Raw genomic sequence first — 72089 nt, forward strand, 5'->3', positions numbered from 1 at the left:
TAGTGTTTTAATGTTAAGGATTCAAAATGACCATATTGTCCCTATTGCTTTTGGCATTTATCAAAAAAAAACAAAACAAAAATAAATTAAAAATAAGTGGTTCTTAGGGTTCTTAACCTTTAGTGGTTCTCATTTGAATCTTTACCTATATATATATATATATATATATATATATATATATATATATATATATATATATATATATATATATATATATATATATATATATATATATATATATATATATATATCAATCTTGAGAATGAAGGAATCTTAAGGAAAATGCAACGTAACCATCAATTTCTTGTTAAAATCCTATGAATGATTACCAGCAAACCAGATTTAGAAATTAATTAGACAAATTAACAAGGACAAACAAATTCCTACGTCTAAGTGTAGCATAGGATAAACCAATCAATACTACTTCATAATGGAGTCCATATATCTACAAAAGTACCAATGAAATTCAACATAAACATGAAGAGAGAACCTAATTAATGCAAAATGAGAATCAAAGGATACCAATTTCTTCAAAAAGGCCCCAAAGAAGTAAATGTTAACTTAATCATCACTAAAAAATACCCTAGAAAGTTTGTTCTAGTACCATATAGTCCAGTCAATTTCAATGTTTGTATAAAATACAACGGTAGGTGACTAGGTGTCTTTTACATACACCCATATACGAAAATATCTATACAACACTTGAAACTTGTAGAACATGACACAATAACTATAGTTCAATAACATGAACACAAGTAGTTTATTTCGCGACACCTAAGTCACAAAAAAAGGATAAAAACCAACAGCTTCCACAATGGGAAACGATTAGAATTAGTTGACAATTTGCTTGAATTTGGCAATGCAATCCAAAGCAAGATCAAAATCAATGTCTTCTAGGGCTAATGAGAATTGTAATGTCTGGTTCCTGGTATGCATTTAACATATTTATTTACTCATTTTAAGAGAGGGACTCAACGAGTTGGTGGCCCTAACTCGTCGAGTAGAAGCCAGATTATACGTGGGGTTTAAGTTATCTACTCGACGAGTCAAGAGCCCTCGACTCGGCGAGCAGATCGGCCAAAACGAAACCCTAATTTCGGAGTTTTTCACCCTATTTAAGCTCCTTAACCCCCACCCCTTGGCCTCATTTACAGCCTCCTTGTCCCAAACCCTAATCCACAAAACCCTATAGCTCACTTTGAGTGTGTGATCCATGTGTAAGCAATCTTTTGTGTTCTTGAAGCTTGAAGAAAGAGTTAGAAGGCTCAAGAGGAAGAGAGTAGATCCAGAAACTACACTTCTTTGGCTACATTTTCTGGTAATCAAGTTTCTATCTTGACCTCTAGTTCATTAGATCTCTTTCTTCCCCTTTTATGAAGGTTTTGGCCCAAGAATGATAACCTTTGTAGAAATGGTCGACCCAAGTGGATAGTCTTCCAGATCCAGGACCTTGAGGGGCTGTTATGACATAAAGGTGCAAACTTTATGCCATTGGAGCCCCCATGCAAGTCATAGAGTATCATATTGGCCTTTTTAGCCCAAAAGGCCATGCATGTGAGGAAAAGGTGGGAGCTTTGCGTGCCCAAGTAGTGTTAGGGGCTTAGATCTGAGGTTGTAAGCTGTAGTTTGGTGTATGGAGGGCTTAAGGACCAACTTCTACGTCCCAAGGAATTAGGGTTTGATCTAAACCCTTTAAGAAGTGGTATTAAGGGGTAAAGTGTAAAGTCAGAAACTTTACCCTTAAAAGGATATTTTCAGGGTTTATGTGAAGTATGAAGCTTGGATTTGAAGTGTAGGGGCTTAATCCATTAAGATAGCCCAAACAGACAGGGAACTCGGCGAGTCCAGTAAGGGACTCGACGAGTTGAAGTCGGGTTGTCCCGATTGTATACCAGGTAGAACTCGATGAGTCTGTGAAGGGACTCGACGAGTTGACTCGGTTGACCACGAGTCTGAGTAGTACAGGAAATCACCGAGTTGGGAGATAACTCGATAAGTTCGGTTGACTGGGAGTTGATCTTGAATTTGACCTTGACCAGGATGTTGACTTTGACCAGGGGTAAAATGGTCATTTCACACTAAGAAGGATTATCAGGTTCTGATTAAGTGTTATTGTGAAATTGATAGCCGAGGAGTCGTTGGAGCAGCCGTCAGAGATTCCTCACACGAGATTTCACAGCTAGCATTCGAGGTGAGTTTTCCTCCAGTAGGAATGGGTCTAAGGCACCAATTCCGGCCCGTTTAGCTAGTAGTAGTTCCGAACTATGGTCCGATGCCGGGCGGGGCCCGATGTAGGATTATATGCTTTTCCGGATTTCGATCTGATGTCGGAGCGGTCCCGAGGAATGTTTGTATGCTTGATGTCTTTGTGATTCATGCATGTGTTTGTATTGTATGTTTCCGGACTTAGGTTCGATGTCGGGGTGGTCCCAAGGAACGTTAGAATAATACCGGATTACGGTCCGATGTCGGGCGGGCCCCAAGGAATATTTAAGTGTAAATGTTATGTGCTTAGGTTTATGTGTATTACTGATTATGCTCTTATGTATTCCGAGATTTGCTCGATGTTGGGCGAGGCTCGATGCCGGGTGGGGCTCGATGCCGAATAGGGTTCGATGCCGGGCGGGGCCCGATGTCGAGAAAGCCGATGTCGAGCTTGACTCGATGAAGCAGGGGCGGGGCCCAAGATATGTTTATGTGTTATGTGTATGGTATGTGGTAGTTGGGGAGACTCACTAAGCTTCATGCTTACAGTTTTCAGTTTTGGTTTTAGGTACTTCCGCTAGTAAGGGGAAGAGTTCGGGATGACTACATGGCACACACCACTGTTTTTAGCGTGGGAGGATTCACTCTTATTTGTGATATATGATTTTGATACATTGACAGATTTGATTATATTTTGAGATACATGACTACGATTTTTATGTGATTGATGATATTGATGGTTTTTATTACTGATTTTAAAACGAATTTTTTGGTCTATATTTTTGGAATGTTTCACAAACCCTAAAAATTAGGGTTTCCACTTTTAGGAAGTATGCCCAGCATACTAGGGCGCGCCCTAGTACGCTTAGCGTACACCTCATACACATGGCGTGCTCCGAAGCCATAATTACCATAATGCCATTAACGCCCTTATGCTTATAATTTTTGAATTTTGAGACCAATTGCAATATAATTAATTTAAAGGACTGGATATAAGATTACCTTGACATCAGGATGTTACAGATTTTAGGAAAAACCATACTTTTTGACAAACTTTGAGGCTTTTGTGTCAATAACCTTATGATATATTTGAGGTGTATTATTGTGTTTAAAACTATTTATTGTTACTGATGGTTAATTAATTGATAAAAAAAATCATGTTTTAAAAATTTTGGTTGGATCTTATCTTAATTCAATCTTATGATCATGATTTTGCAAATATGTTTATATATATATATATATATATATATATATATATATATATATATATATATATATATATATATATATATATCTTATACTATATTATAAAGCATATTAGTCATATCTTGAATTTGAAGAGGTATAAGTTACAAAACTTTCTGTACAAATCAATTATGCATAAATAATGCATTAATAGTTGGTAAAAGTTTGAAGACTTAAATTAAGGAAAGTAATTAAGAAATTCAATTTGGAACAAAATGAAATTTTTAACATATTAAATTCATGTGTGTAAATTAATTTACATTTCTTAAATTAAACACTGCTATTAATTAATTTGCATCTATAGTATAAACAGAATACAAACATAAAGTATAAATATAAATATTTTATTTAAAAGTGGTAATTTTTTATTACAAAATAACTAATAATAAAATATAATACTTATTCCTCCGTAAGAAACTATTACCAAAAAACCTATTTATCGTTGTCGCTTTACGCGGCACACACACACACACACACACACACACACACACACACACACATATATATATATATATATATATATATATATATATATATATATATATATATATATATATATATATATATATATATATAATACTATATTATAAAACATATTAGTCATATATTGAATTTTAAGAGGTATAAGTTACAAAGTTTTTTGTGCAAATCAATTATGCATAAATAATTCATTAATAGTTGGTAAAAGTTTGAAGACTTAAATTAAGGAAAGTAATTAAGAAATTCAATTTGGAAAAAATTGAAAACTTTGAAATATTAAATTCATATATATAAATTAATTTACATTTTCTTAAACTAAATACCACTATTATCTAATTTATATCTATAGTATAAACAGACAATATAAACATAAATATTTTATTTAAAAGTGGTAATTTTTTATTATATAAAATTAATAATAAAATATAATACTTATTTATCCGTAAGAAACTATTATCCAATAAAAACTATTTATCACCGTCGTTTTATGCGGGGGCACACACACACACACACACACACACACACACATATATATATATATATATATATATATATATATATATATATATAATACTATATTATAAAATATATTAGTCATATCTTCAATGTTAAGAGATATAAGTTACAAAGTTTTTTATACAAATCAATTATGTATAAATAATTCATTAATACTTGCTAAAAGTTTGAAGACTTAAATAAAGGAAAGTAATTAAGAAATTTAATTTGGAACAAAATAAAATTTTAAAATTATTAAATTCATGTATATAAATTAATTTATATTGTTTAAACTAAACACCACTATTAAGTAATTTACATCTATAATATAAACAGACAATACAAACATAAAGTATAAATATAAATATTTTATTTAAAAGTGGTAATTTTTTATTATATAATAACTAATAATAAAATATAATACTTATTTCCCTGTAAGAAACTATTAGCTAAAAAAACTATTTCTCACTGCCGCTTTACGCGAACACACATCTAATATATATATATATATATATATATATATATATATATATATATATATATATATATATATATATATATATATATATATATATATATATATATATATATATACAAACCTTACTATTTTTAAAAATAGATTTAAGACGTTCAAACCATTAAGCTAACAGTACAAATTTCTTATCCATTATATGAAAGATTTGATTTTTAGTTTGACTGCGCTCATTATCTTTTCCTAATTTATCTCTTCTTTTGACTTGGTAATGGAACAACCGTATGTAATCCCATTTAATTCGCCTAAATACAAGCTCAAAAGGTAGAGTGCCAGTCTCGTATCCTTCATCCCTCTCTCTCTTGGTTACCAGTCCCTCTCACTTTCTCAAAACCCTAGCTATAAACGAAGAGGCAGCCGATGATTCTTCCTGGAAACAACACCTTGATGTAATGATTATGGCTAAAAGAGGTTAAAATCAACTTTGCAATCGTAGTATCGATCTTCGTAGGCATCAATATTGAAGTCATCTTCTGTTCTTGGACGGTGAGATTTATAGCAGGGGAGGGAACAAAGATGTATCTGCCATCAATGGCTTCTTATCTCCCGCACCCCAAACCCTTTGAGCTGTTGCGTTTAAAACCCTTGTTTCTCTCGCACAAGCTCACTCTCTACCATCCTCCCGCGCCCTTCAACAATCTTGACAATCTCCTACAAAAAATCAGGTTTCAGACCCTCAAACCTTCCAACAACCCTATTATTCATCGAAAACAATCAAATCAATTCCATTTCAAAACCATATCTAACCTATAAAACCTCGTCTCATCTCAATTTTCGCCTAAACCCTTGTTGCACAGTAACAAAATCTTTAACGTCGTCTTCAACAACAAACGTGTTTCTCGAAAAACTTGAAAAAGACGACAATTTACCGGTGGTTGAAGACTCCCCAGTGAAATTCTTATTTTGGGCATTATTGTGGGCATCTTTTTTGGTAGCTTTATATGCATTTTCTCCTGCGGATGCTAAAGCGCAAGAAGCACATGCGGCTGTGCAGTCCATTAAAGCTTCGAGCTTCGGATTGAAGTTCGCTAATTTCTTGAGAGGGTCTGAAGCTGTGGTGTTTGCTTTAGCTACACTTCCAGTGATCGAGCTCTGTGGTGCTATTCCTGTTAGGTATTGGTTACAACTCAAACTTGTTCTTCTCACTGCTTTATCTGTTCTTGGGTTAGTCCACTTCCCTAACATTATTTTCATCAATCTACTGTCAATCTGTTTATATTATTCATGATTACTTGTTTTTTTAACTTTGGGGTTTAGTTATGTGCTTGATTAAATTAACGAAGGTATTAATATTACATTTAAAATAAGTTATAAGTAATGATTCTGTGTCTCAAACAAATTGTTTTTTAGGGATTTAAAACTCTTTATTCCTCCCATCGCAGATACATCTTTGTTCCCTCCCCTGTTATAAATCTCACCATCCAAGAACAGAAGATGACTTCATCTCCCATCTTCCACTATGCCCAATTTCTCAGGGTACTCTTTTTATCCATCTTCATCCTTCCCCAAATGATTTTCGATAGCAATGATGTCGGACCATCACGACCTTCTCTCTTTTTCAGGTTATATTCATATTCTCTTGATTGTGCCATCATCTGTCATCATATGATTTCAGATCGCTTCTGCATCTCTTTCCATATTCATATTCACCAACATACAGGTAACATGTTATGTCAAATGGTCTAACATTTCACTGAACCTCTTAGTTTTCATCTTTATTTTTTTTATTTCAGGGTATGTGATCTATAGAGAAGGTAATTCTTCTCTCCTTCGACATTTAAAGTTTCCTTTTTTGTTTAGTTGCATAAATCTTTGATTTTGATGTAGATTTGATCTGATATCATATGTGTGTGCGTGTTTATTGAAGTTGTTTGGATATCTTCTCCACCTGATGTTCATGCTTGAGAGAAAAGGTTATCATAGGCAATTTTAAAAATCTTTGTAAGTACATTGCTAATATCGGTTTTACATCAAGTGCAAATTTGTTATAAAATGTTTTTTTTGTCAAATCTATAGATGTTTCATCTTAAATAAAATGTCGGTTTTTGCATCAAACCAAAATTTGTATAATTTATTTTATAAAATGTCGTTTTTTGCGTCACTTGATATTTACTAAACTTCATAGCATCCTAAATTTGAGTAAATGTCACTTTTTATAAAATGCTTTTTGTCATAATTTTATAAAATCTCAGTGTTTATAAATCTTGATTATCAAGTTATGTCATATGCCTACGAATCTTTAGTTTTAAAGTATGTTCCTTAAAATATAAATTAAATGAATGTAGATTATTTTTTGTTCAATTAAAGGTGATAAAATCCAAATATTTTAATTGTGACTCTATAGTAGGAAGGACAGGACACTTCGTGGTTGGTGCTAAAAGACTAAACTAATGGCTTTTGTTTTTATTCAAAGAATTTTAATAAAATCCAATTATTATAATTGGTGCATTGTAGTAGGAATTAGGAAGACCATTTGGTGTTTTCTTTTTACCCTTCTATTTCATTTTTAGGTGGTTGCATCCCCTGTCGGTTGTTTGCAACTTTGTATGTTTATGAGTAGTTTGAATTGTGATTTATGTATTTAGCCTTCATGTATCAGGTGTAGACATTTACTTTGGTTTTATTTGTGTTATTGTTTCCTTCTTGATTTAGGTTTTTTTTTAATTGTAAGTTGCACACTCTATTATTTTTCATTTCAAGTATGATTATTTGGAACTTAGATGTGATTCTTTTTATATACTTTCAATAAAAAAACATAAGACATAGTTAATTTGAAGCGAACAACCTGGAATGCATTTTTTAGGAATTGATGTTTAAAGGGATACTTGCAGGATATAGTAATGTACTTTACCCTTATTATCTATAATAGCAAGCTACTTTGTTGAACAAATATATTTTTTTTTAATAAAATGACATCAAAGTTGATATAATTAACAATTGTAATCTATCAAATTTTAGAAAGCATTTTTTTATTTTATTTTAGAAAGTAATTTATATTATATTAACATGATTTAGTAAGCCAGGGCGGAGCCAAAATTTTTGGATAAGGGGGGCTTACACTTGTATCTATATTTTGCAAAATTCTATTGATTTTTTAGCCGAATTAACAACTATAAATTAAACACAATAATGTTAACAAGTTAATACATAGATTAGAATAAATACATATAATCAACCTCCTAAAAAACTAATCAAAATAATCATCTTAGAATAACTTTGAATAACTTTAGAATAACTGATAGAAGTCTTAAGTTACAAATTTTGTCTAATTTCTACTACCTCTTTAATCAAACAAATAAATTAGTTACATTTTGTGTTCTACAAACCTAACACCATGACTTATAGGTTCTTTAAATTTACAAATTTAAAATATAACTCTTTTCATATTGGTTTACAACATATATATTATAACTGAAAAGGAAAATATAACTTTTAGTAGATTGTGATGAGAAAAAGCGATTAGTTTATGATTTTAGACATTGAATTTCAAATTTAGATTATCTAGGAAAATTGTTAAAATCAGAAATTGCTATTTATACGTCGTCATTTGTCATGATATTATAGTTTGTTTTAAAATTTGGATTTTCTCATTTTGAAAGATGGAAGCCAGAATATAGGACATGCAAGTATATGACGAGAGTTCGTAATTAATAACATATAATAACTTTTCTAAAAAATCAAAGTCATCTTTCCGGTTAAAATTCAAAGAGATAAGGATGTTTGTGGTTTAATTGAGCCAACAACCAATAAGATATAAGAGATGAATTGAAATAGTTGGGGGTGGCTAAGCACCCGCTTGCTCCCCCACTGGCTAAGCTATCTTAATTCCTAAGTTTTCATTTTTCTTACTTTCAAACGTTAAAAAAGTTCTCTATGGTGTTTGAACATTTTATTGGAAACAAACTATACCTACGTGTAAGAATTGTTAACAAAATATAATAAGAGTAATATAGTTTTAAATAGTTAGGTAGAATTTTATATTGATTCTCAAAGAAAATCAATAAATAAATAAAAAATAATTAACATATCATATGATTTAAAATTCTACATTTGGAAGTAGTAATTAACTTTAGCAACTTATCCAAGTATAGGTGAGCATTTGGACCGTACTAGAACCTAGAGTAGTTTTAAGATGTAAGTAAGGATCATGGATACGTCCAATTGCGGCATATCGATGGTTGTTTTCCGACTCTTAGATTAGTACATCATTTATTGTGTACGATACAACATTCACTGTGTAACGACACCCAATTGATTTGTAAAAAATTTCAGCACAATATGAATGATGTTGAAATATCTATTTGTCAACATGCTGGAAAGAGGGTATTTTTCCAAGGATTCCTCTATGTCAGTTTCAAGATGACATGTTCCCATTCAAGCTGAAGAGAAAACATTTCCCAGTTCGATTATGTTTCGTGATGACAATCAATAAAGCTCACGGACAAACAATTCCAAATATAGATATTTATCTTTCATAATCGGTTTTCTTGCATGGCCAATTTTATGTCTCATTATCAAGATGATATCATGTGCCAATACAAATGTATTAGTGAAGTCAAATGAACAATTCAACAGCAGTGAAGTCTATACATCAAATGTGGTATATAAAGAAGTGTTCAACGGTTAATAATGCACAATTAATCATGAGTTCACGCACATTTGTAAAGAATCCTAACTTTTCATTTTTAATTCTTATTGATTTTGTTTTTTCTAGCATGACTATATTGATAATTGTTTAGATGTAGTAACTATTTGCACAAACGAACTAATTGTCTCTACAACTAATTTCTGAAGAAAAAAATGTTTAAACCCGGCGCTTGGCGCGGATAAACGGCTAGATATATATATATATATATATATATATATATATATATATATATATATATATATATATATATAGAGAGAGAGAGAGAGAGAGAGAGAGAGCTAGGTTCATGTATGGATGGACAATTATTGTGTGGATGTAAGGATTAATATGGATCAACCATTTCAAAAACCTACACAAGGTAATTTTGTAATCTTAGTTTTTAATTATTTATGGTAAATTATAAAATTAATTAATATCCTTTTATATAGGAAATAAGTTTTAATTCATGCCTAATTCATCTTTATTAACCCTACCTTAACCACAAAAAAGATAGGAGGATCCCATTTGTCGGACATCACCATCGTCGACCCACCATCGCCACTCAACACCATCAACCATTATCACTTTTGCAGCCGCCACCACTACCTAACCTAATTCGATTTCACAACCACACCTGTTTTGTGAGGATTAAATTCTCTGTCCCTGATTTGATGCTTCTCAATATCAGTTATTGAAAAGCGAATGCAAGTGTGCTATGTGTGATTGCGATTAAAAGATGGGATGGGAAAGACAACAACGATCCACAACATTCAACTTCAATCGGCACAATACAATATTCAGATTTTAAAAGGTTTCCTCACAAATTCTTGCATTGGACTCTAAGTTTCTACATTCTGAGTTTAATTTAGGTAAGAAATAAGTCGATATTTTTCTGATTTTTATTTGTTCTAATTACAATCATGCCTACACGATTTTTAAATCATTTCATCTTATTTTTTGATGTGAATCTTTTGGCCGAAAAACACTTGATGATATGAATTGCATTTTTATTTTCGACAAAGGTAAAAAAGATATTAGGGTTTTAGATGGAATGATGACGACGGATTTCAAAAAGGGATGGCAGATCCTATTTTACATTTTTATCTCTTTATCCTATTTATACATGAAATTTACGTTCTTTTCCACAATGCTTTCAACTTTTTTGATTTTTAAATTCGTTCATTTTTACGAGCATGATTATGTATTTGTTTAGGGTAAATTACACGGTTCGTCACATGCCAGAAAGCGTGTTTAGTCTCTATTTTCAAAAATTAACTCGGACCGTCCCTCTATTTGTTTTTCCTTACACGCTTAGTCCCTATTGACATGAAATGCATTTTTTACCCTTAATAATTTATTTTTTTCATTTTATTTTGTTTTTTTATCAGTTTTAAATTAAAAATAATATATATATATATATATATATATATATATATATATATATATATATATATATATATATATATATATATCCCTACCCATCTATTTTCAGTTCCCCATCTCAAGATTTTCCATAAACCACCACATATAACCGCCAACACCTCCGACATCGCCACCTACCGCCAACACCTCCGACACCACCGCTTATCACCGCCAGCACCTCTGCACCACCACCTACCATCCCACCATCTCAGTGGGTCCCTCCACCTTCGATACTCTCCTTCTTTTCTCCCTCTGTTTCCTTCTTTTATTCCGTCACCACCACCTCGTACCTATTCCGACAATACCACCATATACCTATTCCGACGCCACCAATCACCTCTAGACCACAATCCATTAATATATCTTACATTTTATTTGAAACCCTCTCAGATTCGAACCTAGAGCTTCGTTGAATATGGTGGTCTGGTAGCTTCACATGAGTTCTGGCCCTAGAGCTCCAGTAAACGCATACATATCAAAATTGGTGCTAAGCTCCACAACATAAATTCCGAAATTGAAATCAATGATGAGAGAAAGAAATAGAAAACCACCCCTGCATCTTTATGAGTTTGAAGTCTGGGAATTGATAAAACAAACAGAAAATAAAGAAAGAAACTAGCGTTTAGATTTTATCATATCTGAAAGATCTCCACTTGGTGCCGATTTGAACAAATTTAAAATGGTCTTCAGCTCCTCTTCCCTCTGTAACCATGTCGCCGGAGATAATGGCTACCTCTGCCTCCGATTCGAACAAAGAAGAAAGAAAGAGTCTGAAAATTTTTGATTGAGACCGGAGAAGAAAGAGAAAGCGATCGACGGTTCTTCATTTGGGGTGTCTTGATGCTCGCCGGAAGAGATGAAATCGTTGAGGCGATGTTCCTCGGCAAAAGATGAATCCGATGAAGTGATGGTGGGGTTTAGTAACCTGGAAACGAAGGAGGTAGAAGGAATGTAGAAGGAAAGGGGGAAAGGGAACAGGGAGGTTGGGTTAGGGTATTTAATTTTTTTTCTTTTTTTTTAATATAAAATAATTTATGATTAATGTAATAATAAAATATTAAGGGCAATATAGTCATTTTATAGTTGGAAAGGGATACAACGTGCAAATTTAAATTAATGAGGGATGAAGCGTGCATGCTTTAAAATAATAAGGGACGGTCCGAGTTAATTTTTGAAAATAGGGACTAAACACGCTTTCTGGCATGTGCACGAGGGACGAATGGTGTAATTTACCCATTTGTTTATTACCTGGCGCAGATTGAACACCATTCCCATATCTTTTTTATTTACTTAATAACTTTTAGAAATGGTAGTATCCATTACTTAAATAAAATGTGCAGTTTTGCCATTCTAGGATTATTGCAATAGATTTTTTATTTTTATTTTTGTTATAATCATGATAATCCATATATGTATAACTCAAGCATAATATGTGTTCTTGGAAATTTGTCAATTCTACTAGAATCATTCTTTTAGAATGCACTATCTGTATTATTTGTTAGATTTATAAAAAGTCTGAAAGAATTGAAGTGGATAAAATTCTTGTATTACATAGTTTTTTTTTGTAGTGGTGCTTGTATATAAAATGTTCATTCAACATATAGTTATTTGAATCAATTTCATAACCATAGTTTGAATTCTGATAGCATTCTCACATAATTTTATTTTTACATAATTCGATTTCATGACAGTTATTCTCATAGAATACGTTAAGGGAACATGATGATCACAGGCTGAAGGTTGGATGATAGTGTGTGGGATGGAGACGAATAATGATCACCGATCTTGCAAAAAGAACACATTATTTGTGGTTATATTCTCGCAGACTAATTTACAATAGAATGATAAAACTATATGTAATAGTATATTCTGGTAGAATAATCTATATATTGTGTTTTTTGTTATTAGCGAGTGTAAGATTATCATAGAATAGTACATAAAGTTTTTTATTTTCTAAGAATGTTATGAAAAAATTTAACTTGTATCCAAAAATTTATTATTCTTCAAGAAATTCATTCAATGAAAATATATATTCTGTCAGAATATGTATTCTTCTATGGTTCAAGAATTTTTTATTTTTTAATATATCTATAAACATATTCTGTCAGAATGTTCGAATTAAGAGAATTATCATCCTAAAATAAGATTTTTAAAATTAATAAAATCTATTATCTCTTAAAATCCGCAATTTTCCTTTTTTAAACCTTGTTTAATTGACTAAAATGCCCTTACAATGAGATTTATGTGATTATTCTATTTTCTTTAATTTATTAATATAGGAAAACGACTTTCTTAAAATAACAAAAACCATTGGTCCACATTCATCCATACATCCATACAATATATAACATACATATTATAACCTAGTCCTATATATATATATATATATATATATATATATATATATATATATATATATATATATATATATATATATAAATCTTGAAAATGAAGGAATCTTAGGGAAAATGTAACGTAACCATCAATTTCTTGTTAAAATCCTATGACTGATTACCAGCAAACCAGATTTAGAAATTAATTAGACAAATTAACAAGGACAAACAAATTCCAAGTTTATAACAACAGGATAGCAATTTGAAAAAATATTTACCAAAATTGTATTCTAAAATATATTTACTAAAATATAGTAAAAACAAAAAAGATAATTGTTTTTACTAAAAATAGATAAATAACAAAAGGACCTACATTTCTAATGGCGACGCTCCTCCACCATCCACTCCTGCCCACCTGCACTCTCCTCCCCAGGAAGTCAAACTCCATGCTCTTCCTACCAGCCGGTCCAAATCTATATGGGTTCAGCGGCTATTTCACCGACTTAAAAAAGAATTGCTCCTTGTTACTACGATTGAAGGTCGCCAGCAAAGGTGATGGATCTCTTCCTTAAACCGTTTGTGAGAAATTGCAAGATCCCATCATGTACTGTTGTAAACTCATTGAGAAAAAGATAATAAAACTACTATGGGCCTTATTTCCATCTCTGATTATGTCATCTCCAACATCTTCTTTCCATCTCTGATGATGACATCTCCATTCTCCAATGTACTAATGTAAATTTAAACTCTTAGAAACCCAACAATTTCCGGCGATCATGGAATCTCCAACGTCTTCCGTTCATCTCCTTCAGTCGCACCTGGTTCATTCCCACATAAACAGGTCATTGGATTTCAACACACATGTTTCTGGGTGTGTTTTGAATGATTTTTTTGTACAAACGAGTTTATGTGTGTTTAAATCCGGCTAGGTAGAGTTGTCCAAGAACTAGAGATTGTGAGTCGAATATGAACCGTGAAGATGGATCGTCATATCACTTGGGTATTTCACATATAAATTTTTCTTTCTGTGCTTCCTGCAGCTTAACGAAAAAACTGATCGTCAGCAATCAAAAGAGACGACGAGGAGGGAACACAAAGAGGGAACCGGAAGAAAGAAGATAGAAGCAGGACTGGTGGGCCTATTTTAGTTTATTTAATCATTTTGATATAAAAATTATGTATTTTACTATTATTTGGTAAATAGTTTTGAAACTACTATCTATTGGTAAATATTTTTTCCAGTAACTATGTTTTGATAAAAAGCTCAACAAATTCCCACGTCAAAGTGTAGCATAGGATAAACCAATCAATACTACTCCATAATTGAGTCCATATATCTACAACATTACCAATGAAATTCAACATAAACATGAAGAGAGAACCTAATTAATGCAAAATGAGAATCAAAGGATACCAATTTCTTCAAAAAGGCCCCAAAGAAGTAAATGTCAACTTAATCATCATTAAAAAAATACCCTAGAAAGCTTGTTCTAGTACCATATAGTCCAGTCAATTTCAATGTTTGTATAAAATACAACGGTAGGTGACTAGGTGTCTTTTACATACACCCATATACGAAAATATGTATACAACACTTGAAACTTGTGGAACATCACACAATAACTATAGTTCAATAACATGAACACAAGTAGTTTATTTCGCGACACCTAAGTCACAAAAAAAAAAGATAAAAACCAACAGCTTCCACAATAGGAAACAATTAGAATTAGTTGACAATTTGCTTGAATTTGGCAATGCAATCCAAAGCACGATCAAAATCAAAGTCTTCTAGGGCTAATGTGAACCTGCAATAGCCTGGGATCCCGGTCCATGAAGCTCCATTGATGCATAAACCTGTGGTTCTCAGCATTGCTTCTCGGATGTTGGTGTCATTCAGCTTCACTTCCCATGTTGAACCATCTTTCTTGATTTTAATGGTTTTGCCAAGATAAGCCGAGGGTTTTGCAATTACGGAAACGCCCCCGTGAGCTTCAATGACTTCCCACCCGCAACTCTCGAGTGTCTTTTTCATGTACGTGCAAAACAAGCAAAGAATAGATGATTTTTGTCCGGAGTAAAGGTTGTGTACGCAAAGACTTTCTTTTTTGGACTGAATAAACTGTCTGAATGTGAGTAAATCATTTTGCTAAATTAAAAAATTTTACCTGTTTCAAACGCTTCAATCGATCAGCCAGCAATTTCCCCTGTTTCTCACCATCACCCGTTAGATCTCCATTTTGCTCTCTAAGATCCAGCAATTTCTTGGCAGTGTAGCGAATAGTACTATGAGGTTTATTCAACCCCGAGAATCCATAACACGCATCCGCCAAAAACCTCTGATTCAAAACTAGAAACCCGGAAGCAAGCCCTCCAGTTGGCATTTTAAAAAACAACCCACCAAGCAAACACACACAAAAAGACGAGCTTCCCTTTAACTCCACCAAACTTCCATCCAAATTCCACCCTTCCCAACCCTTCAAATTAAACTCCACCCCCGAAAACGAAGTATCAATAATCACCCTCGCCCCATATTTAGCACAAATTTTCAACAAACTTTTCATTTCTTCATTGCTATAAAGTAACCCAGTCGGATTTATCGTGGGACCGGAAATGTAAACCCATGGTTTCGTGACAGTTTCGAGTGCTTTACCAAGTTGGTTTTCGGTCAGTTTAAAACCGGTTTCCGGGCAGGTCGGGATGGAGACAATGTTTGCGTTTAAGAACCGGGCAGCTGCGGTGTAAGTTCCGTTTGATCCGGTGGGTATGCAGAGGGTTCCGTGTTCTTCGATGCAGCAGAGTACGAGTTTATTGAAAAGAGCGAGAGGGAAATCGGCGTATATGAATTCAGCGGTGTGATCGGCTGAGAAACCGTAAGCGGTTTTGATGAACTGTTTGATGCTTGGTGTTACATCGCATTCGGATTCGGTTACGTTTTGCCTTGCAAAGCTTTCAAAGATGGCAGCTTTGACTGGGGTTGGTGTAGGGAGGAATATTTGGTCCACGTCCATGTGGATTAGAGAAGATGTATCGGTTTCTTTGATTGATAATTCTGCGTCTGTTAGAACTGAGATTGCAGAACTTGAGAATCCGATCATGTCGCTAGATTTTGTGTTTTCGGTTTCTCTCTGAAAAAAAGAAGAAAATAAAGAGTGAGTGACATCTGACATGAACCCAATGTAGAAGTTAGGTCAAAGATACTACAACTGAAAAACAGATTGAGATTATAGATTTCATGTATTAGCAAACCTCTGTAGGTGGACGTCTGTCAGGAAGCTTAAAGGACAGAAGCTCATTGAAAAGACAACCATAATAATATTGGCTAATCAGAGCAGTATTGCCTTGTAATAGTTCCACGCTTTTTGACAATCCATCAAAAATGGTTTCTTCTTCGGATATCACAAAAGCTACTTCAAGATCTGCATAAACCTGGAAAAAGAATAATAAACCTATGATGATTAGAGATCATAATGAAGATAAACTAACTTAAAGTAAATTCAAGAGCTTTTCGATTGTTGAAAACTGCCTACAAAATGGATGTTTACAAACTATGATGTTTATACTCGCACCCTCGTCTACTTCAGCAAAGATCGTGGGGCTAAAAAGGTCTTTTTGGTGATTAAAGTATAAAACATACCTGATTTCTCAACAAGCCGCATATAATGGCTGCATGAGAAGGCAATGGAGTTCTAGCAAGATATTTCAAGACTCCAATTGAACTGGGGAGACTGGAAAGCTCAAACTGGTCAGATATGTCTATAAAAAGACGAGAACCGATTTCTCTTGTGGTGCGTAAAAGATGCTCAAAGGCTGAACTAGTAACAGCCTCAAATTGTGCAATCCCTGTCACCACCACTTGTGGCCTTAACTTTTTTATCAGCTCAATCATCAAATCCGACTGACGTGGCGCTTCAATAACAGTGATTCCATCTGTACAAGTTTTCTTGTCCCCTTTTTGCTATAAACAAAGAAAATATTAGGTATACATTTCAAATGAAGTGGGCAAGTTCATGAATTACCTTACCTCAATTTCTAATGATGTTAACCATTGCTTTGGTAGGTGTCGGGTTAGATGCTCATCAACAATGGCAAGACGTGGAGTGAACAGTCGAAGGGTATTCTCAATAGCTGTAGCCCTTGAAGGAAATATAGCAACATTCTTGCAGAATAATCAAGGATAAGCAAATCAGAAAATGCAACTTCCTTGTTACATATTTACATAAGACTGTTGTAAGATAAGTTATTAAGAGAAGTCTGCTTACATCAGCACTAATTGGTACATGGTGGTATGTTTTCATGAAGCCTGCAATAAGATCTCTGAACCTTTTGCTTCCAGTTGGAGGCTCATATGGGAAACGTGAGCTGTTTTTTAAAATACCAGCAAGATATGCTAGAAATGGGATCTTCTCATCAGCAACAGACTCGTCTTGAAAAGATAAATCCAAGGAATTGCTGATATCTTGAAACCCATTTTTGAGAAAGTCAAAGATTTTCTTAACCTGTTGATTTGTTTGTTCAGTATTTACCCAATTATTTAGTAACCAGAAACAATAACTTTGTGCTTTTAGACTCCATTGGTTATACAAGACAAGACAAGATTTCTAGGGCTATTTTCAATGATGAGGGCATTTAGGTATTTTGCATAGATGAGAGATAGAGAGTCAGTCCCTCTCCCATCTTTTGGGTGGGACAAACGACATTGGTCTCTGTCCAGTTCAGTGCACGCCAAACACACAGTACAACTTGTCCTGTCCTGTTGTCCACAACAGGACAAAACAAGAAGACATTGTACTGCATTTGGCATGCATTGAACTGAGACTGATGTCAACCGGACAAAATTGCAACTTTTTGTCCGACTCAAAAAGCTGGGACAGGGACTCGCTCTCAATCTCTCGTATGTGCAAAAGACGAGAATGCCCTCCTCATCTCCATCATCGAAAACAACCCTAGAAAGCCTGTCATGTCCCGTGTAATAGTAAATACCTGGTTGGGATTTCGAAGTTGACAGCTGTAAACAGACAAAGCATGAGAAATGCGTCCACCAGCCTTTCCAAAGGCCCATGCTGTCCTAGCACAAATTGGCTGATCTCCAACAAGTCCCATGAAGAACTCAAACCTGTGTGGATTATTCTTCTCAATTTCAACTAAAGCCGAAATGTCAGTGTCAGAAGCCTGAAGAATTTTGGTTTGCCACAGCTGGTTAACGCGGAGCCCACGGCGTTCAAATAAACGTTTACAGACACCTTGTCCTGGACGCCCTCCCATATTAAATATCATGATTCCCATAGGCTTGATCACATCAATTCCTTCTTCAACTGCCCTAGCAATAAGACCTAAACCAAATTGATCCTCAACAAATCCCTGCATATAAAATGGTATCCAAAATGAAATGATTTGAAGGAAAATTTATAAAGTAGTTATTGGTAAGTATGGTGGCTCCACTTACCTGAAGTGCACAATAGTTACTCAGTGAATGGAGAAACTCTTCACTAGCATTTTCTGTAATAAGCTTGGACATTGCATCGGGATTCGGATTAAGAATCTAGAACACAATTAGGGTGAAATCAATATGGGAAACATGAGGATAATATAGATATATAATCATCAAGACATATCAAATGATTGATGAGGACTTGATACCTGTGGTATGCATCCGACAATTCGTTCAAGCTCTATGTGGTTATCTCTGCAATATGATAATAGATCAGATTCATAAAACTCTACCCTGTCAAGCAAAGTTTTCTTCTCATGGTCATAAACGAGCTCTCCATTTTCATCCAAAGCATTTAGATACAAATTTATCCATGAAATCTTTACAGCTCTTGGATTTATATCAAGCCCATAAACCTACAAGACATTATGTAGAAGAAAATGAGAAATCACAGGGAAATTTTGAACTATATAGTTTGATTAAAAGACATGCTTTCATTTTTTGACTGTTGTAAAAGGCTAATTATAATAAGTGATGGAAATAAGACATTAGTTCATTGTTCACATAGATTCTTACTAAAATCAACATCAAAATAGATAGGAATAAAGTTGAGGGACAAGAATAATCATGACCTTCAATGGTGACCATTTCTCAGCAATGGCTATGGATATCCATCCATTTCCACAACCAAGCTCAGCAACTGTCTTATCCTTGAAGATGGAATCTGGATGTCTATTCAACCCTTCATAGAAAGTAAATGACCAGTCCTCTGGCATAAAGATGCTGGGTATCACCATCATTGTTAATTTCTTTTTCTTTTGGTAACCTGTATCAGGATCATAAGGCCAAGCAACATTTTAGTCAAAGTTTGCATAAAACACTGCCTATTAACAAAGATAACGTTAACAACTGCTTTTACACCATAACAAGAGTATTCCCAGAACACTGATGACTACAATTGATCAGTCTCTAAAGGCCTATCTTAGTTTGTGAACAACTGATGAATATATATAGATGTTGTCGAATCAAGTACAAGATAAGGGATAAAATTTTGGGGGTAATATATATTATAAAGCCGATAAATGGAAAAATCTCACTCTGAATGGTCTATATATCCCTACCTAGACTATTAATCACAACTTAATGATAGGGATATATGAAGTTTAACATGGGGCAAATAGTGAAGATAGGTTTTAGTGAGTAGGAAGAAGAAGTAAGACACAGATTCGTACAGCTGAAGTAATCGTTTGACCATTCTCCCTAGTTCAGGCAGGATTAACCTCATAATCTATATGAATTTCACCTTTTATCTATTTCGAGAAGTTTGGAATCAAACTCTTTCTATATTTAGTGGATAGTTACTATTACTGCCACTCTTTTTTTATCGTAATTATCTAAAAAAATAGCTATACAGACAAAAATACAAAAGAATTGCTGTTCAAACAACATCATCATTGCAATTTGAAAATGAAAGGGCTGATTACAGAGTGTATTCGGAACACACACACATGCACTTAAAACAATCACAATCAAGTAAAAAATTAGTGGGGAGCAATGTGCAAAAACATTTAGATAGATAGAGAATTTAAGGACCTTCATTCCGTTCGAGGAATATATCTTGGATTTGGAAATGGTAAGTATCGAGGCAATGTTCTGAGGCGCCATCGGTTTCGAGCTTTTTCTGGAGATGCGTGAAGAAGATCCTGGCTTCGGTTCGGGTATCCGGGTTCTCGAGGCGCTCCAAGAGTGATCTTAATGCACTGTAGGCAGAGTCACCTGACTGTGAGCACTGCTTTAAGAACTCATCTACCGATCCATACAAGCCCTTCACTGCAGCCATTGATGGCGATCGAATCGGGTGATGAGTGTTAGCGGAGAATACGTGCGTTTTTCTTTTGTGGGATAGAGAGAGAAAGAAAGACTTTGTCACACAGTGTGGGACTGGGAGAGAGCGATGGGGGATGTTCGCGGGATTTTAATATAAAAGGTGTGGTGATGACTTCATCCGTAAATTAAACTTACGCCCCTTTAACTTTGAAAAATTAAAATCCAGACCCCTTCCTTTGATGTTGTTTGCTTTTCTTTTAAACTAGAACTTGTCCCCTCCCTGTATCGCGGGGGATGTATCGCGGGGGACGTAGACGAGGTTTTGCTTACTTTTTTATAGTCATACAAAAGAAAAGTATTACGATTCATCATTTTATCGTTTGGTGTACACTAGGGATGGGCATTTGGACCGGGGAACCGGCCGGAACCGGAACCGGATAGAACCGATCGGACCGGGACCGGGCCGATATTCTTGTGGAATTTTGGAACCGGGAACCGATAGAACCAGCAAAAACCGGAACTGTATGTTGTTATTTCTCGAGGACCGGTTCCAACATTGAAGACACGGCAAGAACCTGTAGAACCGGCGGTCCGGTTCGGTTTCTATTTTCCACCAAGTTCGGTTCACGGGCCGGTTCCGATGCTCATCCCTAGTGTACACGGCTTTCGGGGGACCAAACTTATCGATATACGAAAGTATAGGACCAAACCTGCAAACATAGCAATATACAGAGGTTGAAGGGTGGAAATTGTTGTTGTTCAAATTTGACGGGGTAAAAATGACATTTTACAAAACAAATAGATGGAAACTATCACTCTATAAAGTAAGGAGTAGAAAGTGTCATTCTACAAAATAAAGAGTGGACCGTATATAAAAATGTAGGAACCAAATCTACCAACATAAAAAATTTGTAGCCAAAATACGAAATAAGAAAGTAGATTTATGGCCAGATTTCAAAATAAAAAACTTCTATGCCAATTTATGAAAACAGGAAACTATATTATTTATAAAGGATTGGTTTTTATTATATATAATAATAATCATCCTCAATAAATAAGAATCTTATTGTCACATGTCATTCTCTCCTTCAATTTTACAAATGTCAATTTGTGGTAATTTAGAGATATTTATACTCTTCTATTATATATATATATATATATATATATATATATATATATATATATATATATATATATATATATAGGTAAATTTAAACATTTTAAATTTAAGTGTTCTTTATTAATTCAAATTAAACATTCAAGGATGCAATGTTAATAATTAATATTAGTTTAGTATTCTAATTTATAATCTCTATTATAAACAATAATTAAAATAATTATCTAAAATTAAAAAAATATTTAGGTTTGATTCTTGTAAAAACAAGTTAGCTAGGAAACTTGTTGAGCAAGTTAGAGTTCCAAACGAGCCAAATCACCAGGAGCGCACCATACCTGTCGATGCTCCAGGTTTAATTTCGATTTTAGTTTGGGGTTATGGTCATTAAACCTCAGCTTAGGTCACAAACAATACAAAAAGTGGCCATGTAAAACAAAAATTAAAAAATTCACACCCTAAAACCCTAAAATCGAAAAACCCTAGCTACAAACAAGATTTAATTCAGATCAGTTTGGATTAAGTAGTGCAAGTAATCATCAACTAAGACTCTAATACCACTGATAAGTTTTATACATATTAACACACGATTATGTGCAACGAAAACATACAACAATTCCTATGTGTTCATGCAACCTATAAGGATCTAACTTATTTATATTATTGCAACTACAAAAGTAATAACAATTACATACCTCTTTAGAAGCTAGAGATCTCCTTACTTGAGATTGCGTTCTTTCCGCCTTTGCTTGGATAAGAGGACACGAAGTAGAATCCCTCTAATGGTACCACACCCAAGAACACCAAGAGAGCATACCAAGAAAACTAAGAGAGAGGATGGAAAAAATTGAAAACTAAAAACCATAAAGGGTTTATTTTTCATTCATCTTTAGGAGAGGAAGATAGAGAACGAAATTTCTAGCAAGGAATGAGCATCTAGGGTTTGACCCCCATCTCCTTATTTATCGGCTTTAGTTGCTTAGTCCCAAAAAATCTCCAAAACCCTAATATGGATTATCTGATTTTGTTCAACCCTATCCCTTGGGGTTCTGTAATGTTCCAATTAATTAAACCTTTTAATAAGTTAAAACTCAATCATTTTAGTTAATTAACTCCCAATTAATTCCAAAATAGTTTCTAATTAATTTATCAAAACATGACAAGTTAATAATTTCTCCAATATTCTTTTGGTCTTTTAATTTCTCAAATGGGTCGTGAGGTCAATCCAAAAGGACCCTATTATTATTAGAAATATTAGCAATAGTTAATAACCGTGGACATTATTTCCAATAAGAGTGGGAAAAACATTCAATTATGGAATAATATGTGGCTTTGAGATCAAAAATTGTCTACTTGTTTTCCTCGTCTTTTTTGCCTGGAGCTGGCTTAGAAATGTGTTATCCTAGATAGAAAGTTGGTTGATGATTGGAAGTGGTGTTGGCGTCAGATTATTAGAGGAGGGGTGGATAAGTTGATATGACTGGTCAATCTTGTCTAAATTCGTAGTTTGAGAATACTTCTCATGGACAAAAAGAAAGATCATGCCTTAGATAAAGTTCTTCCTGATATTCTTCCAGCCACTACGTTCTAAACTGTAAGAAAGAGCAGTGATCAAGTGTACATTGTATACTGACATATTGAAGTGAAATGGAATTTTATTAAGTTAGGAGTTGAGTATGGTTATCATAATGATATGAAAAACTTTGAAATGTCTATGAATGAGTTGCATGACATGTTGAGGGCTTTTGGAACTAAGATGGCCATTCATAGAAACTTTAGCTTCAGATACTCTTACTTTTGCTATCATGAATGGAAGTGTTAAGAATAAGAAATACAATTACCCATAAGTAAAGGCGGTTAGAGTTGGCATACCTAAATCTAGTATACCTAATTCCAGAACCAAACTCCAAGGAAAAAAGAAAGGCTTATTCCAAGACATGTTCTGATAAGATATTTGATTCCATAAAGAATACATGCTTATCATATATGAAAAGGCTGAAAAGCTTCATGTCAAGGAGTATGGCACAGTCAGATATATGAATTTAAAATACCATTGGAACATTACTTCTTATCCTTAAGTATTTTAATAAGGATAAAGTACTTAACATTACAAGAATGTGTAGTGACTAAAGGGAAGTTAAAGATTAAAACATGGAGAAGAGAATTTGATCATGGATAACGAGCCCTTATTGTTATTCATAGGATCAAAAGACAACTCATCCTCCCTAAATTTTTAGTCTATGGCACATAATTTTATCATGGATAACGAGCCCATGCTACTATTAATAGGATAAAAAAAACAACTAGTTCTTCCAAACGGTGAGTCTACAGTCAGATATATGAATTCAAAACACCATTGGCATATTAATTCTAACCCTTGAGTATTTTAGACATTTTCAAGAATGTGCACTAACTAAAAGGAGGTAAGAAGATTAAAACATGGAGAAGAGAATTTGATCATGAATATCAAGTGTAACGCCCATAGATCCGGGCTAGTCAATTTAGAGATAATAGGGGTCGAAAACGACTTTTCGACAAAAGATTATTTAGAATAAATAATCTTAACCAAGTTGTAGAATATGTCTCAAGGGTTCCATACATATAAAGAACGTCGAAATCCGAGTTATAACGAAGAAGTTATGGCTCGTCGAAGTTTTTCGGCAAAACCGGCACGACACCGGGAGACGTAGATTGTGAATTTATGATAGAGGACTTTTTAGCCTTAGTGATCTAAACAAAAGTTGTAGTATATGTTAAACCGAGAACATACAAAAAAAAAAAAGAACGCCCAAATCTGACTTCATATGAGGAAGTTATGAATTTTCTAAGATTTGACATAGCAGTACACGGCCCGAAACTCGAATTTTAATTCGAGCGGTTTTTGGCCTATGCAACCTAAATGAGAATTGAATATCTCATTAATAGGAACTCAACGATAAAAATACAGACGAAAACGGAGTCCGTATGAAGGAGTTACAAATTTTTCGCAGTCATTTAACAATCTAATCTCCTCCTACTGTTAAATTTAAGATCGGTCGAGAATTAGCCGACGGAGTCTAAATGAAAGTTATAGATCTTGTTTTTACCTACGCGTGAATATAAAGAACGTCGAAAACAGATCTTGTATGCGAAAGTTACGGGGTTTAGAATTCGGCAGGGTGTTGTGCGAAATCGGGTGACGTGGCTAAATATGGGTCAAGGCTTTCTCCCCAAGGCAAGCCACTAGATGGTGACACCTGGCCATGGACTCGACGAGTAGAGCAGGATTCCAGCCTATAAATAGAGGTGTCGGGTTCCCTCATTCTTCACACCTTCCCAACTTCACTTTCTCTCTCTATTTTCTCTCTCTAAGCCCCCAAATCCCCCACCCCCTAAGCCTAGGTAAACCCCCTAGCACCAGAAGGAAGCCCAGAGGCTCCCGAAGCCCCGAGAAAAGAGCCTTTCGGCCCGGGAATGCTGCTCCGCCGAAGCCCGGTTTTCGAGAAAACCCGCTGTTTTGTCCGAGGGAAATTGTTTTAAGATTAACGAAGCGCTGTCCGAGTACCGAGTCACCACCTTTTCAAGTGAGTGCATAGTTACTTTCATCTTACACATAGATATTAATTATTTTATATAAATTACGTGATATGTGTGCATATTATTTGAATACTTGCTTCCTATGCCGGATGAACGATTTTATACATGTTTTAAATAATTTAAATTGTATATGTATTTTATATCTACGAATATGTTGGGATAAACATGGGTAGATGAATGATGAGAGAGGAAAGATGATATGAGTGAACGTTGGCAGCTACAGACTTAGTGCCTAACAAATAACATCGGCAGCTATGGACTTAGTGACTATCGAATAAACGTTGGTAGTTATGGACTTAGTACCTGTTAGATAAACGTTGGCAGCTATAGACTTAGTGTCTAACAAATAACATCGGCAGCTATGGACTTAGTGTCTATCGAATAAACGTTGGTAGTTATGGACTTAGTACCTGTTAGATAAACGTTGGTAGCTATGGACTTAGTACCTATTAGATAAACACTGGTAGCTATGGATCTAGTACCCGATGAATGAACTTTAGCGGCTATGGAATTAGTGCTTTACGAACGAGCATTGGCAGCTATGGACTTAGTGCCTGTCATATAAACCCTGAAAGCAATGGACTTCGAAATTAACGAATGCATGATAGATGACTCTTAGGGTAGACCTTAAGAGTAAGGAAGATAATGGGGATGGGTAATTGGGTTGATTGTTTGATGTTTAAACATAATAATTAAATTATTGTGGGTTGAAAACCCTATGTACCCACCAGGTTTCCCAACCTGACCCACTCAAGCTTATTTGTATCACAGGTGTCGATATGAAGTTACATTACACTGAGAGATTAAAGAGATGTAGATCACTAGTGTAAATGAATGTAAGTTCTGTTTATGCTTATGTTTCTGTATTGACAATGACATCCCAAATGTTTTAAAATGAATAAAAATACATTTCTTCGGAAATGCTTTGATAACGTATTTATCATGTTTTACTGGGAACAAATTCCGCAACATTTTTATCAAAAGAAGTACTCTGATTTTTATAAAGCATAAACAAAAATCTGTCTTTTCTGGTCGTGAAAAATGGGGATGTCACATCAAGCCCTTGTTATTCATAGAATCAAAAGACAATTCGTTCTCCCCAAGTGTTTAGTCTATGGTCTTGTGATTCAAATTATTTATACAGTGTCTCATGAGATTGTTCTGACTTATATAAATGAAGAATGTTTTACATGCTTTCTATCTAAAATCAAGTCATGAACTTGAAACTAGTATTGTTATATTAGTTCAACGTTACTTTGAATACATCCAAAAGGGTTTAAACGAAATGTATTTGTGGAATCATCTTCTTGGACGTATAAATAAGAAATGAATTACCAAGTATCTAGTTGGATTGGATTTTGGAAATCATTTGAACATAAGTCTTATGATAAATGCAAATATTGTTTATCAAGATAGATGACAAACACATCACTTGGTGATGTAAATATTTTTTGGAATTAGTTTGCACAATGGGCTATTCAGATTAACCACACTACATGATAAGACCAGCTTCAATACTTTCAAAAGGTGTGAACATAATTATCTGAATAAGTTTGGAACTTTTCATGTATCCAAAGCTTTCATAAAACGGAGTTAATTGGGGGGGGGGGGAAGGGGAATGATGAAATACTCAGATCCAATTGCGATAGTGAACATCTTAATCAAAATGATCATCTAAGGAGTAGTAAAATAATTTCACAAACTGTCTCCACCCAGAACATTGCTATAATCAGTGTAGTTTGATAGAAAAACAAATCATTTTTTGATTTGGTATTTAATGAGTCATGTTATGCTCACAAACAAGTTCATGGATTGTACCATGAATTGTGTTACAAGAAGTCATTTGGTCTTGTGCAAACTTAGAAGGTTCATGAAAAACTCTATATCTATGAGATGTGGAGTAAGGTTCATTCCTTACTAGCACATATAGAAGTCTACGATTATGAGGCTTACACTCTCCGTGGAGTGCTCAACAATCTAGAAGTTACAATTGAGATGTGTTGTCTCGTTGGATATTCCAACAAACCTTTTGGGTGGTTATTTAATAAACCCTTTGAGAACAAAGTGTTTGTTTCTCGAAGGGTGGTCTTCCAAGAAAGGGAGTTGATATCCGAAAGGGCCAGTAGTAGCTATATTGATCTTGATAAAGATTCAAAAGTCAACCAACGAAGAACCTAAAGTTATCCCTAGCATTTAATTTGAGTTTGAAAGACCTATTAAGGAAATTGTTGATGCGTTCACAAAGTACCTACTTAGTTTTAAATTTATAACCTAACAAACTTTTACTATCTAAGCACCTATAGGCAGTGTAGCTAGTCAGTTAATACTGTAACTCATGTAAGTCGGGTGTCGATCACATGGAATGAAATTCAATTTAATAAATTAACTACTTCTAATTAAACTATAGAACAAACTTTGATTTGGGGGGTTTTACTAATTTTTCAAGATCAGAGCAACTTAATTTCAACTAGCAAACAAGCAAACAATGAAAACAAAGCAACTTCAAGAATTAAAAGAATACTTCTGTCTAGATCCGGTTTCACTTTCTCCTATGGTTGATTTCTATTGGATAGATTATATTTATTACCAATTATCTAAATCTTATGGTCAAATTACTAAGCCTGTTGATTTATGGATGACAAGGCAATGACCATGCTCAAGTTAAAAACTAAATTGATAATAGCACAATTGGACTATGAATGATATTAGTTACTCTTTTATGGTCAAGTTAAGCAACCAAGCACAAATTAATACTAATTATGCTCTCTAACAAAGTTAAAGTTACTAGTTTTAATTACTTTGAACTAAGATGTGATTAATCCTAGTTCTAACTATTTAATGGTCATAAATAAATAGGATATAGATTCATGTAATTAATATGGTTAATTAACACACAAAATCTGATTTATGAACAATATCAACTAGAACTAAAACATGTTAGAGTTTATATATATATATATATATATATATATATATATATATATATATATATATATATATATATATATATATATAAGTAAACCAATAATAATCATCCAATAACTGAAATCAGCACATAAGTATCAAGCTAATCTTCACTAAACAGATTGTAGCATAAAAACACATTAGATCTATGTAAAATAAGCTATACATAAGTTTAAATAACAAACCAACTAGATCAATGTTGAATATCTTCTAAATCTTCTTCAATCCTTGAGCTCTCTTGAATTTCGATTTCCTTTGGGTTTCTAAGGGTTTATTAGTCACAAATAACCTTAGAGAACCAAATGTATCTCTCCAATATCGACCTAATGTCCGAGATTTTATATTTGTGGGAATATGGCCACCACGTCATGGTTGACCGCCACCACGACGTGGTTTTCGAGTTTTTCCTGTGTTTGCCGCGTGGTCGTGATTCTTCTATATGCCACGTCGTGGGTGGTCTTCAGTCTTCTTTTCTTCGTTTTAGCTCCCGTTTCCTGCTTCTAGCTCCTCGTATGCTTCCTTTTTGTCATGAGAAAGTCTTCGCAGCTACAAAACATAATTTAAACATATTAAGTACCATTTGTTCCATATTAAACATAATTATAGCTAAAAGTATTAGAAATATGCATTAAATATATAGTTAATTATGCACATATCAAAATACACCACACTTGTTTTTTGCTTGCCCCCAAGCAAAACTGATTTTATTATCATCATATCATGACTTTAGCTACCAACATCACACAAAACAATCCATTTTGAGCCTCTCCATTACTCCAAGACCGCAATGCATGTATTGTGTCTATATTTTTCCTAAGAACTTCCCGAATCTTAAATACTCATAATCTTCATAAACACTTGCCACTTCTTTTGAACAACGCTCATTTTATGCATCCCTCCGAATCCATCCCCGGAAAACTTTATTAACCTCAAGGTATTTTTGGTTAAACCCCCAAGCATACATATGGAAAAATAACCTAGAAAATAAAAATTCAATAAATACTTGGCAAATTTTGCCTTATTCTCGATTCTTCATAATTTGGAGCTTTTCTTCATATATTTCTTGATCTCCATAGCTTTCTAGACTCTTATTTCCAAACTTTTGCAACTTTTTTTTCCTTTCTTTTTTTTTTCTTTTCTCACTTTTTCACTCAAAACTAAAAATCCTAAAAAAACATATGCTTAAGCAAGGGAACTTAACTTCAACCCTTATTGGTTAGAGGTATTAGTCTAAGGTGCAATGACTACATAATCTCTCCTTGATACATTTATGGTACACAATGCTAAACATATTGCTACCCTCAAACTAAGCAAGGTCGTGTTTTTGTTCCATGATTTCACTAGGATAAGGAAGCCACAAATACATTATAACATCTACTGGCTCAAATAAACATTGAAACTCGAATCGGATCATCCCACACAGCACTAGCAACCTAGATCTTAACATAACAAAAAAAATTAACTAGGTTCAATTTTAGATTATTATTTCAAATCTTTATAATAATTTTTAAATCCTAGTCATTTTTTTCAATTTTTTTAATCAGTAAGCTTGTATTCCTATATTCAACCCCTACCCCACACTTTGATGCAATGTCCCCATTGCATACTAAAATAATAAAAGAACATATAAATTAAATAGGAAGAATTGTAACAGACTCCCACTGGGTCTTAGTGGCGAGATCAAATTCTAGTAATATTGGTTGGAAACGGTACTTCTGATCTTTCTTCTTGTGAATGCAAATGTGCCGGATCAGAATAAATCAAAGAACCATTCTTTAAAAGTGTGTTGAACCGCTGACACGTCATGGGCAAGAACCACCACGACGTGGTGTAAAGCTGAAAGTCGTGAATGGTCGAGCAAAATAAAATCGCCACGTCGTGGTGTAGATGGCCATGACGTGGTGTAGTAGAATGCAATCGCGATAAAAACTTTTGCCACGGCGTGTTGTTGATGTACACATCGTGGTTCCTTCTCAGATCGACTTTTAAGATTAAAGTAACGCACCAACTCTTCGTAACGTGTAAGACCATTCCCAATCTTCTTATTTCAATAAATATCCTTCGAAAATGCACTTGTCTTCATTATGTGGGAGCCCCGCACTTATCTAAGAACATGGTCTTCAATTGTGATCTTCAACATTACACGACTTCTTCATCCATTAAGCTCCTTAACTGCTTCACGTCCTTTTCTTTCTAAAACTACAAAAAAAATTAGAAGACTAGATTAATCACATTATAAATTAGCTAGACTAAAAAAAAACTAAACCAAAATAAAACGAAAAACGAAAAACAAATCAAAAGGAAAATAAAATGCAAACTCTAAACATCGGGTTGCCTCCCGAGACACGCTTCTTTTTGAGGAGTCATGAGTCGGACTCCTTCCCACTCTACGTTGTTGAAGTTGGGAGTGGGATCTCCCTCTGCTCCTTTTTCTCCTTCCATTTCCTCTTGTAAGCTTGAACTATTCTCTTGTAAACTTTCTTTAAATTCCCCTTCTTCTTCTTTTTGTTAGCATCTCCCTCATACTTGTGCTTCACCCCTTTACCTTTATTCTTTACCTTGTTTACCTTTTTGTCTTCTTCCTTAAGACCGTTCTCTTCTACATACATCTTGACCAAAGTTGTCTCTTTTATTTCTCCACCCATGTCTTCGTCAATTATTTCCACTTCTTCATACAAGTCATCATCTATTTCATCAACTTCTTCTTCCACTTGAACCTTGGGTGTAGTAAATGCAATCACCTCAAATTTCATGGGAATTGAGGCTCTTGGCTTCAAACGCTTGACTTTTTCGACATTGGGCTTCTTCCAAACCTTAAGTTCTTATTCCATCATCTTCTCTATTGCAACTAGTTTATCGCAATCTTCTTCCATTAAATCCATTTATGACACTTCATCTTTAGGCTCTTCATGATTCTCTATAGGACTCATCTCAAAAGTAATAGCATCATTATCCACACAAAGTGTGAGCTTTGAGTCATGGATGTCCACTTATGCTATTGAGGTACTCAAAAATGGTCTTTCCAAAATAATGGGAAGTTCTTCATCCTCCTTTATGTCGAGAACCACAAAATCGACCGGAAAAACAAATTTCCCCACTTTAACTAGTAAGTCTTCAATTATACCGCGTGGGTATGTAGTTGAGTGATCTTCCATTCGAATGGTCATTCTTGTATTTTGGAGCTTTGGTAATCCAAGATTTTGATAGAAATAGTATGGCATGAGGTTAATGTTTGCCCCTGAATCGGGTAGAGCACTAATAGAAGTCGAGTTGCTAAATTCACAAGGCAACGTGATTTGTCCTGGATCTCCTATCTTGATTGGTAATCCTTTGATAATTGCAGCTGAACACAACTCATTAAGTAATATTGTTGAGACCTTTTCTAACTCCTTTCTATTACTCATTACATCTTTTGCGAACTTTGGAAGTTTTGCCATTGATTTGAGGAATGGAGTGTTGATTGAGAGTGCGAGCACTTGTTCCATAAATTTTCTTTGTCCAGGCTCCAGAGAATGTTTGATTACACGATATGGGAATGATAAATGAGGCTAAAATGAATTAATCGGAAAAAAAATGTTTCTTCACGGCACCACGACGTGGTCATATCACCATGACGTGGTGAGTCATCAAATAACAACCCACTTTTTATTCTTTTGGCTCCAGGATCCTCTTTTTCCAAACACGACTTGGGCTGCATTGTGGCTGCTTCATGGGTCACAAATGGATCAGAATGAACCTCTTCTTCGGTGTAAATCGCCATTAGGTTGTGCTTTTGGGTCTTGATTTCGAGGTGGTAATCTTTCATTAACAAGTGTAGTAAGTTGCCCGAGTTTTTCTCTATGTTTTTTATGGAAGCTTGATGATTTCGTACATTAGCATCAGTTGTATCATGTCTCTTTTCAGATGCTTCCATAAATCTTTGAAGTACCGACTCAAAATCTATCTTCTTTTCAGTTTATGGTTGTTCTTTTTGGTAGAAACCCCGACTGGTTTGTCTATACTTCTCATCTTTCTGTTTCTTGTACTCTTCATATGGCAACCATTCCTTCTTATGGTTCCTTCAATCTTCATCATACTTTTCGCCACTCGAGTAAAACACTTGTGTCTTGCGATTCCCATTTTCATCTAAGTCACAATCCTTTGTCAAATGTGGACCACTATAATTATCACAACCAACTCTTATGGCATGAATAGATTGATCCAACTTTGTCATTCACCTATCCATAGAGTCAAGTTTAGCTATGATTGCAGCCAAGTCCTCGTTTCCTCCATCCCCTTTTCCTCAAGTAACATACTCTCTTAGATTATGGTACTCTCATGAGTGCTTTGCAAACTCTTCAATTAACTCTTTGATAGCAGTTGGCTCCTTCTTCGTCATTGGCCCTTGGGAGTCAAGAAGTTGTCTAGTTGTGACATTCACCCCATCATATAAAGTAGAAACTTCTTGTTGGACATTCAAATCATGTTGAGGGCAACTTCTAAGCAATCATTTGTACTTCTCCCATTCTTCATATAGAGACTCTCCAACCTCTTGTTGAAAATTAGCTATCTTCTTTTTGAGATTTGAGATTTTAGAAGGTGGGCTAAATTGCTCAATAAAAGCTTTACGAAGGGTGTCCCAAGTAGTTATGAATCCGGGTGCAAGATATTTCAACCAAACTTTTCCTTTCACCGGTAAAAGTGACCGGAAGCATCCTTAGTAGCACTTATTCTCTTGGCACATTAGGAACATGAAAATAGTTGGCAATGTCTTTGATCTCATCAATGTGCTTGAAAGCATCTTCATACTCTTTCCCAGAGAAAGGTATGTCCTTGAGCATGGACAGAATGTGTCCCTTGAGCTTAAGACTTCTCTCAGGTGGTATCTTGGGTGGAACTAAGCCTGGTCCATGCTCTTCACGTGTCCTCTTCCTATAATCGCCCATCGTCATTCTCATAAGGCTCGCCATCTCTTCAACCTCAATCTTTATCTTTTCTTTTCCTCGTCTGAACTTCCTTCGGTAGATTATTCTGGTTCGTATCTGATTCCTTTCTTATCCGACGTCCTTTCAAAAAGTTCAAATCTGTCAGATTTAAAAGTATTGCTTGATTCACCCTTCGTGTCTTTCTTCTTGTGGAAAACGGATTCTGGATCTTCTAGTGGAGGATCAATATATGTTTTATATCCTCGGGTCATATATCACTGAAACAAAACAAAAACGCGTAAAAGGAATAAAAATCACTAAACTAATAATTAACTAAAGTGAGACCACGACATGGTGAAAATAACCACGTCGTGGTTGCGTCTCAGAAAGAAAAACAACTTAAACAAATGCAACTAAAGTAACTTTTTGTGGTTTTTGTCCCACAAAAGGGATCGAATAACTAACATAAATAAAAATATAATTCAAATAAGTCGATCCCCGACAACAACGCCAAAATTTTTATGCATGCACAAAGTACCTACTTAGTTTTAAATTTATAACCTAACAAACTTTTACTATCTATGCACCTATAGGCAGTGTACCTAGTCAGTTAATAGTGTAACTCATGTAAGTCGGGTGTCGATCACATGGAACGAAATTCAATTTAATAAATTAACTACTTCTAATTAAACTATAGAACAAACTTTGATTTGGGGGGTTTTACTAATTTTTCAAGATCAGAGCAACTTAATTTCAACTAGCAAACAAGCAAACAACGAAAACAAAGCAACTTCAAGAATTAAAAGAATACTTCTGTCTAGATCTGATTTCACTTTCTCTTATGGTTGATTTCTATTGGATAGATTATATTGATTACCAATTATCTAGCTCTTATGGTCAAATGACTAGGCCTATCGATTTATAGATGACAGGGCAATGGTCATGCTCAAGTTAAACACTAAATTGATAATAGCACAATTGGACTATGAATGACATTAGTTACTCTTTTATGGTCAAGTTAAGTAACCAAGAACAAATTAATACTAATTATGCTCTCTAACACAGTTAAAGTTACTAGCTTTAATTACTTTGAACTGAGATGTGATTAATCCTAACTCTAACTATTTAATAGAGAACGTTATACACCTAGTTATATGAATATTATATCATCGAGCTAAGTGAGTCAGCGGTAGATAACATTCAAAGTATACCAACTATTAGAAGCTATGAAAAGGCTCTAAAAGGATACAAGATAGAAGGAGACCATGGAGAGCAAGATCCAATCCATGTATATTTGAAACTTGGTTGATCAAACACTTGGCCTTAAAACCATAAATGTAAGTAGATCTTTAAGAAGAGACAATAATGGATAGTAATAAACACATATTCAAACCAATTTCGGTTGTGAAGGATGTGTAAGCTTATGAAGTTCATTTATGAACTAAAACAAGCATCTCACAATTGGAATCTTTGTTTCAATGAGAGAATTCAAGAGTTTAAATTTCGAGAAATGAAGATGAGCTATATATATATATATATATATATATATATATATATATATATATGTGTGTGTGTGTGTGTGTGTGTGTGTGTGTGTGTGTGTCAGAGCTAGTGGGAGCAATTGGAATCTTCGTTTCAATATAAGAATTCAAGAGTTCGAATTTCGAGAAACATAGATAAGCCATATATATATATATATATATATATATATATATATATATATATATATATATAGAGTCAAGATCAAATAAGAAGGAAATTTTTGGTAGGAAGGTAAGAAGTTTTTTTTCTACATATTTTTTTCGCGAACAAACAAAATGAATCATTAGATGATTCATTTGTAAGATGATTCACAAGAAAAAATTCTCAAAAAAACATCTCGATGATTCATTTATACAATGATTTTGTTGTTATTCACTAAAATTGTCCTAAAAATGAATTTTTTCTTAATTTACTTAAACATGAATCATAAAGATGTTTTTTTGGGAATTTTTTCTTGTGAATCATCTTACAAATGAATCATCTAGTGATTCATTTATTTTGTTCGTCAAAAAAATATGTAGAAAAAAAAACTTCTTAACTTTCTACCAAAAAAAATTTCTTACCGGATCTATATCCTATATATATATATATATATATATATATATATATATATATATATATATATGCCAATGCTAGTGGGAGCATTGTTGTCACCCTTGTACTGTATATGGATATAATATAATTCATAGGAAACAATGTTCTAACTTAGCAAAGTGTAAATGCTTGGCTTGGTTTGGGAATTGTTTCGCTTTGAAGCACATAGGAGAAGCAACATATATATTTAAGGTAAGGATCTATGAAGATATATCTGAACGATTCATTGGATTAAGCCAAAAAACATGGAATCTTGAGGAAAACCAAGATAAACACCATGAACAAATGACTAGCAAGCATCCTTATTTATAGACTATAGATCAGACCTAAAACCCTAATGGGTCAATCCCATTAATCCATAGGCCCATTAAAGGTGTTAGCCAATCATAATCCGACATGCAACCACTTCTAGAACCGTCATACTTGATATACATTGCATGCGCATCATCCACACACATGATTGAGCATCGTAAGCAATGATGGCTCATTGACAATGACCATGATGCATCATGATGGAGCATCCTCCATCATGATGGTGCACCCTCCATAAAATTGGCACATCATTCCATTTAAGGCATCCACCTTGATCATCTTCAACTTCTGAGCATCCTTGGACAATTTTGAGCATCATAATGTACCACACACCCTAAGTGACACATCAAGGGACAACATGGCATATCAATAACATGTCCAGTACATCAATCCACCTAATAGCGCATCGTGATCATTAGTAGCACATCCATACTTCAATAACACATCAATACTCCAGAACACACCAAGGCACAGTAGAGTGGCACACATTGTACCAAGGTGTCGTGTCCAAGACATAAGCGCACACCTTGTTCCCAAGATGGCGCATCCAACTCCCAAGCGACACATCTTGTCTATAGGTGGCACACTTTCCTCCCAAATGGCGCATCCTTTCTTTATGGATCATCAAGGATGCTACATTCCCTTTCCAGATGCTCCATTCCCTTCTTAGGTGCTCCACTCCCATTTTGAATACTCTTTTCCCTTCTTAGGTGCCTCATTCCCTAATTAGGTGCTCTATTCCATTATTAGGTTCTCCATTCCCTCCAAGTGATCCATTGCAACCAAATGCTCCATGAGAATGCTACAAATACTCAAGTCATATTTAATAAACCATTTCATTAGTTTATCACTATGTTCTCCTTTTGCATGTTTGGAATGCACTTCCAGAGTATTAATTCATTCAAACTTCCATAGGCGATAATACTCTTAGAAGTAAGTATGATTTAAGACTGTCATGAAGTATTGGTAGATTGTCCATGGTGATTGCGCAATACTGCAACTAACACTCATGAGTACTTAATAAAGATTTAAGTATTGGAATAATCCGCACTTAGAGATTACTTCATGGATATAGTCACAAGTAATTCTAAGATGATAACATCTCTTATTCTTCAAACAATGATACATGAGATTTTTGCTTTACAATTTTGTTATGTATTGGTCTACTCCAACGTTATCCGTGACTACTAGTAATAAAAGGGATGTCTATGTATGACATGGTGAGTAGAAGAAAATTATGTAGTCAATGTTTTTTTGTTCCTTCTACCCTAACATGAAATGAGATATCTATAGGACCCTTGATGATTTAATGTTGACATCTAAAGTGCTTGGCTGAGCCTTGACTAATATTATTTAATTTAGTAGTCTGATGTAGTCATCACAAATATTTATCCGGAAACATAATCTTGAACACTGAGATTGGCCCTTATCCATGTCTCTGGTTAATACAAATATTTTGTAGAACAAAGAAATAACTGATCACTTATCTAAGGGTTGAATCTTGATTTGATTAGAGTTCGATAATTGCTTTGGATGGCATACTCTCTGTTGATTATTTGAGAAGTACTAGACATTGTATAGTTGATGTCTTGTCCAAGTGGGTGACAGTTGGAAAGAGTTTCCAAGGTCATTAACTATTGGTAATATTTCTAATAGTATCAGGGTCCTTTTGGGTTACCCTCATGACCCATTTGAGCAATTAAAAGACAAAAAGAGTATATGATAAATTAGAAAACCATAATTTTTTATTTTTTTCTTATAACACTAAATCACTTTATTCACAATCAAAGGCCCATCAAGAATTTGCATCTATGTAACAAAGGTCGTCTATTCACTACTAACTAGCATACCGATCACCTTAGAAAAATGTAAAGCAAGAATTTTTGCAAGTATTTTGTATATTATACCAATCAAAATTTTAGGGCGAAAGTCATTAATAACCACTGAACTAGACACCTTTGGAATCAACATAATAAATGACGAGTTACATCTCGATGGGATTCTCATTTTCTGAAAAAAAAATCTATGACAAAGTCAAAAATATAAATCTTCTATGTATCCCAATATTTTTAACAAATGTGAAATTAAACCATCTGGACCAGTGATTTGTCACTACCACATTCCCACACTACCATCCGGGTCCAAGGATTTGTCACTGCCACATTCCCACCCATCCGGTACTCATGATCTTCTTTTATTGAACACAAGATCCCACATATATATAATATACCACTTGATAACCCACGCACGCTAGTAGTTGCAAAATCAACAGAAACATTTCCCTATATGCTCTTCAACCAAACCAAATCAATAGTACATGTATGTGTTTTTTGCATACCAAGAAAAGAAGCTCAAATTTTACAGCATAGGTTAGAAATACGCCTTCGTTTCGCCTTGTTATCGATACCACACACATTAATTAAGTAAATCCACCGACATTTGTTTGATTATTGCTTCCATATTCTCACAAACGTTGGTCATGTCATATCCCAATTTAGTTCCAGTTTGAATAAATTTTGCTATTACCCCCATCACAATCTACTTATTTACCATTTTATTTTTCCGAACGCTTTGTTTTTTTTACCCCACTTCGATTTTTAGGTCTTGAGGAAGCAAAAAAAGAACCCGAGGTCACTACCTTCCCTCCATCTCTACCAACAATGTTTTCGAACCAGGTGGTCATGAAAAACTCGATCTATCATCAGTGGGCGATTGGTTCATATTTTGTTATTGTTGTATACTCCTAACTTGCAGAATCACAAAGTATAGTTACCTTGATCAACACCATATCACATGTTTTTGTTGAAGCGAACATTTTTCTCCAATAAATTAACATCCCATACTACACCTTCCTTGAATCTAGTAATATTACTTTGTTATGATATTAGTTATATTTATCTTTTTAAAATTTAACTGATTTACAATTTAAGGTCCTCGACTAGACCGACTAATCTTTAAAGCACGAGACGATCGACTTATAAATACCGCTAAATGATTGTTACAATCTTGGATTTTAGTAAAAAGTGAAGCATTTTTCGAAATTTTCAAAATTGTTCAATGAGTTTTGAATTTTTTTTTAAATTCCAAAATAATGTTTTTTTCTGTCCGAAATACTCCGTTTGTCAGAACTCAAGGAGACCTTTTTAGTCTCCTGGCATGTATAAAAAAATCACCTAAGCTGCAAAGAGCCGTGGTCAAATACTACCCCTCCCTAAATTCATCTTCTACGTGTGTGTGTATATATATATATATATATATATATATATATATATATATATATATATATATATATATATATATAGAGAGAGAGAGAGAGAGAGGGTGACAGTGATGATGATGGTGGTGGCGATGATTGTGTCGGAGATGATGGAAGACTACAAGGTTTTTGAAATTGTGAGGGTTCACAAAATGTGGTGTAATTTAATTGAGCAAGACAGATGCATGTGAATTGGTTTGAACCTATACAACCCGATTCAACTTTGAATATGAAAGTCAATTGCTAAAATCGTTTACTTATTACTAAAACTTTTGAGCAAATCAAGGAGGTGTAAATGGAAACAGTGGAAAATCAATAAGATATTAATGGAAGAGTAATTTAAATGTAAATTTTGAATTATACGCTTGCTAATCAACATAATTTTTTTCAAAAAAAAATTATAAGAAAATAACAAGTAATAAAACTACAAGTGTCATAGAGCATTGGAAAAAAATTAAAATTTATGAAAAAAATAACATGGGGCAAAACTTATAATCTTTTGTTAGAATAACAAGGGGCAAAACTTATAATCTTTTGTTAGAAGAAGATGAGTTATTTTATTAGTTAAATCGTTTGTATATAACCCAATAATGTTTGCAGAAGAAGATGAGTTATTTCATTAGTTAAATTGTTTGTATATAACCAAATAATGTTTGCACTCCATGGTATGATGTTTGCACTCCATGGTATGTTGTAAAGATTTGCAAATGTGATATACAAATACAATAATGGATATTAATGAAACTATCAATTATAAACAAGTTTATTAACAACCATACATAATATTTTTGTTTTTAGGAAAATAACCACTTACAATAAATCATTCGAGACTGAAAAAAAGTGCTTTTTGACATGTTGGACCATTCTACATTCCATACTAAAAAAAATAAAATATAAAATATAAAAACTTTCGGAATTTCAAGAATAACTCCAAAATCCGAAGAATAATTCTAAAGTTTCAAGATTTTTTTCTTTTATTACTCAAATCAATCAAAAATTTAAGACAAAACTGCAAAAATGGTCCCTATGGTATGCATTTTTTCTAGGTTTTGGTCTAAACCTCAATTTTTTTGGATTGGTGGTCAATTTAACCATGTTTACTTGGGATTTTGGTTCCCCAGAAAACTGAAAAGACTAATATGACTTTCTGATATACTTTTTATGTTTTTTCTATTTAATTTAAAGTTTTATTAATTAAAAGTATGGGGCCCCACCTCTCTCTCTCTATCTCTCTCACTCAAACACACACAAGATGAAAGAAGAACATCGACTCTTCTTATTCTTCATCCTCACTTCCCAGTAACAACTTGTTTTCCTCCTGCTTATCTTACCTTCCCAATTTCAAATATCGGTTTCATCTCCCCCAAAGTTCAGAGTACAAAGAACAAACCCGATTTCCCAAACCCTAGACAAGAATCCAATCGAAACCAACATCACAACTCATGCATCCCTCTTCACCCTCGACGTTCACCAATCAACCGAGAATAATCATTTTTCTTTATCCAGAAAGTTATGCACAGAGATCAACCAACACAGGTTCAACCTAATTACATTGGTGGAATTGATTTTCTACACGATTACTACTAACGGATGAAACGAAGATCAATTTTTCGATTTCTGCAGAAAAAAAAGGAAAAAAAAATTGATTTTTGCAAAGAACTATGATTTCTTATGGTTGAAGTTTGAAATCAATTTTGTTCAAGAGTTCTTAGGCTATAGGTTCGTCGTTTTCCTCTTCTAAAGTAATCAAAATAAAACTTGTGACAAAACATTTTTCAAAAATCTAGAAACTCTAGTATGTTTTCAGGGACGTAGTTTTTTATTACAACCATAACCTTTAGTAACCATTTGGAGCCAACATTACGACAAAAATTGAAGATCGACAAACACACATGGATGATTTATGTAATTTACTTTGATAAGAGGTTGTTGAATTCTAAAGAAAATCATAGGCCACAAAAGCTAGAGTTTGACTATATAAAATCAAAATCTTCACTTTCTTGTTTTATGAGAACTTGGTGAATAATTTTTTTTTTTAAAGTTTGATTTTGGTTTTATTGTTTGGTTTCAATTTGAATGTTTTCTCATCCTCACACATCTGATTCTCTTTTATCCCATTTCAAAACAAATCTGACTTGGTTTTCGATAGCTTACATCGTCCTCATATTCGGTTCTTCTTTAATTTCATGGTTGTTCTTGTGAGTTACATATGAAAGACTCGGTTTTTGATATATATATATATATATATATATATATATATATATATACACAGAGGTGGGCCCCATATTTTTAATTAATAAAACTTCAAATTAAATAGAAAAAACATAAAAAAAAAAAATAAGAAGTGCATTTTAGCATTTTTAGTTTTTCGATGGACCAAAATTACAAGAAAACATCGTCAAAAAGACCATCAATCCAAAAAAAATTGAGATTTGGATCGAAACCCGAAAAAAATACATACAACAGGGACCATTTTTGTAGTTTTGTCAAAAAAAAACACAACTAATAGAAAATGGATACGAAGACTTAAAATGTGACATTTAATTGTAAATTTATGATATCAGACAATTCAAAATGACAATTTCGAACATGATTAGAAAGAATTTTTTAAACCTTTTTAGTTAAAATGAAAAAAGAAAAAACATATTATATATATTTTTGATCTCAAAAATGACTTATTGAAAAAAATCATTAATTTTTCCAAAAATACAAAAAACATGATAGTTTTGTTTTGTTTTTTGTTTTTTGTTTTTTTTTTTCAAACGACAAACTAATTTATTCCTAACTACCGTCTATGTCTCAAGTGAGACTAGAACTCATGTTTTCTCAAATGAGATGATCACTCCTTACCGTCTGCCAATCATAATTTTTCCAAAAATACAAAAAACATGATAGTTTTGTTAACGACCTGGTTTATAATAATTAATTTAGTTAATATTCCTACGATAAATGAAAGATTTTTACGGTGAGATGGCTAATGAAGTAATTTTTCTAATTAAGATAATCTTATAAATACAGTGTTATAATTTATAACAATATAATTTTATATATTTCTAAAAAATGATGTTTGCCATTTGTAACTTTACTTTCCACATGCCATAAATTATGGTGCTTTTTCTTTATAGTTAATATATTCTCTAAATAGTTGAATAATCAGACCAAAGCATTAGGATGCCATTTACGGTTATTATTGACCTTTATTTAAGTATAAAACACTAGAACACCACTATCACAAAAAGGTTTGCACGTTAACCAGAAACAAAATAACACACACCTTTTAACCTATTTATTTAATTAAATAAAAGTAGAAATAATTATTTAGGATGTGTTTAGTGCCTCCAATGTTTATTTATTTATTTATTTTTAAATTATCATGTTTGGCAAGCTAAAAAATAGTTTATAGGCATGTCCGACACGAAATGTTTCAAAGCTTTTGAAAGCTTTTAGCTTCTACACAAAACGTTCGCTTTTAAACAAAAACTTTGTTTAGCCGTACAAGTTTTCAGCGTTTAGTTTAAACAAAACGCTCCAAATTCAGAAAGTATAGAAGGTATATATATATATATATATATATATATATATATATATATATATATATATATATATATATATATGTATATAGTTATTACTTATCATGGAGACCAGATTGTTATATGTCAGATTTGAGGCAGTCGCCGAGCATCTCCAACCGACGACACAACATACCAATGTCACCGGCAAGGGTACTGAACCTCGCATGTGGAGCGTGCCGCTATAATGGAGTCGGGCTGAGAAGCCAGACGACTCAAGGAAAGGGTATTGAACCTTGCATGCGGAGCTCGCCGCTATAATGAAGTCGGGCTGAGAAGCCAGGCGACTTAAGGCAATGGTGCTGAACCTTGCATGCGGAACTCGTCGCTATAATGGAGTCGGGCTAAGAAGCCAGACGACTCGAGGCGAGGGTACTGAACCTCGCATGCAGAGCTTGCCGCTATAATGGAGTCGGGCTGAGAAGCCAGGCGACTCAAGGCGAGGATACTGAACCTCGCATGTGGAGCTTGCCGCTATAATGGAGTCGGGCTGAGAAGTCAGGCGACTCAATGCAAAGGTACTGAACTTTGAAGAATTGGGCATAGCGGCCGGCAATCTATGTGTCCAGCCCTGGCCGAAGTATGGTGGCACCTGATGCATTGCTGCATGATTAGCTGTAGTGACGACTGATGCCTCTTCTTCTGATGACTTTGTCGAGAGCCATGCAGCGAGGCTACTGGGAGCCGGACAGTGGAACTGTTGTCAAGAGGTGTGTAGTGGGAGTATTGTCGAGAGTAGAGCAACAGGGCCGCTGAGGGCCAAAAAGCGAGCTGCTAGTGATGGATGAGCAACACGACTACTAAAGGCTGGGCGACGAGACTCCCAAGGGTAAGGGTTAAACTACGGCTGCTCTTTCGATCTAATGTCACCTAGGGAATGCACTGTCACATACAATATCAGCTCTTCATATACTTTAACTCTACCCCTTCGGAATAAAAATCACTTCTGCATAGTGTCGTACCAACCCTCCCCCCCTCCTTTTTTAATAGAGGAGGAGAGAAAAGGGAGAGACGGACCCATAGCTGCTGGAAACTGGGCGATACAGCTGCTGAAAAAGCTAGGCAACACAAGTGCTAACAAAAACTGGGTAACGCGACTGCCGAGAGCTAGGCAGCGCGATTGCAGGATGTCGGCCAACACGACTGATGTGAGTTGAGTAGCGAGACTGCATGGAGCTGGTCAACGCGGCTTCTGATAGCCGGGCAGCGCAGTTGTTGAGGGTTATTTCAAAATGCTTTACTAATAGTAGTAGTGGCAATGTACTACTTACTCTTTCCCCTCCCTTTTTTTTTTGAAAATGTCGAGTGGTTGGACCGCACCTTCTAGGATCGGGCTTAACTTGACTGAATTGGAGCACATGCGTATTGGGTTGTTGATCTTTAAAAGTAACCCATGTTTTTATTATTGTTGGTGTGGTCCGATAAGATGCCAATTTGCTGGAGGCCTAGAATATGTTAGAGCCCAAAATGAACTTTGTAAGGAGCCCACACGAAAATGATGAGCCCAATTTCCTTTTTTTTTTTGTTTTTTTGTGAATGTCGAGCGGTCTGGAATGCAACGCGTTTTCTGGTGAACGATGCTTGTAGCGAGCGAACATTGAGCTATTTATTAGTGGAATTTGTCTTGGCCCATTTTACTTATTGATGTGACTCCACATAATTAAAATGCCAATTTATAGAAGCACAAAATATATAAATATATGTATTGCAACCAAGTAATCACTTAGAGCCCAAGTGTTGGCAGCCCATTTGTGTAATCAGCCCAAATACTGATTTAGGGTATGTCCAACATTTTTGTTCAAATTTGGGGAATAGAGAACCCGTCGTTTGAGACTCAACGTCAAACGAACATGATGGAGGTTGCCTTCTCGTTGGAATCGCACCCAGTGCAATGACGAACGGTCTTTGGTTCGTCGCTGGAGAAGGGTCGTCGAGGGTGGATCGGAGTCACGACTTGGCCAACGACGTTGGTCTGTTGGATGGCCGACATTGAAAGTGGTCTGGCGATGGCGTATAACTGAAGTTGTTGTCGCCGGGGATATCTGAAGGGATAGCTGATGTGAGCTAGCCGGCGACATTGGTCTGTTGTGTCGTCGGTTGGAGATGCTCGGCGGCTGGAAGTTGGAGATGATGGTTGGAGAGATGGACTACCTTTTCATCTTCCTGGTCAACAACAAGTTGTATATGAGGCAGACGATAACATTGAAGATGTTCTTGATCGCCCTTCAATTGCTTCTTCAATGTTCACATCTTGGATGAAGTGTAAGGAAATCAATAAAGAAGCACGAAAACTTACAGATGTTGAATTTCCTACAAAGTTTGTTTGGAAATGTAAATGTCTGATTTGGAAGCCAAGGGAAGTTGGATATGCGATTGGTAGAATTCACTCGGTTTCACCTAAACTTGGAGAAGCATATTTCTTAAGAATTCTTTTAAATAAAGTGAAATGTCCTAAATCATTTGAAGAAATTCGCACAGTCAATGGTGAACTATGTTCTTCTTTTAAAGATGCGTGTTATAATCTTGGCTTTTTAGATGATCACAAAGAATTTATCGAGGCAATTAAGGAAGCAAGTCTTTCTGGATCTGGTTTTTATCTACGGTTATTATTTGCTACAATGCTATTGTCCAACAGTTTGTGTAAACCAGAGATTGTTTGGCAAAACACCTGGGAATATCTGTCAGATGGAATTCTTTACAATCAACAACAGAGATTAAAGTCTCCAGGTAATCTAATTTTTTCTCATTATTATTAAAAGAGTATCATATAAATTTTTAGTATAAATTCAATTATATTTTACGTTTTAATCAATCTGTTTTTTTATATGTTTTAATTAAAATATTATTTTACGTATAGGTTTATCACTAAACGAAGATCAACTTAAAAACTTGACTTTGTTTGAGATAGAACAAATTTTACTCCGTAACAATTCCAGTCTTAAAAATTATGGTAAGATGCCTTACCCAGATGCTGATTCTATTTCATCTTCAAACAATCGTCTTAAAACTGAGGAGCTAGATTATGACATACCAAATTTAAAGAACGAGTTTGATCGGTTGTTTGTTGCATTGACAAATGAGCAATGTGACATTTTTCTTGATATCATGGATGCAGTTAAACATAATAAGGAATGTGTATTCTTTGTTTATGGTTATGGTGGAACAGGTAAGACATTTCTTTGAATGACAATTTCTGCAACACTTAGAGCTCAAGGTCAGATTGTTTTAAATGTTGCTTCAAGTGGGATAGCTTCATTATTATTGACTGGAGGCAGGACATCACACTCTCGGTTTATAATTCCCATAAATCTTACTGAGGATTCTTTTTGTAGAATAAATCCAAAACGTGATCTTGCCAGTTTAGTAGGAAAAACCTCCTTGATCATTTGGGATGAAGCACCCATGGTACACAAACATGCATTCGAAGCTTTAGATTGAACTCTGAAGGATATATTAAAGTGTGTCAATCCTACGAATTCAAATATTCCATTTGGAGGGAAAGTCATTGTTTTTGGAGGTGATTTCAGACAAATTCTACCTGTTGTTCTAGGTGGCAGTAGACAAAACATTGTTAATGCTTCTTTAAAGTTCTTCTTATTTATGGCAACAATGCAAAGTTTATAAATTAACAAAAAACATGAGGTTAACTATTGGAAGCGATCCATCTGCTATTGAACAAATAATGGATTTTGCAACTTGGCTTTTGGACATAGGAGAAGGTAATCTTGGTGGTCCAAATGACGGTGAAGCGATTGTTGATATTCCACGAGATATTGTTATCACTAATCCACATGATCCTATAGGTTCATTAATCAGTTTTGTATATCCTTCTATACTGGAAAACTTCAACATTGCTGATTATTTTCAAGAAAGAGCAATCCTAGCTCCCAAGAATAAAGTTGTACAAGAAATAAACGATTGTTTGTTGTCATTGTTTCCAGGAAAACAAAAAGAATACTTAAGTTCAGATAGCATATGTCGATCCGAGTTTGTTCATGATGAGTTTGATGTAAATTTATACTCACCTGATGTTTTAAATGGTCTTAAAGTCTCAGGTCCATAAGCTCATTTTAAAAGTCGGTGTTCCAGTTATGTTATTGAGAAACATTGATCAGAAAAATGGCTTATGTAATGAGACTAGACTACAGGTTAAATCTTTGGGCAAACGTGTTATTAAGGTAGTTATCTTATCTGGAAGTAATATTGGAAACCGGACTTTTATTCCAAGAATGTCTTTAACTCATTCTGAAGACAAGATCCATTTCAAATTCCAAAGAATACAATTTCCATTGGTTGTGTGTTTTGAAATGACAATTAATAAGAGCCAAGGACAGTATTTATCCAAGGTTGGTTTGTTTCTCAAGGAGCCTTTTTTCACACATGGTCAATTGTATGTTGCTTTATCCAGAGTTCAAAGTAGAGAAGGATTAAAATTGTTGATTTTAGATAAGGATGGTAGACTAACAAATAAAACATCTAATGTTGTGTATAAAGAAGTTTTTAGAAATTTGTAAAAGAACTTTGTACAATTTTATTATTTATATAAATTTCAATAATTGTTTTAGTTAAATTTAAATTTCATTTTATAAAATTATAACTTTTTTGCATATCTACAAATACAAATTGCCAATTGCATATTCAAACCACTATCTGTCCGTAATTTCAACCAATAGTTATGTTATCATATTACTGCAAAACATATAAACTTTTTAATTACTGAAGATTTTATTACCAATTTTCAATAAATAAGTTACAATTTATTTAAAAAAAAGTTTTAAATTTCTCACCCGTGGTGCCTACGGGTTATAACCTAGTGTGTGTGTGTGTATATATATATATATATATATATATATATATATATATAGAGAGAGAGAGAGGAAGGATCATTTGAGAACTCATAGTTTCCCGAGAACTAAAAGTGGAGCATTAGATCAATTCTTTGGACGGATTAGATCATTAGTGGCATACTTTGTAAATATGACGAAATCTAGTGGTATATTAGGTTTTTGCATATGTGATCTTAGGGGTAATATCGGTATGAAAAAATATATCCTAAAAATTAAACTCCTAAAAATCAAATTGATTTTCCCAAATTGTGTCTCTCTAGTATCAAACACACACACACATACTTGCTCACGAAGATTTCTTCTCCCCAATTCAGATCGTTCATCCAAATCGGCGCAATGAATCAATTGTCGCCGATACCGTTTTTCTTTCCTCCATCGTGCTCGATCGACCACCTCTATATATGCAATTAGCGACTACTAACAATCTGCCATCATTAATCTCCAAATCATCGACGACGTATTCACAAACCAAGAGATCGATGTCGGTCGTGTTCATCTTCGATTGTAGCAGTGATCGTCGAAGACCTAAATCCTTCGGTGGTGGATCGACGGAGTACTCATCGTCATGTCTTACTGAAACCGATCTCCATTAAAGTTTAAACCCAAGCGCATACGATAAATATCGACGATGGACCTGTTAGGTTTTACCGGTATGTCGTCTACACATCTTTCTCTATCTCTCTCTGTAATTTGAAACTATGAGATTTGGAATTATTCGTTGTCTGATTGTTTCATTTTTATGTTCTGAATTAATTTTTAGCTCAATCTTTTATGTATGATGTTTAGGAGATTGGTCAATGTCTTATGTTAGGTGTCAATTATAGAGATGATTTCTTATAAACATATGAACATTCGTGTCATTCCAATTTTCCAATCGTCTTCGTGTTTAAACAATATTCAAATCGCTAAACCCTTGTTTTATTTACAAATAGGCCTCTATGCAAGGATAAGATCCCTGATAACATAGATATTTGGAATTGATGAAGTTAACCATCAGATGACATATGGTAGAATTGTTTAATGCTTGAAGGCCTCTTTAAAATTCCTTTAAGTATACATAAGTAAAACATGAGTTCTGGAAAGCTGAAGGCCCACAACATCAATGCTTTATCCAACCATTTTGTCTGAAACGATTGTATCCTTGATGCACATTTGATTTCTTGAAATGCAGAATTCAACTGGAGTTCAAGTTGGAAATTTTGCTAGCATTTATTCTGCCACTTTGATATCAGAGCTTGAACTAATGTTGAAATAGAAAAAGTTTACTAGGTTGGTCTTTTTTAATTCAATCCTACACTGTATTTATATCCTCCAGGTTGCAACTATTATATTTAGTTCATATTACACTGTTATTGTTACCATTTATGGGTGGTAAATTGAGGTTGGTATTGGAAGCGTATCTATTCAGTGTATTTGTCATCTAGTAGGATTCAAGTTCATTATTCTTTGGAATATGAATGACCTGTCACTACTGATGTGTTATGTTATGCATTGCTGCTTATCAGCAATTGTCAGGTACTTTCCTTTCCTTATAAACTTACTATTATATTGCAGATTTCAGGAAGTCTATCATTCTGATTATCAGTGAGCAATCACCTTTAAATGAAGATCTTATTGCCAATACTTTTAAGATGCTTGCATCCGCAACATATTACCAGGTGTGCTTTAACTTTTTCTGCATTGATATAAAGAATCAGTGTTTCATGATGAGATTATTTAATCTTATTCTGTGATTTCCTTCTCAACTCGCTATATTTTATATATATATATATATATATATATATATATATATATCTCTAATTTTCTTTTGTGTACATCTTGATTGGTCATATTACATATTTATTTGTAGCATTGTACTCTTGTTTACATCTCAATTCACTTATTGTATATGTATGCTCTGTTTTATATTCATACTTTGCTGATGATGCTTACCATTTGAAAAGGCCAGGCTATTCCTTTATCACTACTCCATATGCCAAACTTAGCACTCTTCCAGAATTTGAGTATATTTTATTCGGACAAATGCAAGAAATGACAATAGCAGAGGTGATTAAGTTTCTCTCAAACTTTGGAGTTATTGATCATGAAACTAAAATTATTTAAAATTTTGTAGATACAAAATGAATGCAAATTGGAAGTAAATGTGGATGAGTATGTGGAGGCAGCAGTTAGACCCTTCTTGATGGATGTCATTTATTATTGGTCAAAAGTAAGATATAACACAAATCCGTTTTAATAAATTATCGTTTTATTTACTGTAAAAGACTATATTAATTTATTATAATCGCTGGTTTTATATTATTCCAGGGATCATCATTTTCTAAAGTTATACAAATGACCGATATCTTTGAGGGAGTATTATCAGACTAGTTAGAAGGCTTGATGAGTTTCTAAATCAGGTAAGTAATATGTGCCTACTACAGACAACTATATGATGTTGGATTACACCATCCTAGAAGGAAAAGGTACAACTAGAAACACTTTGTTTATTTTGTGATTGCAAATTACAGACCAAATATGTATGTCTAAAGTATCTTTACGTCTTTAACTATTAGCTATTTATGATTCAAAGCCAAAATGTAGGTAATTTTCCAGTTGACTAAAAAATTTCATTTCTTAAAAAAGAATTTAAAAAAGTTACTAAAAATTGTTCCTTTTTTATTGATTAATTATTGTTCTTGAATCACATGTAATTCCTTTACAGTAACCTAGACAGTTAGTTACATTACATGTCCGATCGATAAAAATCACATGTAATTCACATATGAATCACATATAAATCACATGTGATTCACATATAAATCACATGTAATTCACAAGTGAATCACATATGAATTATATGTGATTCACATATAAATCACATGTGATTCACATATAAATCACATGTAATTCACATATGAATAACATGTAATTCACAAACGAATCACATATGAATTAAATGTGATTCACATATAAATCACATGTGATTCACATATAAATCACATGTGATTCACATATAAATCACATGTAATTTACATATGAATCACATGTAATTCACAAGTGAATCACATATGAATTACATGTGATTCACGTATAAATCACATGTGATTCACATATAAATAACATGTAATTCACATATGAATCACATGCAATTCACTAGTGAATCACATATGAAATATAAATTGCATGTGATTCACATATAAATCACATGTGATTCACATATAAATCACAGGTAATTCACATATAAATCACATGTAATTCACAAGTGAATCAAATATGAATTACATGTGATTCACATATAAATCGCATGTGATTCACATATAAATCGCATGTGATTCACATATAAATCACATGTAATTCACATATGAATCACATGTAATTCATATGTAAGTCACGAGTGAATCGCATGTGAATCTTACATGATATATACATATGTATTTTTGTGAGTGTTCTTGTATTACTCATTTTTTTAATTTTTTTTTGTAGATTTGAAAGAATTTGTGGAAAATTTTGAAGATGCAAAAAGTGTTAAATTGAAGAAAATATGGAAATCTTGACATGAAGAAATGATAACATTGTGAATCTTTGTAGCTTTTTTTATTTTTTATATTTTATTTTGTATCGAACAAAATACTTGTACTATTATATTTATAGATTGATTAATAAAAATAAGATTTTTTATGATTTACTTACGAATATTATAGTATAAGAAATATACATATATGCACCTAAAACGTTGATTTTTTTTGTTAAAAAAAATTAGGTTTTTCTTAAATATTCTAGGTATTTTTTTTTAAATTTACTGATTTTAAAAATTTTAATTTTTCAAAAAATGCAGTTTTTTTTTTAAAATTGGAGTTTTTTTGAAAAAATTGGAGTTTTTTTTGAAAAAAATGCAAGTTTTTTTTTTTATTTTGACGTGCAGTTTTTTTTTTGAAAAAAATGCAACTTTTTTAAAAATATTGCAATTTTTTTAAAAAATTAATTTTTTTCATTTTTTTTTAAAAATTCTTGTTTTCTGAAAAAAATTAAAAAATCTCAATTTAAAAAAATCAAAAATTATTTTAAAAAAAAATCTGAAATTTGATTTATTATGTTAATTGTTTCCAATAACACAAAAAAATAATCATTAAATGAGATCGGTAAGATTACGATCATACCCTTAATGAGTTAATTTTAATCTAACGCTCCACCTTTAGTTGTTAGGTTCTCGGGAAACTATGAGTTCTCAACCGATCTCACCCCTATATATATATATATATATATATATATATATATATATATATATATATATATATATATATATATATATATATATGGAAAAGTTCAATAGAGAACAATTATTAATCAAGGAACCAAGGAACCAATCCAAAACGTCAAAATTTAAACCGATCAACGAAAAAAGGAAGGGTTGTAGACTTTTACAATTGACGCACATGCACCGGATTATAACAAAACCCACTTTCTTTTTTTCGTTTAAATTTTTTTTTAGGCCGTGTTTTTTATCGAAAAAAAACGAGTATACCATTATTCATGATTTTTCGTCCTCTTTCCAAAGAGATCCATGATGATATATAAAAAACGAATTTTTTTTTTCGAAAAAAACCCACCTCATTTTCTTTGTTGAAAAGTTAAGGTCTATTTTTTTATAGAAAAAAATTAATAAATATATCAAAATTCATGTTTTTTTGTATTTTTTAAACATATATTAATATTAATGTAAAAAAAACGATATTTCAGTTCAGATTCACATTGTGAACCTGTTCAGATTCATATTCTGAACCTGTTCAGATTTACATTGTGAACATTCTCAGATTTATAGCGTGCATAATAGCAAGTCAGATTCACAATATGAATCTGAACTGATCGAACTTTTTCATATTGTGAATGTTAAAAATTGAAATATTTACAGTTTAGATTCACAGTGTGAATCTACACTGATCGAAGTTTTTTTTTGTGAACCTTTTCAGATTCATAGTGTGCATAATAGCAAGTCAGATTCACATTCACAATGTGAATCTGAACTGATCGAGCTTTTTCACATTGTGAATGTTAAAAATTGAAATATTTACAGTTTAGATTCACAGTGTGAATCTACACTGATCGATGTTTTTTTTAGTCGGTGTTGATGTTTATTAATAGAGTACAAAAAATTAATATTTTTTGGTATAATTAGTTTTTTTTTGATAAAAATAAACTTAAATATTGAAAAAACTAAGAAAATAAAGTGGGTTTTTTTTCGAAAAAAAAGTTCGTTTTTTATATATCATCATGGATCTCTATGGAAAGAAGACGAAAAATCGAGAACAACGGTATATTTGTTTTTTTTTTCGATAAAAAATGTGACCTAAAAAAATTTTAAACGAAAAAAAGAGGTGAGTTTTTTGGTAAGGATGTGGATTTTTTGGTATAAACCGGTGTGTGCGTCCAATGTACATGTGTACATCTATTTCCTTGGCCGTTGATCATATGATTTCCGACGCTCACGATTGGTTCCTTGGTTCCTTGTTAATTATGGTTCTCTATTGAACTTCATATATATATATATATATATATATATATATATATATATATATATATATATATATATATATATATATATATATATATATATATATATATATACTAGACGAATCCCCGTGCGTTGCGCGAGAAGAGAATTATATAGTTAAAATAATACTTTTACCAAATTATTATTTAATATTTCTACTTTGAAACAAAATGTTAGTAGTAAAGCAAACATATAGTTAACATATTAGTTTTATTAAACATTATAATTTAATTTTTAAGTCATTGTGATATATACAATTATTTGATAATTTTATAAACCGTTTAAAATTGTGTAAATTATATATCAAATGAATGATAATATAACGGGTAACAAAATGTATGAACAAAAATATGAACCGGAGCTTTTATTAACATAAAAATAGAAAAACATCTATTATAACATTTATATTAAAAAAGATATAAATACAACGAATAATAAAAAATATGTAAAATAAACACTATAACTTTTAATTACATAAAAACACTAAAACATCTATTATAACATTTATATTAACTCTTCATATTTAAATCACAAATCTCTTCAAATACATTAATGTTTTTAATGAGCAAAACTTTACAACCTTATAAAAGAAAGGAAAATAAAAAGTTATTACTGATTACTAATTAATAATCATAAGTTAAAAACTCTTGAGTTGTAATTAATAAATATACATAAATTAAAAAACTCTTGAGTTGTAGTGTGAGTTTCAAATGAATGTGGTACTTGGAAATGTATATTTATTATTATTATTATTATTATTATTATTATTATTATTATTATTATTATTGTTATTATATTCGTCTAAATAATTGGTTTTGATGCATCATTTTAATCCCTTCAATTATTAAACATAAATATATTTAATTATAAATTTATAACATACATAAGTGCATATACATGTTAAACAAATCACATATAATATATATATTTTCGTAAATGTCATATGTAATTCTTGTCGTAGTAATATGGATAAATTACTTTCATATGAAGAACATATCATGATAAGTCTATCATAATTACATATCAAATGTTCAAAATTATGTTATCTTTTAAATATTGTCTTTTAAATATGTTGCGTAGGATAACCTAACAAAAAAATAATAGAAAATAAATATAATCAAAATAGAAAAACTACAATCAAATAAATAAGAACATTAGGTGGTTGAATATATAAATAAAGATGTTACATAAACATACATTTAAATCAAAAGAAAAAACTAACATTCGTCAACTTTGCTCAAACAAAAAAACATATATCCATTTTATGAATCTTCTTTCTTCATTTAACAACATTCAACCATAGAAACATGATGACAATTCTTCACTAACCTGCAATCAAAATATTTTTCTTGAAAAAGAAGAACCAGAAAGATATTCCAAGCAAAACATTGATGTTTGGAGAGTCACATTCAAGATTGAGTAATACACACAAATCACATATAAAGATTAAATGAGAAACTGAATATAAAGAAATAATAGAAAAGCTTCATTTGTTTTGGTTGAAAGAAAAAATTATATTACAATTACCATCGATGCGACATAACCCATTTCTTCAAATCATCATATTTGGATCGTAAATGCTTCAACTATATGAAAACTTTTGAATCACAATATCTTCAAATCCTTCTTACATGTAAGATTTTATATAACACAAAAGACACAAAAGATTGGTCTTTTTATAATAAACTTTTCACTAAATGCTAACTAAACATAATATAAGTTATAAAACTTTTGAGTTGCATTAGTTAAAAAAAGGGAGTTTCAAATGAATGTGGTTTGAGGAAGTTAAAAAAGGGGGTTTCAAATGAATGAGATTCAAGAAAAAATGATAACTTTATAAGTATATATATATATATATATATATATATATATATATATATATATATATATATATATATATTACAAAAGAAAGACAAAGTCGCTATTTAAAGGGAAAATTACATCATATAATAATATATTTTAGGGATATCAATTCAACTAACATTTATAAATAAGATGTTAACAAAAATAAACAATTTTTTTTTCGATATTTACAAAATAACCATTTTTTGGAACACTCTAGTTTGGAGTTAGACTCCGGATTCCAGCGTAATTTTCAGAATTTTGGAGTTTAGATTCAACATTCCAAACTTCCACCTACTACTTACTCTCTACTAATCAACCCTCAATTTCATTAGTTTTTCCACATACCTCAACATTCATAATCAATTTAAACCAATTTAGATCCTAACACAATTTACTCCAAAATCGATTCAGATTATATTTCACAATAAAATCCATTACAGCATCGATGAAAATGACTTTAGATTAGTCGAAATCAATTCCCAAATCTAGTCACCATTCAACTTCTAACAATAACTAAAGGCCTTGGGGCATCTCTAAATCTAAGGAGGATTATATATGCTAAAGAAGTAAAGTACAAAGAACCGAATCGAAATCTAAACGAGTTTTTAAACAAATGAATGATAAAAGAGGAATCACTGAAGACGAGCAAAAGTAGATAATGGACACACAAAAAAAAAAACAACAGATTTGACGATTTTTTTTGAACTCCTAATCTTGCCAATATTTTTCGAAATCAACACCACTATTAGATTGAAAATGGCGCGTATAAGACAAATTTAGGCTAATAAAACAGATTTAACGGATTTTCATTTTGTTGAAATGTGCGTATGTGATCAAAATGTGCATGAATGCACATTTGCATATACATCAAACGTGTATATATATATGCACATTTATTGTAATTTTTATGTGTTTTTTCTTTTTGACGTTTTCAAGTTGTAATTCTTTTAAACGTTGGCCTTAGAGTTCCATGATTGTGTTGATTTTGAAAAAAGAAAAAATTACAAAATGTGCATATATGCACATTTAAAAAAAAATAAATAATAAATAACTTCGTAAAATCCTTTTTTGAGCCTAGATATATAGTTAGGTTATTTTTAGACGAAAAATTTGAAGGCTAATGATGGTCTTTGTATCGAAAAATGTTGAGCGATTAAGAGTTCTCAGGTTTTCGTATATATATATGGTCTGTCTCGTTGAAGACTCAAAAAATAATGAAAACTGCAAGGACGATTCTCCACCATCCATTTCGTCAAAGGCACAAATGTCAAACTTAATACTTGGGCATGACGCGTTCGCATGCGACCCACGTCCATGGTAATTAATACGGACTCGATGATTTAATCATGTGCGACAAACGGCCATGAAATGTCATTTAAGTGTGTGTGTGTGTGTGGGGGGGGGGGGTGGAATGAACGCATGTGTTGCTTCTTTCTTTCTTCCTTTTTTTAACCCTTCAAACGATAACCTTTACTGGAAAATACCAAAATCTCACACATAATTATCAAAACGTCATATCATCTTGTGAGATTTTGACGATAAATAAAATCAAACCTCCACCTTTTATTTTTTCAATCTTACAGCAAATATTTGTCCTCGTAGTCCTTATCAATTTTTGAGTCCTCACCCGATTCAACTTCTCTCTCTCTCTCTGTATATATATATATATATATATATATATATATATATATATATATATATATATATATATATATATATATATATATATATATGTTGAATCGTAGGAGTTAACAACAAGCAATGAATGACACTAAATAACAAAAAGATTTCACAAGAGTTAATCATTTTCGATTATAACTTATACCAAGAACTCGTTCTTTCACAAAGAGAGAATACACAAAGCCGTCATTTTTCAAAAAACCCTAAAACGACTATATATAGGAAATATAAACTATCTATTTAAATCACTAATTATTAGGGATTAAAACAAAACTATACAAAGATAAGATTCTAAGAACCAAGATTGTGGATCTAGAAACTTAATGTACAAGGAAGCTTCATGTTGGCACTGATGAAGACCGATCAGCGTATGTTACACTGACAGATGATCAACGTGAAGAGGTTTGACACATAATGTTATAAGGTTCGACCTTACCGGAAAATACCAAAATCTCAGACATAATTATCAAAACGTCATATCATCATGCGAGATTTTGATGATAAATAAAATCAAACATCCACCTTTTATTTTTTCAATCTTACGACAAATATTTGTCCTTGCAGTCCTCACCAATTTTTGAGTCCTCACCCGATCCAACTTCTCTCTCTCTCTCTCTTTATATATATATATATATATATATATATATATATATATATATATATATACAAGCAATGAATGACAATAAAGAACAAAAAGATTTCACAAGAGTTTATCAAAAACCAATTTCGATTAGAACTTTCACCAAGAACTCGTTCTCTCACAAAGAGAGAATGCACAAAACCGTCGTTTTTCAGAGAACCCTAAAACGACTATATATAGGAAATATAAACTATCTATTTAAATCCCTAATTATTAGGGATTAAAACAAAAGTATACGAAAATAAGATTCTAATAACCAAGATTGCAAATCGAGAAACTTAATGTACAAGGAAGCTTCACGTTGGCACTGATGAAGACCGGTCAACGTATGTTACGCTGATAGATGATCAACGTGAAGAGGTTTAACACATCATATTATAAGGTTCGACCTTACCGGAAAATACCAAAATCTTACACATAATTATCAAAACGTCATATCATCATGCGACCCACTGATGATCTCAGGCTTGATCCATGTCTAGTCATCAACTAGAAGTTCTTCCCTCTTTTGGTTTAACTCAAAAGAAAACAGCCAGTGAAAACAATCTGTAATATCATAAGATATAGATATTAGTCTCAGATGAAACAGATGTTCAGTTGGAGCATTTGAAATATTCTCAGATCTAATGAAACACATCTCTTCCTTTTCATTCTTGTAAAACATTTCATGTTCTGGAGATCTGATGAAAAGGTGGTCCTCAGGGACAACTCATGGAGGTAAGGAATTATTAATAACCATTGAACCAAAAGGCAAGAGAAATGTTGCATGCTTTGCTCTTTTACGTCTTTATCGTGATGTAATAGAAGGAGGAGATCTGGAAGTTGATGATGAGGTTTGAAGTAGCATTGGGAACAAGATTTTTTCATCATTAAATTTAGAGCCAAATTTAGTTCTTGAGAGTGGATACCTTGATGTCCCTTGATGATATTGACAATTTCAAGCCATTTTCTGTATCCATACTTGACCAGATCATGATACAGTACCTTCTCAAGGTATTTACCTTTATCATCTTTTCGAGTGAGATGCACATTGAAAATCTATTGACTTTTAGACTTTGTGCACCTCACTTTCACTGTTGGATCTTTACAAAACCTCATGTTTCTTCGACTTTTCTTGTGCGCTTATTTAACACTCTGTATGCAACCGAATTGTGCGAATATCCCAAAAATATGCATTCGTCAGCCTTAGCTTGAAATTTTGAAAGGCTATCTTTAAGATTCATTATAAAACACCTGCAACCAAAAACATGGAAGAATTTGACATTAGGTTTTCGGTTATTGATAATTTCATACAGAGTGATATTGAAACGACGATGAATGAAATATCGATTTTGAGTGAAACATGCTGTCGAAACTGCTTCAGCCCATAGACATTGAGGAAGATTCGCATATGTCAACATAGGTCTCGCTGCTTTGCAAAGTGACCTATTTCGTCTTTCAACAACACCATTTTTCTGTTAAGTACGAATCCAGCACTTTGTTCTTAAACTCAGATCCATTATCACTTTTGATCTTTCGAACATTTTTCTTCAGACTCATCTCAATCTTCTTAATAAACTCGATCATTGTTTGAGCAACCTCAGATTTTAACCTGAGAAAATATACCCAAGTAAATGGTGAAAAATCATCAACAATAACCAAAATGTACCGTTTCTTGTTGAGTGTTTCAACAGTTGATGGTCCACAAAGGTCAATGTGAAGAAGTTCCAATGGTTCTACAATTTTCCAATCTATCACAATTGGATGTCCTTTCCTGTGTTGTTTCCCTTGTTCACAAGCTGCACACAATGTTTCATTGTCAAATTTTAGTACAGGTAAACCTCGAACAAGATCATCAACAACCAATTTATTCAAATTTCGAAAGTTTAAATGTGATAAACGTCGATGCCATAACCAGCTGATGTCAGAGGAAGCTTTCGAAAGTAAGCACACTGAGGGTTTGTTGATTATTGGTTTGATATCAAGAGTAAACATGTCACCATGTCGTTTGGATTTGAGCAAAACTTCATTAGTTTCAACATTCGAAATGATGTTGCCTTCTTCGTTAAACACCACTTGATTGTCAGTGCTCACAAAAAGTTGTGAAACACTTATCAAGTTATGTTGAAGACCTTCGACATAAGCAACATGATTAACAGCGAACTTTCCATTCATGACTTTTCCATAACCTTTCACCTGGCATTTGTGATTATTGCCAAACTTCACAACTCCTGTATTTTCCAAGCTTCGAAAATCTCTCAGATTTTCCTTTCCTCCTGTCATGTGACGTGAGCAACCACTATCGATATACCATTTCTCATCATATTGCTCGTCACATAGTACTTGTGATCAATGAAAGAATTTAGGTACCCAAGGCTGTTTGGGTCCTTGGAAATTAGTTTTGAAAACAGAATGAAATGAAGAACTTTTAACCCAATCACAAACTTTAGTTTTGAGACTATCAATTAAGTCCACATCACTAGGTAAAGGAATAGAAACATAAGTTTTTGTTAGTTTGGGATTGTCACTGACACATGCCTTCGTCTTTTTAGATTGTGTATGATCATGCTTTTCTTTCGAAACCGGTTGCCAAGTTTTTACCGATACATTCGAATCTTTTGAAGATGAGGTTTCAGTTGACGAAGTATTCACATAATTCTAGGGCTGTAAACGAACCGAACGAACACGAACAAAGGCTTGTTCATGTTCGTTCGTTTAAGTTAGCCGAACAATCGAACGAACACGAACGGATAAACGAACAGAGTTTTCTTGTTCATGTTCGTTCGTTTAACATACTGTCTTGTTTATGTTTGTTCGTTTATGTTCGTGAACATGCTAAACGAACATAGACGAACAAAGATAAACAAACACAATTGAACATATATGAACATAAACGAACTATAATATAGTTATGCAATAAAAAAACAATTGAAAATATATGAACATAAAAAAAACTTAAACGAACGAACAAAAACGAACGTAAACGAACAACATGAATGAACTTTCACGAACGTAAATGAACGAACGAGACCATTGTTCATGTTCATTCGTTTAACTAAACGAACGAGAATTTGTGTTCATGTTCGTTCATTTATTAAATAAACGAACATAAATGAACTTCCCGCCGAACAGTTCACGAACGGTTCGCCGAACGTTCAGTTCGTTTACAACCCTACATAATTCTCATAGGCTTCGTGAATTTGTTGTTGAGAATATTTCCTTGATTGATATTTTCGTCCTTTTCCTTCAAGCCAATGATCGATGTTTTTGTCACGAGAACCCTTTTGTGTACGGAACTTTTAAGGTTTGTTTTGCTGTAGGATATGGAAAATTCGGTTTTTGTGGGAAGAAATCAACATTTGATTTAGGTCGAAATGCCATAGCGTATCGACTTCCATCATTGTTTCCAACACTTCGATTTTGAGAAAATCAATTTGGAGATTTTTGTTTTTGAGAAAACCTTGTTTGTTGATTAGAAGAAAATCGTTGTTGTGATGGTTGATTTTGAACATTCTTTGAGCTATTTTGTTATCTTTTGAAAATGATGAGTTTGAAACTTTCGAAGAATTTGTTTTGGGATGAATTTCAGATTTAGCTTTATTTGTTTGAGCGGGATTTATCTTTTGATCTGAATGAATTGCTGAATGTGAAGACTTGTTCTTTACAGATTTAGTCTTTGTGTTTTTAGTTGTTTTCAATGTCAAATCATTTTGTTGTTTTCGAAGCTCTATGGTTTGCCAAAAAATCTTATTTCGAGCTTGTCTTTTTGAAATTTCATTTTCTTTTGAAAACTTGTCAATTTGTTCTTTAAATTCTTTGGAATTTAATTTGACAACAGTTTCATTTTCCACCACAACCTCTTTTGTAACTTCTTTCACAATTTTCGATTTTTCAACCCATTTGCATTGTGGTTTTGTCTTTGAAAAACATAAGAATTATTTGTTAGATTATTTTCGATAGTGCTTTGATTTTAAAAGAATCCTTCGTTTGTTGTTTTCTTGTTGTCATCTTCAACCATTTTGTTGAATCCTGGTTTAATGTTCTCAACATTTCCTGTGGTTACAAACACTTGATTTGGAAAAACAACATCATCAGTACACTTGAAATTCGGATATACCATTTGATTTGTTTCCAAATATTGGGCTCCTTTTTCAGACAACACTTTGTCAAAATTTTCAGTGTTCCCAAACACTAGATCAACAACAACACGGGGAATTTCCGTTTCTTTCAAATCTTTATTTGATGAGACCTTTTTATGTGAATCGTCATCATCATTTTCATCATCACTGCTATCCGTTTGACTATCTCGGATATCCACAAACTCAGAATCACAATCTTTCGAAGTTGAAGGTTTGTCAGTGTCAATCTTAACCATCAAATCCTTAAGTTTTTCTTTTCCTTTAGATTTTGATGCAACATTAATGACAGACAACTGAGAACAATCAACATCCTCAATTTCACTAATTTCGCTAATATTGTCAGAGTTATCTTCGATATCGGCAAAATTAGATTGAGAATCAGATGTTGAATTCTCAGTCTTTTTCAAAATTTTGATTTCATCTGATTTTGTCAAAGTATCATTCACAATTTAAACTAATTCATTTGAATCAAGACATTCGTCAATTTTGACAATTCCATAAGTATATCTATCATCAGGAATTTTGTCAAACTCAACAATATTTTTCTCACAATCATACGAAATATTATCAACCTTCTCTCTCTCATATGCTAGAAAAGGTAATAATTTCCTATGTTGTTCCTTGCTAATATCACACAAATGATGCAATGCAGTTAATTTTCCATATAGACGTTTAACAGAATTGCAGTAGATATTTCGTTGAGCTAACAAGAGTTTTACATCACTAGACAACGAATCTCGATCACACATAATGTTTGTTATTTGCAATTCTATACATTCTATCTTGACAACTTTCGAATCTAACTTCTTCTGTGTCTCTAACAACTGATTGCTTAATTTCTTAGCTTCATTGCTAGCAGAAACAACCAAATTATCAAAATAAGCAACAGTATCATCAAAAGCGACAATTTCATAATCATATGCACTCAAAGGAATATTGAAAGATTGAAGAATATTACGTACCTTAGTTTTCATTGGAGACTTATCAGCAGACTTTGACACAAACCATCGGCCCGTTACCTCTTCGTCTGAATCTTCCTCCAGCTTTGAATACATGGCCCCATGCGTAGGATTACGCATTTCCTCATCATCGGAGCCCAAATACCAAATTTGATATGTGCCATCATTCTCCTGTTCACCATGAGCCACCAAAGACAAATTTTTCGCCTTCGTACGCACCTCTTCCAACCTCTCCACATAATATGCCTCATCCTTCACTCTATTCTTTTTCTCATCCTTCTTTCGAAGCAAGCAATCATTTGCTAGATGATTGGCTCCATTGCAATAATGACAATCCATACCAGAATCTCCTTTCAATTTCTTCTCTTTCTTCTCCTGAGCACCCTTCCCATCATTCTTCTCATACTTCTTCTTCTCTTCTCCTGTAGCCTTGTTCACAAGACTTCCTTTTCCCTCACTTTGCTTCACCTTCGAATTAAACGGTTTCTTGAAAAACTTTTTGACTCGGTTGTTTGAGTAAAAAGCAATTGCCTTATCATCCGAATTCATGAGAAACCCCTCTTCATCATCAGAAACACCTTTATCGACTGTTTCCTTTTCAGTCACTTTAGAGACAAGTGCTAATGGACCTCCCAGACTAAGCTTCGACTCTTCTGCCATTTCGTTCACTTCACTTTCGTGAGTTTTTAGTTGATTATACAAATCATTCAAAGAAGATGTGTCGAAACTCTATTGATTTTTCACCATCATGCTAACACTCCTCCATTCTTTACGGAGTCCCATAACAAAGGTGAGACTGAATTCCATGGAAGACCTCGTGATTCCATAACGATTGCATTTGTAAATCAGCTCGTTCAGCCTATCATAGTAACTTTCAATCGTTTCACCGTCTTTTTACTTGAAATCCTTCATTTCAATCAAACATTGCTTAACTGAATTGATTTTCGTCTTCTCACTACCTTGAAACATTTCTTTGAGATTATTCCAGATGTCCTTTACAGTTGTACAACTTCTGACATAGTTATACACAACTGGAGGCAATGCACCACGTTACTCCCTTATGCATCGTTTTCAAGTTTCTTCATATGAACATTTTGATCTTCCACACTCGTAGTACCAGACGACGATCCAATTGGTTGAAGATTCGTCGGAAGAGTAACATTCCCTGAGATGCAAGACCAAAGCTCTTCATCGATTCCATTCAAGTAATCTTGCATACGATCAGACCACTGATCATAGTATTCCGGAATGAGCATAGGAATCTTAGTTGAAGATCCTAGCAGATGAGAGTATGAAGTCATCGAGTTGAGATTGAAGTTCGCCATTGATGTACGGAAGAAGATTTTTGAGAATTTTTGAGAAATCAAAGAGAATTTGAAAGCAAATTGCTGAATTGATCAGAAATATGAAGTACAATACTCGATTCAACAAATCAGTTGCAGAATCAAATCACAACTGAAGATCTAGAACGCTTTTTCACGTCAAAAGGTGCGGAACTTTTCGAACCAGAAATTTGATTCAAAAACCTTTTGAATCAGAGTGAAAATTAGATCTCAGATCATGATTCCTGCTCTGATACCAATTGATGAAGTGTGGAATCAAGTATGAATCAAATCAGAGTTCTAAGAATACAGATTGAACACACGATGTAAATATGATCTGGTTTCAGCTCTATTATGCTTTCACTGTTACAGAGAGAATTTAGACAAGTTCATACAAAGACTCTTATCTAACTCTAAGTAATGTCCCTATTTATAGGAAACATGAAAGCACACAAAAAATTACAAGGACTAAACAGTACGCTTCGTTACATAAAATGCCTTGTAAAATAAACTTATGACTTCGACATATTACAACAGGTCCTCGACCCTTACAGTCTATCATTGTTAAGCATCATGGGAAAAATGCTTATGAGTTACTGAAAGGAAGGAAACCAGACATCTCCTATTTTCATGTGTTTGGATGTGTTTGTTACATCTTGAATCAAAGAGATCAACGTTCTAAGTTTGAAGCTAAAGCTGATGAAGGAGTTCTTCTAGGTTACTCCATCGTATCCAAGGATTTCAAGGTATTTAAGCTTTCAAGGCAAACTATTGAGGAAACAGCTCATGTCACCTTTGATGAAGACTCATTCATTCATGATCGAGTTGAGCACATCAATTCTGAATGAACTTACTTACAGTCCTTCAGACCCTGTTCCTGAACTCTTACCAAGTGACGCTGATATTAATTAATTAGCTCACAACCTATCTCTGAAGATCAGTCTGCCATTCTTAAAGAAGTCGAACCATCAAATTAGGAAGACTCTGCTCAAAGTAATACAAATGAACGTTCTAATGCAAGAATTCTTCGAGATCAACCTGAATCTCAAATCATTGGAGATATAAATTATAGGATTCTCACCTGCAACCAGTCAGCAGCAACTTCTACATGTTTATCAACTTCGTCTCAATGATTTAGCCAAAGAATGTTGTTGATGCATTAAAAGAAGTTGACTGGATCAAGGCTATGCAGGATGAGCTGAATGAATTTGAACGTCATTGTGTATGGACTTTTGTTCCAAAACCTCAAGGGAAGACTATCATTGACACTCGTTGGGTTTTTAGAAAAAAATGGATGAAGGTGGGATTGTCATAAGAAACAAAGCTTGACTTGTGGCTCAAGGTTTTTGTCAGCTTGTAGGGTTAGACTATGATAAAATCATTTTCTCCTGTTGCTAGACTTGAAGCAATTCGCTTGTTTCTTGCCTTTGCTTCTTTCAAGAACTTCAAAATCTATCAAATGGACGTCAATAATGCCTTTCTACATGGATATCATTAAGAAGAAGTTTTTCTAAAGCATCCTCTAGGGTTCGAAAGTGAAGAGTTTCCAAATCATGTGTATCGTCTTGATAAAGTTGTATATGGATTAAAGCGGGCGCCTAGGGCATGGTATGACACATTGGCAAGCTATCTTCTTTCAAGTAGATACAAATGATAGAAGATTGACAACACTTTGTACATAAAGCATTCAGGGTCCCATATCATTCTTGCCCAAGTGTATGTGGACGATATCATCTTCGGATCCACCAATGAAAAGCTTAGTTCAGAATTCACAGAGATCATGGCCAAGAAGTTCGAGATGAGCATGATGGGTGAACTAACCTTCTTTTTGGGATTGCAGGTCAAACAACTAACTGATGGTATTTTTGTTTTCCAAGATAAAGATATTGCAGATATGCTGAAGAAGTATGGATTCTCTGATTTTAAGAGGGAAAAGACTCTGCTGTCCTCATCAGCATCTATTGGCGCTGATGTGAATGCAACTCTGTTTTGAGGAATGATAGGCTCTCTACTCTATCTTACCACCAGTTGCCCTAACATTATTTTTGCTAATATTGTGTGCTTGCTGTCAAGCCAATCATAAGGAATCTCATATTCTCACTGTGAAAAGGATCTTTCATTACTTAAAATATACACCCAATATTGGGTTATGGTACCCTCGTTATTCCGAGTTCAAGCTGGTGGGATACACTGATACACCCAATCTTGGGTTATGCCGCATTGATCACAAAAGCACTTCAGGAGGAGCTCAAATGCTTGGAAATAGATTGGTAAGCTGGTCCAACAAAAAGTAGACATCAGTGGCTTGTTCTACCGTTGAAGCTGAATATATTGTCGTCGGAAGGTGTTGTACTCAGATAATATGGATTTAAAATCACTCTTGAATTACAATCTAAATTTCTCAAAGACACCCATCTATTGTGACAACACCAGGGCCATTCAGATGATACTAAATCCAGTAAAACATTCAATTACCAAGCACATCGACATCCGTCATCATTTCATCAGGGACATAGTTCAAAAGGGAAAAATGGAGTTGTTTTACATTCCATCCACAAATCAGTTGGCTAACATTTTCACTAAGGCGTTGGATGAAAATAGTTTGAACAAATTAATTGTAGACCTTGGCATGCTTTTAATGACTTAATCATTTTCTAAAAGTTTTGCATGTCTTATGAAAAACACAAAAACAAGTGCTTCTTTTATTATGTTTGCAAATTTTTACATTTAATATATATACATACATATATATATATATATATATATATATATATATATATATATATATATATATATATATATATATATATATATATTCCTTCAAGTCTATCTAAGATTTATCTACATCTCCTTCGTCCAGAATTTGCAAGAGCTAGAGTCATCCAGAATGTTCTGAATGCTCTTGGTGTTGAGAAAAAGAGTGGCATCATGTCCTCTCATTCTTGATAATGCCATTTTTCTCCTCTTCTCACTGTCATGGATGCAAAGAGCAACTATCATGACAGTAAGTATTGTTTTCATCTATTGACTCATTATTTGATAAAACCTGGAATGCCTTCGTGTTGATATTGAAGACACAATGGTTTCATGGATTTGAGTCAGTTAACCTGTAGGTTACAAAGACTGTTTTCTACTCTTCTCTTGCTCCTGATGAAAATGCAGCTCGGAAAGCATTTGCAACACTTCACTGATAAATTGCCTCATCACTCTTGATTTATAATGAGATGTTTTGTGTACTAATGAGTTTATCTTTACTTGTTCTCTCATTTATAGTCAAAATTCAAGGGGTAGATATCTCGTAAAATGGAAGTATATTTATGACCATTCAATTCCAAAGATTTGATCGATCAAGTCTTTATCACCCTTCTGAAAAAATATTTCATATATTTTGTTGTTTAAACTATTTTCTTGTTTGATTAACTCTTTTGTTTGTATTCTCATATTGTTTATTATTTTATACCTTTTTAAAAAGGGAATCTGACGATGGCAATTCTAAGTCTAGTATGCAACTTTTGACACATCATTATCCCTGAAAGCATGCTTGTCGTATGCATCAAGTCTCATGTTTTGCTGAAACATCGAGCATAACCCAATGGCTTACCCTGATTGCATAGTCATCAGCGTAAGAGTTACTTGTTTGGTCTTTAAATGAAAAAGGGTTTTTCATATCCCTGACCTCCTAGTCTGAGGTATGGCATGGTACCATTATGAGTTAATGGTGAATCATTGATTCTAGAATGCAACTTACTCTATGATACGGAAGTTTAAACCACTTCTTATTGACGAGTTAAATAGTTTATGATTCATGCCGATTTCACCTCAACGTGACTGAAACAAACCATTATTTCCTTTATCTTCTTAATAAAACTTAATGATTCACTGTTTTATACCCTACACTGATAAAAGTTTGAAACTCTGTGTTGGTGGTTAGTCTATGTACCATAAACTATCACACGCACCAATCATTTCTTTCCCTTATATTATTCCTTAAAGTTTTATGATTCGGCGTAATTTCCCATACGATGATGATATCTTAATAAATCTATGTCGATGGTTAAGCTAAAACACCACAACTTATCACACATCATACCACTCTTTCCCTTTTTCTTCTAATAAAAGTGATTAATGAGTCGGCGTATGAAACCACATGCTAATGAGATCTCGCAATACTTGTTAGTGAATGATAGTTTAAAACAATACTATCAAGAGCATCACAATCTTACTAAACTACAAGCTACAACAATTGTATTCCTATGTTTACTGTTGATGTCAAAAAAGGGGAGATAATCTATACAGAAAATCACAATCAAAGGGGGAGTCGAGTCAAGCTAATATCAACGGAATCTATACAGAAAAGCACAATCAAAGGAGGAGTCGAGTCAAGCTAATATCAACATTCTCAGCTAGTGGATTCAAGCTGATCCACATTAGTTCATCACCTTCATAAATACTGCCTCAATTGCTTGATAAGTCATTCATCTTCTCAGGAGGAGCATTCATTAAAACTGAATAGTTAAAACAATATAGTACAACTTCATTCTTATTCTCAGGGGGAGCATGAACTGAAGAATTCATTGAAGGTTAGTTTTGACATCATCATATAGGTGGAGATTTTAAGGTCACACCTTATGATCTGATGAGTCAAACACTCTACACATCCATCAGCGTCAGCATGTACTCAACAACATCGACAACGCCATCGTATCAAGCTTATCAACACCAGCGCGTAGTGTAGTTATACTATGTACTCTTTTATATATTAGGTAATGATATAGATAAGTATAGAATAGATCATAGATCCGGTATCTTTGTGATAAGATCGGTTCTTAGTATAGATTAGACGCAATCCCTTCAATCAAGGGATATACTTGTATAGATTAGTATATATACGACATTAGGGTAAACCCTAATGTTGTGAGTTCGGCTTTGTGTCAATCGTCTTTGTGACAACCCGTATTCTTGGTGAAGTCAAAACCATTTCTTGGTGAAGGACCAATTTGGAGAACTCATTGTGTTATTTACTTTATGTTCTTTATTTTTCTTAGATTGGTTTACGTTTGTTCTTAATACTTGAAGTGTATCCGATCGATACAAACCATCAAGCTATTATTTTTAGCCACTACCCTGGGACTTTCCAGAGGGTCTTCCCTCACCCAAAGGATAATAAAAATTGTAGCTTTTTAGGCATGCATGTCCAATGCATGACTCAAACACTCACTAGGTCATAAGAGGGAAAATAAGGTCAAGACTCATGCTTGGAGCCTAAAACCAACTCCAAAACTCAGATCCAAATCTTATAATACCAAAGTTGTCTCAATGATCCATAAAGTTTCCAACTTTATGAATCTCAAGCATGCTATCCAACTCAACCATGTAAAAAGGATCTTAGAACCTAGATCTAGCATGGAAGAGGTAAAGGACCTCAAGTAGGTTGAGATTATGGTTTTTAGGAGGCTAGCGAGTGAGGGGGGGGGGGCTAAGGATGGGCAACTATAGTCCTATCATTCCATCAAATACTCAAACAATAGGGTGTTGGATCACCAGGTCGTTCTTACGTTGTGAGGCTTCATACCTCACATCGTGAGATTCGAAAACGTGGGTCAACAAGTCAATGGTCACTCACGACGTGACCACCATATCTCACGTCGTGAACCTCTTACAAAAGGTTAGAAATTAAGTACCTCCATGATCTGAATGTTACATTAAGGTCGTGTTGAGGGAAATTCCATAGCATTCCCTTAAATCTCTCCCAAGCTTCATATAAAGATTCACCATCATTTTGTTGGAAGTCTGCTATTTTCTTCTTGAGTTTGGTTATCTTTGAGGGAGGTTTGAGTTGCTAAATGAATGCATCACGAAGGTTGGTCCAGGTTGTGATCGTTCTAGGTGCAAGTGACTTTAACCAAACCTTAACAACTCCTTTAAATGTCACTGGAAACATCCTTCGTCGAACCGCATCTCATGAAACATTTGGAACATTAAAGTAGTTTGAAATGTCCAACACCTCATCAATATGTCTAAAGGTGTCTTTGTGGTCTTTCCCAGAAAATGGAATATCCTTGAGCATTGAAAGGATATGTCCCTTGAGCACAAATTTCGTCGCGACGGGAATTTCTGGTGGAACGAGATCCTACGCATCATCATTACACATCTGTATTTTTTAGTCCTCCATCGTCATTGTTGTGATGTCTTCCATTGTGTTTTCATGTTCACTTTTAACTTCTTATTCTGAGTCACTCGTTGTTTCAGGTTCGTACCCGATTTCTTTCTTGTTCGGGGTCTCCTCAAAACTTTCGAATTTGTCTGATTGAAAGGTGCTACTTGACTCATCAACCTTTTTATCTTTCTTCTCGTGGAACGCAGATTTGGAATTTTCAAATGGTGGAACGATAGGAAAATTTTATCTTATGGTCTTATATTATTGAAAAAAACCAAAGAAAACCATAAAAACGAACTAAAAACTTAAAAACTCAGTTTTCATGTCGTGACAGATAGGCTGTCAAGTCGTGAATACGGAGAAAACAGAAAACTAAATTAATGCAGAAAAGTAACTTTTTGTGGTTTTTACCCCACAAAAGGAATCGATTACCTAAACGTAAATTAAAAACTGAAATAAGTTGTTCCGCAGCAACGTTGCCGAAAGCTTGATGTGCACAGATATACATGTCGATTTTAAATTTATAACCTAACAAAACTTAACTAACTAATGTGTATAGGTAGTGTACCTAGTCAGATTATAGTATAGAAAAATAAGTCGGGTGTTGTTCACAGGGAACGTTATTTAGCTTAAAAATAACTACTAAAATTTATCTAAGAAAAAAACCTAAAATTGGGGGTTTTATCTGATTTTGCAAGTTCAAATTAACTTAAAACTCAAATAGCTAAAAACTTAAGCAAGCAAATAACTAATATGAATGTAAATCAAGATAATTAAGACACTTCCATTTAGCTTTGAACCACCTTTTTTCCTATGGTTAGTTTCAAGACATTGATTAATTTCAGTTGGTTACCAATATAAATGTTATTAGAAGTCTTGATCCAATCACCTAATGTTTTCACCAATTTATGAACTATTATGCAGTGGCCTTACACAAGTGGACACTAAATTTATTATTAATGTTATTGGGATATATATGATAAATCTAAGATTAATTATCTATGATCTAGACAAATAACCAAAACACAATTATGATCCAATTATGTTATCTAGCATAGTTAAAGTAACTATCTTTATGAACTATTCTACGATTTGGTCAATCACTAGCTCTAGCAATTTAAGATTCATAAATAACTAGGTAAACAAGTTCATACAATTAAAGTGATCATTCAACTATAAAAAACTTGAAGATGTAAGCAACAAAGATAGAAATTGTTAACATACTAGGCTTTGATATATCAAACACAAGCTAAACCAACTTCATAAATCCATGAAAATTAGAAACTAACACATAGTATTAGGGTTCATCATTACTAATCGAAAGTCTAATGATTTAGCTCATAATTGCAGAAAAGAAACACATAATCACATGGATAACTAGGCTAGACATGATTAGATCAATGCAAACCGAATGAATGATGCGAATTCCTTGGTTCATTATCTTGATTTCCAATCTTCTCCTTCCTTACAAGGGTTCTTAGAAGGTTATTTTTGGCTTCTTAATCGCATGTTTCTGTCCAGAATTCCTCTAGATCTCTCAAAGTCGATATAATGTTTGGTATTTATAGTTTCCATTAAATCGGTCTTCACGTCGTAACCATAAGGGTGTCAGGACGTGAATATGGTGATTATCCTGTATGCGCCAAGGAAACTGTACTTCACCGTATAGGAATCTTCTAAGGACACGTGGTCATGTCGTGACCAAGAAATGGTCACGTCGTGACCAAGAGATGGTCATATCGTGAGAATCATCTTCATGCACAGATCGAGAATCTTCTGAATGCCTCGTCGTGACATGTTATTGTCCACGTCGTGGGAAGTGTAAAATGCTCGATTTCTTCTTCCTTAAGCTCTTAGTTTTAGCTCCAGTCCTCCAAGTATCCATTTTTTGTCGATTATAGTCCCTTTTCCTCGAAAATGTCCTTTTGGACAGCAAAATACAATTTAACTTAATAAGTAGCAACTATGTTTGCATTATACCAAAATATAGCTAAATGTATTAAAATAATTCCTAGATATGTGTATAAATATGGAAACATCACAACCCTTCCCCGCTGTTATTGTTGTCATAATCATCACTCTCTTCATCCTCATCTTCAGAATTTTTAACAACTTCAGTTCTAGTAGAGACATAACCAAATTGTTCCTCAGAAGAAGAATCCTTAGATTCATTCTCCCCCTTTATGGGATCATCAGTAGACCTAGTGGGAGTATCAGTGGTGTTTTGAGGAAGTGGATGGGGTGTATTTAAGGAAGGATGAGGTGGAGGATATATGGGAGGAGGTGGTGGAGGTGGCGGAGTATAGTTAGGAGCAGGTGGTTGAGGTAAGGCATAAGTATCAGGGGGTAACACAACCTGTTTGATTTCAGCAACGTCATCCTCAAGACGAGCCAATCGACCCAGAAAGGGTTGAGATAACCCAATCAAAGTGTTAAGAAATGTGAGGATCTTGTTGTTAAGGTTTAGAGAAGGAGTGAATGAGGTTTGATTAGGTTGAACTAGAGGTAGAGAATTATGAAAATGTGTAGCTTTATCAGGGGAACCAACATCAACATGCATACCTTC

General features: G+C 33.5%; 3 protein-coding genes, 1 long non-coding RNA gene and 2 other non-coding genes across 6 annotated transcripts; 4 read left to right on the forward strand and 2 right to left on the reverse strand.

Annotated features, from left to right (window-relative positions):
- Positions 1-10100: 10100 nt before the first annotated feature.
- LOC145141460 (uncharacterized) lies at positions 10101-12966 on the forward strand. Its single transcript, XR_013722671.1, has 2 exons — positions 10101-10453; positions 12698-12966. It is a non-coding gene; the product is annotated as an uncharacterized LOC145141460 (long non-coding RNA).
- Positions 12967-14781: 1815 nt separating this feature from the next.
- On the reverse strand, positions 14782-20714 carry LOC145136538 (methionine S-methyltransferase-like). Its single transcript, XM_079070661.1, has 11 exons — positions 20361-20714; positions 19400-19593; positions 18977-19183; positions 18783-18878; positions 18320-18697; positions 17599-17835; positions 17361-17495; positions 16974-17294; positions 16586-16765; positions 15505-16464; positions 14782-15362 (listed from the first exon to the last, which is right to left on the reverse strand). Exons 1-11 carry the CDS (start codon positions 20605-20607, stop codon positions 15066-15068), a joined length of 3252 nt encoding a protein of 1083 aa, XP_078926787.1. The 5' UTR covers positions 20608-20714; the 3' UTR covers positions 14782-15065.
- Positions 20715-31238: 10524 nt separating this feature from the next.
- Positions 31239-31685, reverse strand: LOC145140442 (uncharacterized). Its single transcript, XM_079073934.1, has one exon. The coding sequence runs from the start codon at positions 31683-31685 to the stop codon at positions 31239-31241; it is 447 nt and encodes a 148-aa protein (XP_078930060.1).
- Positions 31686-32705: 1020 nt separating this feature from the next.
- LOC145141574 (small nucleolar RNA R71) lies at positions 32706-32812 on the forward strand. The gene has a single exon (XR_013722767.1). It is a non-coding gene; the product is annotated as a small nucleolar RNA R71 (small nucleolar RNA).
- An 11619-nt stretch (positions 32813-44431) lies between these two features.
- Positions 44432-45762, forward strand: LOC145140443 (uncharacterized). The gene is made up of 4 exons (XM_079073935.1): positions 44432-44436; positions 44494-45152; positions 45283-45591; positions 45758-45762. Exons 1-4 carry the CDS (start codon positions 44432-44434, stop codon positions 45760-45762), a joined length of 978 nt encoding a protein of 325 aa, XP_078930061.1.
- A 23309-nt stretch (positions 45763-69071) lies between these two features.
- On the forward strand, positions 69072-69178 carry LOC145141560 (small nucleolar RNA R71). Its single transcript, XR_013722754.1, has one exon. It is a non-coding gene; the product is annotated as a small nucleolar RNA R71 (small nucleolar RNA).
- The last annotated feature ends 2911 nt before the right edge of the window (positions 69179-72089 follow it).

Source organism: Lactuca virosa, chromosome 9, assembly GCF_052849685.1.
Source record: "Lactuca virosa cultivar CGN04683 chromosome 9, Lactuca_virosa_CGN04683_v6, whole genome shotgun sequence".
Classification (NCBI taxonomy): domain Eukaryota; kingdom Viridiplantae; phylum Streptophyta; class Magnoliopsida; order Asterales; family Asteraceae; genus Lactuca; species Lactuca virosa.

Bases quoted from the DNA above. Each gene is read 5' to 3' on its own strand.
- LOC145136538 (XM_079070661.1), bottom strand. From the start codon at position 20,607: ATGGCTGCAGTGAAGGGCTTGTATGGATCGGTAGATGAGTTCTTAAAG. The intron at 17,836-18,319 runs GTATTTACTATT...ACAAATCAACAG, and splicing joins AACTTCGAAATCCCAACCAG to GTTAAGAAAATCTTTGACTT. The intron at 17,496-17,598 runs GTAAGCAGACTT...TTATTCTGCAAG, and splicing joins ATGTACCAATTAGTGCTGAT to AATGTTGCTATATTTCCTTC.
- LOC145140442 (XM_079073934.1), bottom strand. From the start codon at position 31,685: ATGGCAAAACTTCCAAAGTTCGCAAAAGATGTAATGAGTAATAGAAAG.
- LOC145140443 (XM_079073935.1), top strand. The intron at 45,153-45,282 runs GTAATCTAATTT...TTTTACGTATAG, and splicing joins ACAGAGATTAAAGTCTCCAG to GTTTATCACTAAACGAAGAT.